The sequence below is a fragment of the Palaemon carinicauda genome, chromosome 5 (assembly GCF_036898095.1).
Source record: "Palaemon carinicauda isolate YSFRI2023 chromosome 5, ASM3689809v2, whole genome shotgun sequence".
NCBI lineage: Eukaryota > Metazoa > Arthropoda > Malacostraca > Decapoda > Palaemonidae > Palaemon > Palaemon carinicauda.
In genome coordinates this window covers 180,037,120-180,109,208 of record NC_090729.1, presented here as the reverse complement: position 1 = coordinate 180,109,208, position 72,089 = coordinate 180,037,120, and the positions used below count along the sequence as shown (strand labels likewise).

Below are 72,089 nucleotides of genomic sequence, written 5' to 3'. Positions count from 1 at the left end.
CGAGTCGCTAGACTCAGCGACTCCTGCGCCAAGGCCGACATTGTTCTCACCTCCATCCTGGAAGAGGTATACGACAAGATTTCCCCATGGCTCGACGCCCAGGCCGGCCAAGTTTCATACGACGACCTGAGAACGAAACTCATCGGTATCTACTCCCTCTCCGTTTCAGCAAGGGCACAGAAAGTCCTGGACCTCGCCGGCAAGCCCATGGGTGACACCTCTCCTGTCGAGGCGTGGGACGAGTTAACCGGCCTGCTTATGCTCCCCGAAACAGACAGCAACGGCCGACGGCGTGAAATTAGCCTATCTCGCAAGATCTTCCTTCGACGCCTACCACAGGACGTAAAGGCCCAATTGAAAGACGCCAACACGCTTCCGATGAACGAACTCCTGTCGAAGGCTCAGAAGCTCCACGATGCCTCCAAAGCATCTCGCCTCGGAGCATCATCAGTATCGTCTTCGTTCTCCTCCTTCAGCAGCTGCTCTTCCATAGACTCCTCAGCAACGGCCCCTGAGGACGACGAGATCAACGCTCTACCAAGAAAGAAACCGCCGCAACTGACACGACCGAACCCTAGGACTAACCCAGCATGGTGCTTCTACCACCAACAGTTCGGCAGCGCACCATGCAGTTTCCCTAGAAGATGACACCAGAAGAATCCACCTACCACCATCGCAGCCGCAGAAAACCAAAACAAGAATGGTTTCTATATCCTCGATACCGTTTCCAACCGTAGACTCATGGTAGACACCGGCGCAATGCAGTCAACGTTCCCACCGTCCCAGTCCGACCTAGACCGTGGTCCCAACAAAAATGCTCCCTCACTCGTCGCCGCCAACGGATCTCCCATACGGTGTTATGGGACCAGGACCCTGAAAATATCTATCATGGGCCGTTCGTATTCTTGGGCCTTCGCCATCGCTGACGTCAATCGCCCCCTCCTCGGTGCGGATTTCCTCGCTCACCACGGACTCCCTGTCGACGTTGCTAACAAACATCTCATCGACACGGGAACCTGCCAGTCCCGCGTCCTAGAAGACGGCCCTGCAACAATGTCCGTATCCGCCGTAATGATGCACCCCTACGCCGACCTCCTACAAGAATTTCCTGACGTTTTCAAGCCCGAGCTCCGACACTCGCCAGGTTCCCCCTCCAAGCACGGGATCTACCACCACATCACGACGACAGGTCCTCCTACTCACGCCAAATTCCGCCGCCTCCCGCCCCAGAAACTGAAGGATGCCAAACGCGCCTTTGAGGATATGGAACACATGGGTATTTGTAAGAAAGCATCGAGCCCCTGGGCATCTCCCCTACACATGGTAAAAAAGCCTGACGGGTCCTGGAGACCTTGCGGTGACTACAGGCGCCTAAACCTCATCACGACGCCCGATCACTACCCTCTGCCCAACATGCAAGACCTAACGAATGCGTTGCACGGCGCGAAATATTTCACCAAGATGGACCTTCTCAAGTCTTACTTCCAGGTCCCCGTATTTCTGGAGGACATTCCGAAAACTGCCATTGTGACGCCGTTCGGATCCTATACCTTTGCATACTCAACCTTCGGTCTACGCAATGCCGGGGCGACCTTCCAACGACTAATGGATAGCATTCTGGGCGACCTACCATTCTGCGTCTGCTACGTCGACGACATCCTGATATTCTCGAAAACCAAGTTGGAACACCGGAGGCACGTCCGCACCGTCCTCAAACGCCTACAGGAGAACGGCCTGGTCGTACGTTTCGACAAGTGCACGTTCGGCGCGGAAGGAGTGGACTTTCTTGGTCACCGCGTATCCTCGTGCGGGGTAAAACCCATGACAACCAAGGTTGACGCCATCAAAAGGTTCCCGATACCTACAACCACCCTCCAACTGCAGGAGTTCCTGTGGATGGTCAATTACTACAGGCGCTTCATCCCCAACGTCGCACAGACCCTAACACCCCTCGACGCGTCCTGAAAGGGAAAGCAAAAAAACTTGAGTGGGGTTTTCCCCAACAACAGGCATTCACCCGGACAAAGGATGCCCTCGCAAAAGCCACCACCCTGGCTTATTTCGACGACAACGCGCCCCTGCGACTGACGACAGACGCCTGCAACGTCGCCTGTGGGGCTGTGCTGGAACAACTCGTCGATGGTTCTCCTCGACCGCTGGCATTCTTCAGCAAGAAATTGAAACCTGCCGAAACAAGATACAGCACCTTCGATAGGGAACTCCTCGCCGTCTACCTCGCCGTCCGCCACTTCAGGCACATCCTGGAGGGCACACCCTTCACAATCGCAACGGACCATCAACCCCTCGTACACGCTTTCACAAAATCGACAGACGCATGGTCCTCCCGACAACAACGTCATCTCGCAACAATCGCCGAATTCGGGAAAGAAAAACCCAGTCGCGGACGCCCTTTCAAGGATTGAAATCGACGCAATCCACCTGGGAATCGAATACGCCAATCTCGCATCCGAACAGCGCACCGACCAAGAAGCACAGGATCACCTGACGGGGCCATCCGCGCTAAAGATAACTGCGATTCCCCTTGGACCAGCAGGAGTAACTATCCTCTGCGACACCAGCACCGGCCGCCCACGCCCCTGGATACCGGCCTCCTGCAGAAGAAAAATATTCGACATCATCCATGGACTTCCACACCCCTCAGCACGCACTACCGCTCGCCTTTTGTCTGAAAAGTTCGTCTGGCCAGGAATAAAAAAGGACGCCCGGGAATGGGCGAAGACATGCATCAACTGCCAATCAAGCAAAATCAGCCGTCACACCGAATCGGAGGTAGGTGATTTTCCCCAACCAAAAATACGTTTCGGTCACATACACATCGACGTCATGGGACCATTGCCGCCTTCCAGATCTGCTCGCTACCTGCTTACGATCATCGATCGCTCCACGAGGTGGTTGGAGGCATCGCCGATGACCGAAGCTACGACTCAGGCATGCGCCGAAGCCCTTTTGTCAAGCTGGGTGAGCAGATTTGGCGTTCCTGACGACATCACGACAGACAGAGGCCCCGCTTTCCTCTCAGAAATATGGCTTGCTCTGGCAAACCTGATGGGGACGACACTCCACAGCACCACGGCATACAACCCCACGGCAAACGGCATGGTCGAACGAACTCATCGCGCCCTCAAGGCGTCCCTGATGGCGAGGTGCACCGACAGGGACTGGAAATCACGACTTCCTTGGGTACTTCTCGGCCTTTGCACCGCCCCTCACGCAGATGGCGAGCCTTCGCCCGCCGAAAAGGTTTACGGGGAGGCGCTCGCAGCTGGATCATCTTAGGGACATCGCCAGGAAATTCAGGCCATGTCTCAAAACTTACCAGGACAGAACTAAGCATTTCAAGCCAAAGAACCTGGATGACTGCGGGTACGTTTTCGTCCGTGTCGACGCCCATCGACAACCACTAACCAGACCTTATCGAGGCCCCTACCGAGTAATTAAGAAGACAACGAAAGCCTTCCTTCTCGACGTGCATGGAAGCGACACTGCCTCCGCCTGACCTGGCAGATCCAGAGTGCCACCTCAAAGCAAAGGCGCCCAATGAAAGAAAAATCAACAAACAATGACGAGAGGAAGAGATCCTTACGCCGACCGCCGACGCGCCCCTCCGTTCAAAAACAAGAGGAACCCTCCAACTCCCGAAAAGATACGAAGATTAATCATCAGCCCTCTACGCCGCCCAATGTCTTAGGGGGGGAGTACTTGTAAGGACACCGCTCCCTCCATAGTCCAGAAATTCAACAAATTGTCTTTATTTAAATTCTCCTTTCGCCACACCATGGCTTCCTATATATATGTATTCTGCTCCCTCAGAGCTACAATTTGACATATGTATTATTTCATTACATGTTTCTGTTTACTTGCAATTCGTGTACTTGTTCATGTGAGGAAACACATATATTCTGGCGGGAAGTTCAAGCTGAATTGGCGCCTACGCCATGCTACCTTTCCGTCCGCACCCTGTATTATATTCCCACGCATGTTTGAATAAACTATCAGTTGATGTTGGTGACGCTTGTCTCACTGTCCTTACACTACTGTACTGTATAGCCATGGGTCCCAAGAATTTTTCTGATGTTCAAGGAAAGAAGAGGAGGATGCTTTCAATGGAGATGAAGCTTGAGATAATCAAGAAATATGAGGCTGGCATGCGGTCAAATGTGATTGCTAAGGAATACGCCCAAAATCTGTTGATGATAGGCACCATCTTTAAACAAAAGGGAGCCATCAAAGTAGCAACACCTTTAAAGGACATGACTGTCTTTTCAAGTAAGGGGAGCCCTGTCCATGATGAGATGGAGAGACTTTTCTCCTCTGGGTTAAGGATGAGGAAATTGCTGGAGACATGATCACCGAGACGATAATCTAGCACAAGGCCAGTGCCATTTTCGGTGATCTCGTGCACGCACAGGAGAAAGGACATTGCAGCAGGCACCCCCAGAGTTCAAGGTTTCATGTGGGTGGTTTGATAGATTCAAAAGATGGTCTGGCATTCATGGCAAACATGGGGAGCCTGTCAGCTCATACACGAAAGCAGCCGAGGCCTTTGTCGAGATATTCAATGAGTTGACTCTCCAGGAAGGCTACAGTGCTCAATGAAAGGCTTCCGGTGATTTGGAGGGCTAATGCGAGAGTCTAGGTAATGTGAATGTTCTTCGTTGAGTGGTTAAGTCTTATGTTTCGGTCTGACTGTAAAAAAATATTTGGAAGAGAAGCCTTACCCTCTGAAATGCCTGCCGGTATTGGACAAAGCACCTGCTCACCCTCCTGGCCTTGAGGAAGATATCCTTCTGGAATGTTTCTTTATCAAGGTTCTCTACCTTCCACCTAATACCACCCCTCTCCACCAGCCCATGGACCAGCAAGTGATTTTGAACTTAGAGAAGCTTTATACGAAACATCTGAAACACTGATAGCACAAACCTCACTCGGCATGCATTTTGGAAGGAGTATTTTGATATTGTGATATGCCTCTGACTCATCAATCAAGCTTGGAAGGAGGTTTCGAGGAGTGCCTTGAACTCTTTGTGGAAGAAGCTATGGCCTGTTGCTATCTCCGCACGAGACTAAGAGGGATTCGACATAAGGCTAGCTGAAGCTGAAAAAGTTGACGATCCTGAACCTGTTCTGCAACGCGAGATTGAGGAAATCGTTTCAATTGGGAGGTCCAAGGAGCTTGTCGTTGATGAAGATGACTTTAATGAACTTCTCGAGGAGCACCAAGAGGAGCTTATGACAGATGACTTGAAATTAGGATGAGGTGAATCTAAAGCATGGATCCTCCTTCAAGATCATACCGTCACTAATGGACTTGGTCTTTAGTGTTCCTACCCACTCAGCTGACTGTGAGAGAGGCTTCAGCAAGATGAAGGTGTATCGATCAAAAGTGATTGGAGGAATTGCTTTAAAGCCAATACTTTTTCAGATCTAATTTTAATCAAGTTAATCTTCCTGATGTTTCTACATATGACCCAAGTGATGTATAGAATTACTGTACATTGTTTAGTCAGTTTCTAGTCTAATGTGAAGTACAGTACCTCAGTAAAGTAAATATCCTTTTTAATTACCGGTAATGCAAATTTTAGCAACGTAAAATTGACAGGACTCCCCATTTAAATGCATGGTATTCTGTTGACTTAATTCTGGTGCTCTATTCATCATCTCGCCTTCGCCTATTGACGCAAAGGGCCTTGGTTAGATTTCGCCAGTCGTGTCTATACAAAGACTGACTAAATCCATAGAGGCTTCATTGGCTAAATTCATCAAAGGATAGCCAGTTCCTTGTGATGCGTAATTTTACTTGTTTTTATTTACTACTCCTTTGTCAAGATTTTGCAATATATTATTTTTTTTATTGTTGTGCTTTAAGTTTTTCTAATTTTTTTAATGAACAACAATATCAAAATACTAGAAGTAAATGCATATTAGTTTTGGAAACTTGTGTAACATATAATCTTCCGTGCCCTTGTACCAAGGGCTGAACTTGCTGAAATCCGACACATTTTGGCTGGTTTATTTTCCGATTAACTAGTAACTTTGTTAGGCAACCAATCTGGCTGGCAGGTAAAAAAATATGAATTTCTATACCTGATTATGTTCTAATAACTACTTCATTTACAGGTATTAACGGTTAGGTTAGGTATATTGAATGATTCAAATGTATTTGGTTGTATTTCTTTGTGGTTATAGCTTTATTTTGAAATTTAATGTGGTGTTCTTTTAGGACTTGGAACAAATTAGGCAATTTACATGTAAAACTGCCCTCATTATACAAAAAAATATCATGATACTAAAGCCATTCCGAAACAAATTAATTTCGTATCTTGAGGAATTACTCTTTTTGATGCGAAACTTAAATGGGAGCATATTTGCATGCATGGTGAACAGCCATGGTGACTTGAAGGACATCTCCTTTTCTGAGGGCATAATCTATCTACTTCAGTAGGGCTGAGGTGTTGGCAACCCTTCCCAAAACCCTCATCTCTATCTCACAGGCATTACTGGGGTGTAAACCAGATGGGGTGGATGACTTTTCTCTGGATGAGGAGAGGCTCCGTGTGCAAAAGTTGGAGATTTTGGATGCACAGGAGTGAATCAAGAAGAGTGGTGGGTACCAAAAGGTTTGTGGAATAGTGAAGATAGTCTACTGACCATGTCCCTCATCCTCTTCCAACATCTATGTTAGCTGGCAATTCACGTGTAGCAAAAGGGTAACTTTGCCAGTGTTCATTGTTAAGATCAACCTCACTCGTGAAGTTGTCAAAGATCACCAATAAACACTTATTGTTCAATACATAGGGAGCTTTAGCCGTTTCTCTCTTCGAAACCTAGTGTTCGATTAAATGCTCTGCCTTAAAAAGCATTAACTCTTCAGTTGTGACCCCTGGTGGCTTTCATGTCTCTGACTATACTTATCCTCTCTCAAACTCTAGCTTTGTCCACTGATTACAGGGGAGGCCAGTGTCGGCCTTCAGCATAAATGGCTGGAGCTCATTCAAAATAACAGCAGCAAGTTGATAGAATCCATTGTTGAAGATTCTCTAATCTTTGCCCATTCCGTCATTGAAACAAGTTCCCGTTCATGTGCCACAGAAAGTCGGGCTTAATTCATCCAATCCTTAAACTTTTAAGGATATGCAACTGATTAAATAAAACATTGTAATATTAGTTTTAAATATTAAACTTAGCCGGTGAATATATAATAGCTGACGTCTCGGACGGCTCGACAGAAACACAAAAACTCGCGAGCGATCGCCATGATACCGCATATACATGTAAACAGCTCCAGTTCTTCTCTGTCGGTCTTGTCGACAAGTTGATTCCGCTCGCTGTTGACCTGGAGTTTTCGTCATTTTTGGTGAAGTACTTCTTTTTGGTTTTGAGCTTTCGCAGTGACAGGTGTTTTTCTCTTCAATTAAAACTCTTGAACCCTTTTTTGGATAGTGTTTATTGTTGATGACTTTGGATTTGTTTTGGATTTTCTTTGACTTTTCAAATGGCTGACCCTTCTCCTATCCCTGGTCCTAAATTTCGCAAATGTAATGCTAGGGATTGTAACAAACGTCTTCCCAAGGCCTCTCTCGACCCACATACCGTGTGTTCTAATTGCCGGGGTAAAACCTGCCAATTAGGAGATCGGTGTGATGAGTGCGTGGTCTTGTCGGAATTCGACTGGCTAGAGTTTGATAAATATTCTCGTAAGCTTGAGAGAGATAGGGTGAGGAGAAGCTCCTCTAGGTCGTTGGATTTTTCCTCCTCCCATGCCCCTGAACCTAATCCTTCCCCTGTAGTAGTTGTTCCTGAACCCTCTACTAGCACTCATGAACCATCCATGCGGGATATGTTGCTTGCCATTCAAGCTTTGGGCGAGAGAGTTGAGTCCTTAGCATCGGACCGTAATCAACTCATGTCGGATGTGAATTTATTAAAGTGTCAGAGTGCCAAATCAGAAAATCGTGGGGATAAAGTGATTAGTGCGCAAAGTGTTTTTAGTGTTGCGACCGAGGGTTCGTCTGTTCGTGCTTGTCGTTCTCCTAGTCCGAGACCTCTTTCAGGCTCCCCTGCACCAGGGAGAAGTAATGTCGTAGGACTTAAGGGGACGAGAGGCTTTAACCAACGAACAGACGTTCCCTCTGTGGTATCGGGCGTGTCTCGTCAAGATCGCCCCTACCATAAGACGAGCGAGGCTGTTTTCTCCTCGTCATCCGAAGGCTTCTCGCAAAAGAAACCTTGGAGCAAAGTTTCTAGACCCTTAAAGCGGAAGTCAGTCCCTTCAGGACAGGTCCAGCGTCCTGGCTGTAGCCATTGGGACAGCTCTGACCCTTTGCAGTCGTCGGAAGACTGTTCGCCGATTAAACGTAAGCGTAACACGGGCTCCGAGTCTCAGTAAAGGCAATTTTTTGCCGTCACAGACGTTACCATCGCCTCGGCCCGTCCCGACTCCCGTTGATCCTAAATGGGTTGTCCTGCAGGATATGCAGACTAAGCTTGCCTCCCTTATGGAGGAGTATACCGTTGAGCAGGTTCACGATGACCCTCGCCGTTACGCTGATCGAGACTCTGGCCGGCAGCCGCCCAAACGAGCCTTTACTCGTCCTTTTGACGTTACGAAACGTGATGTCGGTAGTTTGTCACGTCAGTCACGTGACTTGGAGCCTCACTCACTGCAGTCCCGTGTTGGCTTTCAGCCGCTGCCGCAGCCTCGTGTTGACGTTCAGCCGCTGCCGCAGTCTCGTGTTGACGTTCAGGACGTTCGCCAACCAGCTCAGTTGCCTTGTTTTGACGTTGAGCGTCAAGCACCGCAGTCAAGGGTTGTTTTGACTGCTCAGTCTAGGCAGTCAAGGCAGTCTCGACTTGACGTCGAACGTCCATCAACTCCTGTTGTTGTTGCTGGTCAGTCCTTTCAGCATCGACATGACGTAGCTTCCTTGACTACTACTGCTGCTCCTTTGCGTGTGGACTTTGCTTGTCAAGCATTGCCACCGCGGCAGGTCTCTCCTTTTCTTGAGACTCATCAATTGTCGGACGAGGTTCCTTCAGATGAGGATGTTGCTGATCCTCCGCCTACTGATATTCCTTTGGGTGTTTTATCAGACGGAGAAGAGCCTAAGGCTGCTCAACCCTCTATGGACTTTAAGAAAATCATGATGATTTTTAAGGATCTTTTCCCAGACCAATTTGTTACTTCTGCTCCTCGTTCGCCTCCGTCAGAGTTTGCGCTAGGCCTAGCTGCTGCGAAGCCTTCTTTTACTAAGCTAGTGCTCTCGCGCTCTTCTAAGAGGGCTTTACGTTTGCTAGGCGACTGGTTGGTTACCAGGAGGAGTTTGGGGAAGACGGCCTTTACTTTCCCTCCTTTTAAACTGGCTTCTAGAGCGAGCGTCTGGTATGACACGGGAGAAGTTCTCGGCTTGGGAGTCCCTGCCTCTGCCCAGGGAGACTTCTCAAGCCTCGTAGACTCTCCCCGTCGCCTGGCCATGAGACGCTCTAAAGTTTGTTGGTCCTCCTCGGACCTTGACCATCTCCTTAAAGGGGTTTACAGGGCCTTCGAAGTTTTTAACTTTTTAGATTGGTCTCTAGGAGCATTAAGCAGGAAGATCTCGTCTGCCGACCAGGATGTTTCCGTGCTTATTATGTCTTGTATGGACAAAGCCATCCGCGATGGCTCCAATGAGCTCGCCGCTACCTTTACGTCTGGAGTCCTGAAGAAGAGGGAAACTCTTTGCTCATTCCTTTCGGCAGGAGTTACTCCCTGTCAAAGGTCGGAGCTTCTCTTTGCCCCCTTATCAGCTGCCTTGTTTCTTCAACAGCTGATCAAGGACATTGCGGCTTCGCTTGTGCAGAAGGATACACACGACCTGATGGCTACTTCTGCTCGCAAGGGAGCTCCTTCATCGTCTTATGTTGTGAGGCCCAAGATCGATACCCCAGCGACTAGGTTTATCCCGCCCTTTCGTGGCAGAGCCCCCAGCAGGGGAGGCGCTCGTGCCGACGGTAAAAGAGGCAAGAGGAGAGGATCCAAGTCCTCCCGTGGCAGAGTCTGACTGCCCACGTCCTCAGACAGCGGTAGGGGCCAGACTGAACAGCTTCTGGCAGGCCTGGGAGAAGAGGGGTGCAGACCAAGAGTCTGTGTTGTTGCTCAAGGAGGGGTACAAAATACCTTTTGTACGCAGACCTCCTCTAGTAACAGTTTCTCTAGACCTCTCTCCCAGGTATCGAGAGGAGTCAAGGAGACAAGCTCTACATCAGCAGGTGTCTCTGTTGCTAGAGAAGGGAGCGGTGGTGAAAGTCCCGGACCTTCAATCACCGGGATTTTACAACCGTCTCTTCCTAGTCCCAAAGCATACGGGAGGTTGGAGGCCAGTGCTGGACGTCAGTGCGCTCAACGTTTTTGTTATAAAAACAAAATTTACGATGGAGACCACGAAGTCCGTCCTAGCAGCGGTCAGAGAGGGAGACTGGATGGTCTCTCTCGACCTGCAGGATGCGTACTTCCACATTCCTATTCACCCAGATTCTCAACCGTATCTGAGGTTTGTTTACAGGAATGTGGTGTACCAGTTTCGAGCACTGTGCTTCGGCCTCAGCCCTGCTCCTCTCGTGTTTACGAGGCTCATGAGGAATGTGGCAAAATTCCTTCATTTATCGGGAATTCGAGCCTCCCTGTACTTGGACGACTGGCTTCTCAGAGCATCGTCCCTTCATCGCTGTCTGCAGGACCTTCAATGGACGTTGGGTCTGGCAAAGGAGTTGGGACTGTTGGTGAACTTAGAAAAGTCTCAACTGAATCCATCCCAGACGATTCTCTATTTGGGGATGGAGATTCGCAGTCTAGTTTTTCGGGCTTTTCCGTCTGCCACCAGGATAGAGCAAGCCCTGCTCAAAGTCCGCCTCATGCTGAAAAAAGACCGTTGCTCAGTAAGAAGTTGGATGAGCCTCTTAGGGACTCTGTCATCCCTGGAGCAATTTGTCTCACTAGGGAGACTTCACCTTCGCCCTCTCCAGTTCCATCTAGACTCACACTGGAACAAAAGCAAGACTTTGGAAGCTGTGTCAATCCTGGTCTCCGAGCCAGTAAAAACATGCCTGAACTGGTGGGACAGCAACATAAGTCTGCGAGAGGGTCTGTCCCTGGCAGTCAAGAACCCAAACCACGTGTTGTTCTCAGACGCGTCGGATTTGGGTTGGGGAGCGACTCTGGACGGTCTGGAATGTTCGGGTCTTTGGACGTCGGATCAGAAGAGCATGCACATCAACGGCAAGGAGCTGTTTGCGGTTCACTTGGCCTTGACGAGTTTCGAGAGCATTCTTCGAAACAAAGTGGTAGAAGTCAATTCGGACAACACCACAGCATTGGCGTACATCTCCAAGCAAGGAGGCACTCACTCCCACACACTGTTCGTCATCGCAAGGGACCTCCTCATCTGGTCAAAAAATCGAGGCATCTCCCTGTTGACAAGATTCATCCAGGGGGACTTGAACGTCTTGGCAGACTGTCTCAGTCGGAGAGGTCAGGTGATCCCCACAGAATGGACCCTCCACAAGGACGTGTGCAAGAGTCTTTGGGTGACTTGGAGTCAACCCTCCATAGACCTCTTTGCCACCTCGTTGACCAAAAGGCTCCCGACCTATTGCTCTCCAGTCCCAGATCCAGAGGCGGCCCACATAGATGCGTTTCTACTGGACTGGTCTCACCTGGACGCGTACGCATTCCCACCGTTCAAGGTCATCAACAAGGTACTGCAGAAGTTCGCCTCTCACGAAGGGACAAGGTTGACGTTGGTATATGCGGTATCTGGCCGATAGTCGGCGCTGGTGGGCACACCTGCAACCTTCATGGCGATCGCTCGCGAGTTTTTGTGTTTCTGTCGAGCCGTCCGAGACGTCAGCTATTATATATTCACCGGGTAAGTATATTCAAAAATTTATTTTATAATCAAAATATCATTTTTCAAGAGGAAATCCTTTGACCCAGTTTTATGAAAAGAAAGAATACAGACTCAGTGGTCCCTTGGAAAAACCTAAAAATAGTTTTTTTGTGTTTCTGTCGAGCCGTCCGAGACGTCAGCTATTATATATTCACCGGGTAAGTATATTCAAAAATTTATTTTATAATCAAAATATCATTTTTCAAGAGGAAATCCTTTGACCCAGTTTTATGAAAAGAAAGAATACAGACTCAGTGGTCCCTTGGAAAAACCTAAAAATAGAATAGTAAAAGTAAAATCAAGATTAACAAGTGTTTATTTCAACAAGAAATTATTCATAAGTAATATAAATACTTATAAAATCAACAATTGATTTTGAATCACAGTCCAATGACAAAAATAAAAAAGGAAATAATTCAGTTTCAGAAAAACCCACATATACAGTATTCGACTCACAATTAAACTAATATTAATCTATTATATCTTAAGCTAAAAGGACCATAGCAAGTAATAACATCCCAGCTGTAACTATATTTAATAAAAAATACAGTTTGGAAAAATATCTATTATTAGAAGTGTAAAATCATCAATAACCCTTCTTAGTAATTATAGATAACATAAAATTTTTCTTTCAAATCAAAAACTTCATAATGTAAAATTGTTACAAAACTATAGCTTCATATAAAAACACATTTTCTACATGAAGATACTCACTATACACAAAACTATTATCACAAAAGAAATGATACAAGGCAGTACAGTGCCATAAGCATACCATCTTGAGAGTGGAACTCTTGTAGTTTGTGGCAAGGTAGGTTATCTTATGGGAGTTAAAGTCATCAGCTGGGAATCACCTGGTATTTCTTCTTAGCCACCCATAAAAAAATCTAGCCAGACCTAAACCTGGTTAATTTTATTTGTGCTTCCATACATTTAATAAAATCTGTGTCATGCTGGGGATGGATTGATTTTGATCTTCAGTTAAGAACTTGAATCAGGCAAAAATAATATAAGTATATAATAATTTAAGTCAATTACTGTTCTTAATTCTCTCTTCGAGACTTGAGGCCAAATGTCAATGTCACCTTTGTAAGTTATTCCCAGGGTAGAATGAATTTTACGTTAATTAATTTTTGAAGATGTTAAAATGTCTGAAATTAATGACAAACTATTAACCATCTATATATAACAAGAGTGTAAATCACTTCTTTTTCCTGTTGGCTGACCACAAAATAAATGTTCCTCATGTGTGAAAGTGTACGTAGTACTAGACAATATGATGAAAATATCATTAACTCAACATTATGACTCTATGGGTAAATAGCAGTATTTATAATGAACGAGTGCAATCTATAAATATATAAAATTGTGAGTATTTGCATAATTAAATGTACTGTAGTACAGTACTTATGATAATATGATAAAAACATTCAATAAAGTGTTGTCATTCAGAAATGCAAGTGTGAGGGGGGGGGGGTTGGACGGGTTAAGTGGTTGAGTAGCACTTCTAAAAGCTTGTTCAAACATGAGTGCGTTTGTGAGTGTGATTATTTTATTGTATGGTACTTGGTAATTACAGTATTACTAAGTGTGAAAAGATCAAGTTGGGATTAGACATATGATATACATTAGAAAATTTAAATACTTTAAAGATGAAGGCAATTGAACAGAAGAATATCAGCAATAAATCTACTTAAAAGCCTCGGTGAATATTAAGGTAGTTTTTGAGCATATTATGGAAAATCTGTTATCATAATGATGACAAAGATTTTTTTATTTATCATATAGTCACTTAACTCGGATAGCTTCACAAACGTAAATGTTAATGCTGGACCCGAATCTTGGCAATCAAAATTTAATTATCTTATGATGACTTTAAAAAAAAAAAAAAAGAAAGAAAGGTTTAGGTCAGGTCCATAACAGATTCTTAAGAAAAGTAAAGTAAGATTATAGATTTCTTAATCACGATCTAGACAAAAATTGAAAAGATACACAGTATTGGTTACAATAGAGAAAGATACATATACCAAGGCACTTCCCCCAATTTTGGGGGGTAACCGACATCAACAAAGAAAGATACACTAATGAAATTTTTGTACAAAATTATAGATGAGTGCCAGGTAGGAATGTTTCATATTTGGAAAATCTGATTTTGTTCTTGATATGCAATACTTATGAATTTTAATTCATTATTCCTTTGCTCTTCAAATTTTTACAAAGTTCTTCTCGAGTGTACAGTATACAGTACCTTCGTTTCTAGAAGAGGATAAATTTGTTCATGAAGCTTCTACTGTTGCAACAGTAATATGCTTGCATTTTATATAAAAAAAATAGTACCTACAACAAGTTCTCGGTCCAAGTTTCAGGTAAAAAATATAAAAGATAGCCATGTCACTTAAAATTAGTAAATTTTTGTAGTAATAGATATTTAATATATAATATAAATTTTGCTTATACTGTAAGATACAGTACCTAGCCAAGGCACATCATGTTCAGTGCGTCTTTGAATAGGAAAGGGTATGAGAGTCCTTGGTTCAAGTCATTGTCACCCACATACCAAAACTGAAAGACATGCGTTAAAGTCCTTATCACGACAGGAATATCTATCATACTGTATATGCTTTACTTTGTGTGGAAGTTATTCAAACGGTATACAGTAGTGAATTTGATTTTGATGGGCTACTTGCAACCTAAAAATTAGAAAGTATAAAAATGTCATTTGCAAAGTTAGGGAAAACCATACATTCATAACTAAGTTTTATAAACTTAGTAGTAAAGTGCTTCACAAACACTACTGCAAATAGGTACCAGTGTCTGCTTGGATCAAATTAGATTAGATCAAATTAGATTAAATTAGAGATTTTCTCTAAAAACCTAAGCATAAGGACATTTCTTACAAAGCAAGTAGAAATCTCTGCACAATGTAAAATTTCAATGCAGCTATGAAATAAAGTGACCTATTAAATTATCGTAAAATCCAATTTTCCTTCAAATGACATTAGTAGTAAATATTACAATCACCATATGGTTTCTCACTCATGGACCTACCATACAATAGGGTAGCCTTGATCTGATTAAAGAGGACAGTTGATTAAAAAGGAGCAGGTGACTAGTTATCTCGCCCTTTGAGATATAGCGCAAAACCATAAGTCCACACCATTATGGTTCCACATGACCAAATGAGAAAAATGAGTATGATAAAATATATATACAATACAGAATATACCTATTTATAATGTGATTTATCTCAAAGCTTGCCTTATATGTACAGTAGTAGCCTTTCAGGCTCATTCATTTTAAAATTAACATTAAATCGTTCTGGATGACATTTACATGCCAAAACTAGTGTGCGTCACCTCTATACAGTATTGAAGAAGAAAGCCTTTAGATAGCATCTTTTATACATAAAATTGTTAAAATATCTATATTCCATTGACCATACACTATTTAATACAGTACAGTATGTAGATTCACACCTATGCAATAAAAAAGAGCGCTGTACGGTAATGTCTTAATTTTTATACCCAGACTTATGGTGATGGGTTTTTGTACTCTAGTGATATAATGGTTTTATCAAAATAACATCCTCTCAATTGCATTATCCTTGTTCATGCATGTGCTATTTACCATAAAATATCTTGAAATATATATACACAGGATACTTCCATTTCCACTTCTGGGTCACAATTACCACCTCATAAGAGTGACACAAATAATTTTACGGTTGACACAGTACAGTACATGGTTAGCTGTTTCTGTTATTATATTACATGTAATTTCTTTCAGAGCAAATTTTGATACACAAAAAACTCAACATTCACACAAGCAGCTACTATTTAAATTCATTTTCTTTTTCATATAATCAGTTCCAATCTCAGACCTATCAGTTTGGTTCAGTTTCTTTCCTTTACAGCCATGATGCATAATTCTCTCAAAATTCTTCATTTTTAGGTTCATGTACTGTAATTTTCTCTCTCACAAGGCAGTTCAATCGTTTTTTCTTTTTTTTTTTGCAAGTTACAGCTAAAAACTTAATTTTCCAATTTTTTTCAAGTACAGTATGTGAATGATGGAATCACTTATAAAATATACTTAAACACAGAAACTGTATTTACTTATTAGCAATCAAGCCAAGTAATTTCCATGCAAGTCTCTTCTATATTTTTTTCTATTTCTTGTAATTGACCATCTGTTAGCTCATGTGAGAGAAATCTTGCCTACAGTGTTTGTAAGTTGTGTTGTAAGATAAACATAGGTCTTGTAAGTTATGTCCGAGTTCTCTAGATGCAATATTTGGCAGCCAACTCTGTAAGAAAAACACATATCAGACTTCACAGCACCCAATGACGTAAATCATGGGGAAAATCCAAAGAATGAAACTGGACAGCATTCAGGGACATAAATCTATACAGTACTACAGTAAGAGTTATATTTTTATGGCTATATAAAACACTTTAATGCACAGTATGGATGGAACTACTACTGACGATCATTCTGGCACACGAAAATATGACACGGCCCACAGAAGCAAAAATAATTTCTCTAACGGACTTAAAGATCATAAAAAATTCTTGGAGAATTTGGATGCAAAATTTGTTGAGGCATATCAAAATATTTTTGATAAAAAAAATTGAGTATGATTAAATTAAGTGCATTCCTTATTACACACTGTATATAGCTTAATGAAGTATTAAATTTGAACAAATAAAAAAATATGGCATTAACAATAGTAATAATACTGTACCTGTACTTGCTCTTTTCTCATGCAAGCACATAATTGGGTCATTCACCTGTCCAACATGCCTATCTTCAAACACTACAAATTTTATAAACAATTTGTATTTTACACAAACTCAAGCCATTTAAATAGGTTACTCCTAGTCGGGTTTTCTACATCCAGACAATCAAAAAAGAAAAAAGGTTAGATGCATCATAAAAGGTTGCTAGGAAATCCCAATGCATGGCAGCGCTATGCAATGCTGAATCACCTACGTCGCCATCTTCTGGTCAAAGAATTGCGGGACGGTTGAGGCAGGAACTTTGATTAAAGGACTTGAGTTTGTAAAGCTAGGAAAAGTAAATATATTTTTTTCTTTTTTAATTTGTAGTTTATTCCTAAGCAGATAAAAACTTCCGAGTCATTTAAATAGAAGACTTCTTGAGGTGGGGGTTGTTTCCGCTAATAGGTACTCGCTTTCCCCCTGACATTTACAACTACGTATGAGTAAAATCAAAAGTGGATCAATCACAGATGGTTTAGCCAGCTTGTAAAGAGGCAGGGCTATAGAGTCTAAACCTTTTTAGGTCAAGTCTAAGACAGAAACGAAGCCATATAAACACTAAGTGTCACATGATTGTAAGTAGGTCAAGCATTGACAATGTTTCTTTACAGTAACTGTATGACTTTTAAAACTTCAGGTGTGATTCTCGACAGCAAAATTTCTTTTGAGAAATGCAGTCTGTGTCTTCTTCAATTGCACAAAAAATTGGCTTAAGAAAGTCTTGTAAGATTTTCAGTGATCAAACTATTCTGAAGAAGTGATTTAATTCTTTCATTCTACCTTGTTTTGAGTATTGTTCTCCTGTTTGGTCTTCAGCTACTGATACTCATCTTAATTTGTTGGACAGGAACTTGAGATCTATTAAATTTATTGATCTAGATATTAAAATCTGGCAAAGTCGTTCAATTAGTTTATGTCTGTTGCATTAGAGTTTTCATAATTCTGACCATCCTTTACATCGAGATCTTCCTGGACAGTATCATCCTGTTCTTAATACTGGGTGCGCAGTCCATTCTAATAGTCGTGTCTTCTCCATCATGAGGCTCAATACTACATAGCATTCTAGAACTGTTATTCCAGATATGACCAAGTTGTGGAATGATCTTCCTAATCGGGTAGTTGAATCTGTAGAACTTCAAAAAATGATATTTTAATTATAAAATAAATTTTTGAATATACTTACCCGGTGAATATATAATAGATGCTGCTCCAGCGGCTCGACAGAAAAACACACAAAAACTCGCGAGCGATCGCTATGAAGGTTGCGGGTGTGCCCGCCAGCGCCAACTATCGGCCAGATACCGCATAAGCTTGTAAACAAGCCTCAATTCTTCTCGTCCCGCTGCGTCTCTATTGGGGAGGAAGGGAAGGCCTTTAATTTATATATTCACCGGGTAAGTATATTCAAAAATTTATTTTATAATTAAAATATCATTTTTAAATATTTAACTTAGCCGGTGAATATATAATAGCTGATTCACACCCAAGGTGGTGGGTAGAGACCAGAGTTAATTAAGTTTACAGCGTATATGCTTAGAGTTTTTGACAGTTATAATATAACAAAACCCAAATATATAGGTACCTGGTAAGGAAGTTGACTTAGACGATTACTCTGCCTTGTAAGTCTGTCTTCCTCACGAAGCCCAGCGATCCTCTTAGGATGCTGAAAGACTCCCAGGAGCTGAAGTATCAAGGGCTGCAACCCATACAACAGGACCTCATCAAAACCCCTAATCTGGGCGCTCTCAAGAAATGACTTTGACCACCCGCCAAATCAACCAGGATGCGAAAGGCTTCTTATTCTTCCGTACAACCCAAAAAACAATATTAAAAACATTTCAAGAGACAGATTAAAAAGGATATTGGAATTAGGGTAATGTAGTGGTAGAACCCTCACCCACTACTGCACTCGCTGCAACGAATGGACCCAGTGTGTAGCAGTCCTCGTAAAGAGTCTGGACATCTTTTAAGTAAAATGACGCGAACACTGACTTGCTTCTCCAAAAAGTCGCGTCCATAATACTTTGCAGAGATCTATTTTGCTAGAAGGCCACGGAGGTTGCTATAGCTCTTACTTCGTGCGTCTTAACCTTAAGCAAACATCGGTCTTTCTCATTCAAGTGAGAATGAGCTTCTCGTATTAAAAATCTGATAAAATATGACAAAGCATTCTTTGACATAGGCAATGATGGTTTCTTAACTGAGCACCATAATGCCTCAGATCTACCTCGTAATGACTTAGTACGAGCTAAATAGAACTTAAGAGCTCTAACAGGACATAATGCTCTTTCCAGTTCGTTGCCTACGATCTCTGATAAGCAAGGAATATCAAAAGATTTAGGCCAAGGACGAGAAGGCAGTTCATTTTTGGCTAGGAAACCAAGTTGAAGTGAACAAGTGGCTTTTTCTGTAGAAAAGCCGATGTTCTTACTGAAGGCATGAAGTTCACTGACCCTTTTAGCCGAAGCCAAGCACACTAGGAAAAGTGTCTTGAGGGTGAGATCCTTCAGGGAGGCTGAATGTAATGGCTCAAACCTGTCTGACATGAGGAACCTTAGGACCACGTCTAAGTTCCATCCAGGAGTTGCCAAACGACGTTCCTTAGAGGTCTCGAAAGACTTAAGGAGATCTTGGAGATCTTTATTGTTGGAAAGATCTAAGCCTCTATGCCGAAAGACCGAAGCCAACATGCTCCTGTAGCCCTTAATCGTGGGAGCTGAGAGGGAGCGAACATTTCTCAGATGTAAAAAAAAATCTGCGATTTGGGCTACAGATGTACTGGACGAGGACACAGATGCTGACTTGCACCAGTCTCGAAAGACTTCCCACTTCGACTGGTATACTCTAATGGTAGAAGCTCTCCTCGCTCTTGCAATCGCACTGGCTGCCTCCTTCGAAAAGCCTCGAGCTCTTGAGAGTCTTTCGATAGTCTGAAGGCAGTCAGACGAAGAGCGGGGAGGCTTTGATGGACATTCTTTACGTGGGGCTGACGTAACAGATCTACCCTTAGAGGAAGACTTCTTGGAAAGTCTACCAGCCATCGAAGTACCTCGGTGAACCACTCTCTCGCGGGCCAGAGGGGAGCAACCAACGTCAACCTTGTCCCTTCGTGAGAGGCGAACTTCTGCAGTACCTTGTTGACAATCTTGAATGGTGGGAATGCATATAAGTCCAGATGAGACCAATCTAGGAGAAATGCATCTATGTGTATTGCTGCTGGGTCTGGGACTGGAGAGCAATAGATTGGAAGTCTCTTGGTCATCGAGGTGGCAAAGAGGTCTATGGTGGGTTGACCCCAAGTCGACCAAAGACTCTTGCACACGTCCTTGTGGAGGGTCCATTCCGTGGGAATTACTTGACCCCTCCGACTGAGACAGTCTGCCAAGACGTTCAAGTCGCCCTGGATAAACCTCGTTAACAGGGAGATGCCTCGATCTCTTGACCAAATGAGCAGGTCCCTTGCGATCTCGTACAGCGTGAGGGAGTGTGTGCCTCCTTGCTTGGAGATGTACGCCAAGGCTGTGGTATTGTCGGAGTTGATCTCTACCACTTTGTTTCGAAGGAGACTTTCGAATTTCATCAAGGCCAAGTGGACTGCCAAAAGCTCCTTGCCGTTGATGTGCATGCTCCTCTGACTTGAGGTCCACAGACCTGAGCATTCCCGACCGTCCAGGGTCGCACCCCAACCCAAATCCGACGCGTCTGAGAATAGTACGTGGTTTGGGTTCTGAACTGCTAGGGAAAGTCCCTCTCTCAGACTGATATTGTTGTTCCACCATTTCAGGCATGCCTTTACTGGTTCGGAGACCGGGATTGAGACCGTCTCTAACGTCTTGTCCTTGTTCCAGTGAAAGGCTAGATGGAACTGGAGAGGCCGAAGGTGCAGTCTTCCTAGCGAGACAAACTGCTCTAGGGATGATAGAGTTCCTACTAGACTCATCCAATTCCTGACTGAGCACCGTTCTCTCTTCAACATTAGTTGGACTTTGAGCAGGGCTTGATCTATTCGGGTGGCAGGCAGAAAAGCCCGAAAAACTGGACTGCGAATCTCCATCCCTAAATATAGTATAGTTTGGGATGGAATCAGCTGGGACTTTTCTAGGTTGACCAAAAGTCCCAATTCCTTGGTCAGATCCAACGTCCAATGAAGATCCTGCAGACAGCGATGACTGGACGAAGCCCTGAGAAGCCAGTCGTCCAAGTACAGGGAGGCTCGGATTCCCGATAAATGGAGGAATTTTGCCACATTCCTCATGAGCCTCGTAAACACGAGAGGAGCAGGACTTAGGCCAAAGCACAGGGCCCGAAACTGGTATACCACATTCCTGAAAACAAACCTCAGAAACGGTTGGGAATCTGGGTGTATAGGAATGTGGAAGTACGCATCTCATAGGTCGAGAGAGACCAACCAGTCTCCTTTTCTGACCGCTGCTAAGACTGACTTCGTGGTCTCCAACCTCCTGTCTTCTTTGGGACTAGGAAGAGACGGTTGTAAAACCCCGGTGATTGAAGGTCCGAGACTTTCACCACCGCTCCCTTCTCTAGCAACAGAGACACTTCTAGGTTTAGGGCTTGTCTCTTTGACTCCTCTCGGTACCTGGGAGAGAGGTCGATGGGAGTTGTCACTAGAGGAGGTTTGCGTACAAACGGAATTTTGTACCCCTCTCTGAGCAACCGAACAGACTGTTGGTCTGCGCCCCTCTTCTCCCAGGCCTGCCAGAAGCTCTTCAATTTGGCTCCTACCGCTGTCTGAGGCTGTGGGCAGTCAGACTCTGCCACGTGAGGACTTGGCTCCTCTCTTCTTTCCTCTCTTTCCCTCGGCACGAGTACTTCCCCTGCTGGGAGCTCTGCCACGAAAGGGCGGGATAAATCTGGATGCCGGAGTCTCGATCCTGGGTCTTACAGCAAAGGATGTAGAAGGAGTCCCTTTGCGAGCAGAGGACGCCATCAAGTCATGGGTGTCCTTCTGCACAAGCGAAGAAGCTATGTCCTTAACCAATTGTTGCGGAAACAAAGACGTTGATAAGGGAGCAAAGAGCAGTTCTGATCTCTGACAGGGAGTAACTCCTGCCGAAAGAAAAGAGCAAAGGGACTCTCGCTTCTTTAAGACTCCCGACGTAAAAGAGGAGGCGAGCTCATTGGAACCATCGCGGATGGCTTTATCCATACATGACATTATAAGTAAGGAAACATCTCTATCAGCCGACGAGATTTTCCTACTTAAAGCTCCTAATGACCAGTCAAGGAAGTTGAAAACTTCAAAGGCCCTGTATACGCCTTTCAGCAGATGGTCAAGGTCCGAGGAGGACCAACTAATCTTCGAGCGTCTCATGGCTAGGCGGCGGGGAGAGTCTACGAGGCTTGAGAAGTCACCCTGGGCAGAGGCAGGGACTCCCAAGCCGAGAACTTCTCCCGTGGCATACCAGACGCTCGATCTAGACGAGAGCTTTGACGGAGGGAAGGCAAAGGCCGTCTTCCCCAAACTCCTCCTGGTATCCAACCAGTCGCCTAAAAGTCGTAAAGCCCTCTTGGAAGAGCGAGAAAGCACTAGCTTAGTAAAGGCTGGCATGTTAGCAGGTAAGCCTAGAGCAAACTCAGACGGTGGCGAACGAGAAGCAACGGTAACAAAGTGATCGGGAAAAAGCTCCTTGAAAATTAACATGACTTTCTTAAAGTCCATTGAAGGAGGAACCGTTCTAGGTTCGTCTACATCCGAAGGATGATTATCATGATGAGGGTCAGCAACGTCCTCATCTGAAGGATCTTCATCCGACAACTGCTGAGTAACAAGCAAAGGGGTTGGCAATGCTTGACACGCAGAATCAACACGCACTGGTGCATCAGTAGCAGTCCAGGACGCTACGTCATGTAACTGCTTAACAGCCTGACTGTCAACAACAACAGGAGCGGGAGGACGCTCGACGTCAACTCGAGACTGTTTTGACTGCCTAGACTGAGCAGTCAAAACAACTCTAGACTGCGGTGGTTGACGCTCAGCGTCAAAACAAGTCAACTCCGCTGGTTGGCGAACGTCCTGAACGTCAACAAGAGCATTAGGAAGTGGCTGAACGTCCATATGCGGCTGAAAGTCAACACGTGACTGCATCGAGTGAGGCTCTACAAAGCGTGACTGACGTGACTTAGTAACGCCAACATCAACAGGACGAGCAAAAGCTCGTTTTGGCGGCTGAAGGCCAGGATCTCGATTAGCTAAGCGGCGAGGATCATCGTGAACCTTATTAGCAGAATAGTCTTCCATAAGGGAGGCGAGCTTGATCTGCATGTCTTGCAGTACAACCCATTTAGGATCAACAGGAATGGGTGCGGTAAAAGACGGGGTTAACGTCTGAGACTGCACAACCTTGCCTACACCAAGACTCTCTGAGCCTGTGTAACGTTGCTGCTTAGGCGGCGAGCAGTCTTCCGATGACTGCAAAGGGTCAGAGCTGTCCCAATGGCTACAACCAGGACGCGACTTTCGCTTCAAGGGCCTTGAAACCTTGCTCCACGGTTTCTTATGCGAAAAGCCTTCGGATGACGAGGAGAAAATGGTCTCTCTCGTCTTATGGTAGGGGCGGTCTTGATGAGACACGCCTGTTACCATAGAGGGAACGTCTGTTCGCTGATCAAGGCCTCTCGAACCCATAAGTCGTACGACATTACTTCTCCCCTGGGCTTGGGAGCTTGCAAGAGGTCTCGGACTAGGCGATCGACAGGCACGAACAGACGAACCCTCGGTCGCAACACTGAAAACACTTTGCGCACTAATCACTTTCCCACGATTTTCCGCTGTGGCACTCTGACACTTTAGCTCTTTAACGTCAGCCATGAGTTGATTACGATCTGTAGCTAACGACTCAACTCTTTCACCCAAAGCATGAATGGCACGTAACATGTCCCGCATTGATGGTTCCTGAGTGCCAGTAGGGGGTTCAGGCACAACCACTACAGAGGAAGGATTAGGTTCAGGGGCATGGGGAGAGGAAAAATCTACTGATCTAGAGGAACTCCTCCTCACCCTATCTCTCTCTAGCTTACGAGAATACTTGTCATATTCGAGCCAATCGAATTCTGAAAGGCCCACGCATTCCTCACACCGATCTCCTAATTGACAGGTTTTACCCCGACAATTAGAACACACAGTATGTGGGTCGAGAGAGGCCTTTGGAAGACGCCTATTGCAATCCCTAGCATTACACTTACGAAATCTAGGAATTTGAGAAGCGTCAGCCATTTTGAATTAGTCAAAGAAAGTCCAAAAAACAATCCAAGTCATCAACAATTAAATCTGTCCAAAAAAGAGTTCAAGAGTTTAAGTTGAGGAAAAACACCTGCACTGCGAAAGCTCAAACCAAAATGAAGTACTTCACCAAGTCTGTTGAAAAAACTCCAGGTTATACAGCGAGTAATGATACGTCTTGTCGTTAAGGCCGACAGAGAAGAATTGAGGCTTGTTTACATGCATATGCGGTATCTGGCCGATAGTTGGCGCTGGTGGGCACACCCGCAACCTTCATAGCGATCGCTCGCGAGTTTTTGTGTGTTTTTCTGTCGAGCCGCTGGAGCAGCAGCTATTATATATTCACCAGCTAAGTTAAATATTTAAAATTGAAACTTGCAGCAAATTTTTTTTATGTTGAACAGGCTGACATAAGTCTCATTTCATAGTTAATATATGAACGATCTGTTTTAATGTTGTAACTGTTCTTAAAAATATTATATTTAAATTGTTCAGTACTTCTCATGTACTATGGTTTATTTATTTCCTTATTTCCTTTCCTCAGTGGGCTGTTTTCCTGTTGGGAGCCCTTGGGCTAATAGCATCCTGTTTTTCCAACTAGGGTTGTAACTTAGCTAATAACAATAATTCATTTATTGAATCAAATATTATTCAAATATAACTGAAAGAGCGTGTTAATCTTACTTACATTAGGGTTTATTCCAAGCGAGAGCTTCAGGTCCAATCATGATCAAACCCAGCCTTGATCCACATTAATACCCTTATAACTGGTGCCTTTGATAACAATAGGGAAGTTTTAAGTTAGACTATTTGTTGAGCTGCAGCAATAGCATCTGTGATGCAATCTTTCAGGTAAGGATCCATGAAAATGTGTTTTGCCTCTTCCAGACACCGGCTCTGAGAACTTGGGCTACCACGTGGTTCTAGCGGAATGCTAGGGTTGCGGCAAGACCACGTATATCATATACCCTAGGTGGCCCATGGCGACTATCTATACGCTCTCGTGATAGTTCCAATCAGCCAAAAGGAAACGGTTTCTCGACACCTTTTTGGAGCAACCTGTGCTCACAAACAAGTTAGAAATTTCAAGTCCAAGATAAGCACTTCTTTTCAAATATTTAGATTGCTCTCACGGGATAGAGTAACAGATTATCCAGGTCATCAGTTACCTCTTTGAGAGAGTATCATGAAAGAGTCAAATCTGATATCATGCACAACCAGATTTTGTGTTTAGACCACAAACTCGAAGAGGAAAAGAAAAAAAAAAAAAAGATAACTCTCTCCACCCTCTGGAGTGGGACATAAGGTGACATAGCCCATGTAGCCTGCTTACTATCTTGGCTGAAGCTAAGGCAAGGAGAAAGATCATTTACCATTTACCATTTACAGGGTGAGATTCATGTCCAAGGTTTTGTGCATGGGTTCATAAGGGACTCCCCCCAGATGCTGAAGCCTTGACGAGGATGGGGGGCTTAGGGATTAGCATCTGGGCTCTAATGAACAGTGGGAACTACTTCCCATTGGACCTCGGTGCCCAGCTGTCGATTCAACTAAATCAGTCAGCACTTTCTCTTTTACTTTTGATTATTTCTTTTTTTCTCCCATCTCTTCCTTTTGGGCTCGATATTGTTGACGACTTTGGCATGTTCGATTTTACTTTGGATGCTGCTTTGGATTTGGCACAGTGTGGGATGGACTGCATTCCATCTCAACCTGTGCCAATTTAGATGCCATCACCCTCTGGCAGACCCCATTGGGTGCAGACCAAGTCTGTTAAGAGTCGGGCTCCAGTGATCCGGTCTTAAGTCACCCATATTTGCGGGTAATGGGTGACGCCAGGCATTGGAGTCGACGGTGGGAGGGGCTAACTACCCCCACTGACCAGTGTACGCCCACCTTAAGAGAGGCAGCCCCTCTCTAATAGAGGACTGGTCCCCGCTGAAGCCTCTTCTCGTGTTGGGCCACATGGGATAGGAGGACTGACATCCTCCGATAAGAGGTGGATAACCCGGCTTGCTTTTTCAAAAAAACCCAACACCTCTGTTGACGACCTGGAAAATACAAACATGGACCTCGGTACTGACAGCTCCAACTCGGGTTCTAACATTGTAACGTTAGAACCTTATTCACGTCATGTGAATAATAAAACGCTAGAGAAGAAGAGAGAGAGAGTGAAAAATGATGACAATACAGAAAGATATAGAAAAGTAGAAGTATTACCTGGTCACTATGAAGTAGTGAATTATGAAAAATTTTTTATCTTGGAATTTGAAAACGGAAGAAATGAGCGTATAAATGTTTTTAAAGCTAATAGAGAAATAGTTAATTTATGTGGAGGGCAGCCAAAAATTTTACCCCAGGGAAATGGAAGTCTCTTGATAGAGACACTGTCCCCATTACAAGGTGAAAGGTTAAAAACACTTACAACATTGAATGGTCATAGCGTAAAATGCGTTTCACACCCTACTTTCAACCAGAGTAGAGGTGTAATATATGCTCCAGAATTGTTGGATATAGAGGAGAAAGAAATAGAGGATGAACTGAAAAGTCAAGGAGTAGTTAAAGTAGTCAGAATGAGAAAGAGAGTTGGAGAACAACGTATCCCTCTTGCTACTCTGATTATAACATTTGATCAATGCCGATTACCAAATGTTATAAAAGCTGGATGGCTATCTTTGAAGGTAAAACCATATATCCCGTCACCATTGCGATGTTATCATTGCCAAATGTATGGCCATTTAAGCCAGAAATGTAAAGAAAAACTAAACAATAAGCCAGCTGTTTGTGCCAACTGTGGAAAAAGTAGTCATGGAGTATGCATAGAAAACCCTAATTGCATACATTGTGGGGAAGCACACCCAGCTACATCTAAAAGCTGTGTAAAGTTTATTTTTGAAAAAGAAATCCAGGCCATTAGGACCATGGAAAGGGTTACTTTTAAAGAGGCTCGTAAAAGAGCTCTTGAAAAGCAAATAAGACCAGGGCAACCTTTTTCAATGGTTCTGAAGAAAAACTTGTCAAACCGCACAGACGAAAATTATATCTCTACTTCTAAGATAAAGAAACAAATGAAAGTAGTTAAAGAGGTTGAAAGTCCCATCGAAAATCTATATCCAGAAATTGTGGAAAAATCAAAACGGACACTTAAAGATCTGAAAATTATTCAAAAGCCAACTACTCCGATTTTAAACAATAGTACAAACCTCTCACAGGCCGTTTCCTTGCCTGATCTGATGGAGGTTGCACTCGAAACCAATTTACCTGGTGAACCCGTAGTGGGGAAGGTGCAAAAACCTGACAGATCACAACCTTTTAATCGAAAAAGAGAGAGACCTCCCTCCCTCTCTCCTCCTACCATAAGAAACATTAAAGTCACGACTTCCAATAAATATGATATCTTGTCTGCTGATGTTTCTGAACAACTAGAAGGTAAATTGAACCAATCAGAAATTCAAGTTGAGGTCCACCATCCTTCTCAACAATTAGATCAAAAGGACACAAAGAAAAAGAGAAACACAAAACCCACTATATCAAGATCCTCTCTAGAGTTACCTCCGGGAAACATTGTTAGATCAAATATTGCCAATGGGAAGACTTCATCTAAGGTGTCTTCCAAAAAATAAAACATAGTTTTTTCCTCCATTCTGCAATGGAATTGCCAGGGTTTAAGGGCGAAATATGAACAACTTAAGCTCCTCATACGTGAGCACTCCCCTATAACAGTATGTCTACAAGAAAGCAAGCTCGATGCTAATACTCCTTGTCCTCGAGAGTATGTTAGCTATAGGACACCATATGATCAACGAGCAGGGAGCCATGGGGGAAGTCTTGTATACGTTCGTCGAGATGTTCCCCAAATATCTTTGTCTATCTGTACCCCTCTGCAGGCAGTGGCTGTACAGATTGATATAGGGAGAAAATACACAATCTGTTCTCTTTACTTGCCTCCAAATGATAACATCTCATATGATAATATAGTAGAGGTGATTAAACAACTCCCACAACCCTTTATCTTACTAGGAGACCTTAATAGTAGACATCCTTTATGGGGTGATGTTTTAGCAAATGCAAGGGGTAATATTATATCGTCAATTTTGGAGAATGAAGATGTCGGACTCCTCAATACAGGAGAGCCCACACATTTTCATGTACAGACAGGTACCTTGTCCTGCATTGACCTATCAGTTGCAAGCTCTAACTGTCTTCTCGATTTTAATTGGAGAACATTAGATGATTGGCATACTAGTGATCATGCACCAATCATTATAAACACCAACAATGGTCCACCTTTACAAAGATCACCTCGATGGAATCTTGATAAGGCGGACTGGAATAGATTTCGGGAGTTAAGTGAAATTGAAGGAAATGCAGAACAGTTTGAAAGTGTTGATGATGCCATAGACTTACTTAATGGAACTCTTCACACAGCAGGAGTGAATTCCATTCCCAAAACAACTGGGATATTCAGACGACGACCAGTCCCCTGGTGGTCGTCAGAACTAACTGCCCTGCACAGAGCCACAAGAAAGTCTTTAACTCGATTGCGCATGCACCGTAATGAGGAGAATTTAGTCATATACAAGAAATGTAGAGCACAGTTCCGCCGTGCCATGAAAGAAGCTAGGCGCCAGTCTTGGATGTCCTTTGTTTCCTCCATTAACAGTAGAACACCAACATCATCTGTGTGGAGGAAAGTAAAAAAGATAGCAGGAAAATTCACCCCAAACCCACCACCAGTGTTAAAGATAAATGGCCAGTATATGACTGGAGCAACCGAAGTTAGCAATGCCCTGGCTGACCATTTCTCAAATGTATCGTGCAAGTGTCAAGCAGCTCCTGGTCACCAGTATAGGAGCAATGAAGAAAAGAAAGTTTTAAACTTCGCAACAAGAAAGCAAGAGTCATACAATTCTCCTTATACTGAAAGAGAATTTGATTCTGCTCTTGCTACTTGTAACGATACAGCCCCTGGACCCGATGGAATTCCATATGCAATGATTAAACATGTACCTTATAATACAAAGTTATTTATTTTAAGCATTTTTAATAGAATATGGCATGATCATAGTTATCCAAGTGTTTGGGAACTAGCCATTATTTTAGCCTTTTTAAAACCCGGTAAGGACAAGTTTTTAGCAGCAAACTACCGACCTATTGCATTGACATCTTGTTTATGTAAAATCATGGAGAAGATGGTCAATGCAAGACTGATTTGGTACCTTGAAAAGAAGAATATTTTATCACCCATTCAATGTGGATTCAGGAAAATGCACTCAACGACTGATGTGCTGATACAACTTGAGTCCTCCATTTGTGAAGCCTTTGCTTCCAAACAGCACCATGTTACAGTCTTTTTTGATCTTGAAAAGGCATATGATACCACATGGAGATACGGTATACTTAAAAGAATCCATGAGTGCGGATTGAGAGGTGAGCTACCACTATTCATCCAGTCATTTCTTTCACATAGAGTTTTCCAAGTGAGAGTTGGGGAAGCTCTATCACAGAGTAAATGCCAGGAAGAAGGAGTTCCTCAGGGGAGTGTGCTGAGTGTAACCCTTTTTGCACTAGCAATTAATGGGATATCCTCAGTCGTTCCCCGGGATGTTCTTGCAACATTATTTGTGGATGATCTCTCCATATCATTTGCTGGAGCCAGAATGGCAATGGTTGAGAGAAAAATCCAACTCTCTATTGATAAAATTATCCATTGGGCCGATATGAATGGATTTAAGTTCTCAACAAGTAAAACTACAATTGTCCATTTCTGTCGTATACGGGGAGTACATCCAGACCCGGATATATACATCAAAGGTCAACGGATCCCATGTGCAAGTGAAGCCAAATTTTTAGGGTTGATATTTGATTGTAGGCTTACATGGGTTTCTCACTTAAAAACATTAAAAGCTAAATGTGTTGAAGCTATGAATCTTTTAAAAGTCTTGTCCCATACATCATGGGGGGCAGACCGCAATACAATTTTAAAATTATACAAGGCCTTGATATTTTCCAAAATTAGTTATGGATGCGAAATATACTCCTCAGCAACCCCAAGCCGGTTAAAAATACTAGATTCAATACATCATGCTAGCATTAGATTGTCCACAGGAGCCTTTAGAACCTCCCCTATCACAAGTCTCCTTGTTGATGCTGGGGAGTTGCCTCTGGACCTTTACCGAATGTCCTCTATTATTCGGTATTGGTTTAGATTGCAAAGACTCCCCAATTCTTCAGCCTTTCAAACTGCAAGCCTTGTAAGGAACTCAACCTACTTTGAGTTGCACCCAAAATCTCCTCAACCTTTTGGGTTTCGGGTTAACCAATTATTAAACAATCTGGATATGATTAGAAATAAGGTGCTTCCATTCAAGGTATCATCAACGCCTCCATGGAAATTACCTGACATATCTTTTTGTAGATACTTTATTGGAGTTAAGAAGAATTTGACTGACTTAGAATCCAGGTCTCTTTTTATGGAACATGTCGAAGAACATAGGGGATCGACTTTTATATATACTGATGGCTCCAAATCTGATGCTGGCGTTGGATTTGGAGTACATAGTAATGATTTTAATTGTAGAGGTGCACTTCCTCTAACAGCTTCCATATTTACTGCCGAACTGTATGGCATATTAACCGCTATTGAGAAAATAGCTTTGGAAAAGGAGGGTAATTTTACAATTTTTAGTGATGCAAGGAGTGTTCTTCAAGCTTTAGAAGTTTTTAATTCTAGTAACCCTCTAGTTTTAAAGATTTTAGAATGGCTTTTTATTATTGGACGGAAAGGTATAACTGTTCGATTTTGTTGGGTTCCAGCACATGTAGGTGTGTCTGGGAATGAGAAGGCAGATTTACTGGCGAAGAATGCGGCATCCGAGTTGCTACCAAGGAGGTATCCCATTCCATGTAACGATTTCCTACCTTACATCAAGAAATTGGTATGTGATAAATGGCAACAGCACTGGGATAGTCAAGATGGCAATAAAATGAGGGAAGTAACAAATATCATATCACCTTGGAGGTATAACATGATTCCCCGAAAATGGGAGACGACTCTTTGTCGTCTCCGTATTGGTCACACACGGTTGACACACGAGTTTCTGCTGAAGGGCCAACACCAACCGTATTGCGAGGACTGCTTAGTACCTTTAACAGTGAGGCATTTGTTGACCGAATGCCCTAATTTTACTAACTTAAGAAATAGATATCTGTTTGAGACTCGAGGTGAGGATGGCAGGTTTATCCTTGCCAAGATTCTTGGACATGATGTGTCTAACTATGCGAGCGGAATTTTTAGATTTATTTCAGAAGCAGGTCTTCTGAAAACTATTTAACTATTGTAAGGACTTCTTAATTTTTTATGGTTTTAATCGAATTTGCTTTTAATTTTCATATACAGTAAATGGTATCGGCGTCAATGACCTTAGATGTCAGGATGCCAGAAAACTTTCAATCAATCAATCAATCAATCATAAGGGACTTTTTTTTTTGAGGGCCTAAGGACCTTCGTCATATCCCAGGAAGGCGGTTCGAGTTCTCACGGAGGACAAGTCTGCTCAACTCTCTTTACAAGAGGGGAAAGTTCCCATGACGAGAAGAGACCAAGCCCTTTCAGTTTGAAAACCTGGCTCAAGGGCGACTGGTAGCCCTTCAATGCAGTGACTGAAAGTGATTTCTCATTACTAAGAAATGCCAAAAAGTCAACAATCAGGGGTACAGTGCCTTGAATGGAGCAATATTCCCCCTAAGACACAAGTCACAAGATTTTCCCGTTGGCCTAGTAGACTACTGTGGATGACTTTCAGAGGTACTGTATCTGGAAAGTTGTTTAGCAGTTGGCCCCCAAAAGCCGCTCTCTCGGAGATACTGGATAGTCGCCAACCGGGAAGAGATAGGCAGTGGAACTTTCTTAACTATGGTTGACAAAGTCGGTTTGGCCATTCTGGAAGTTCTCTTGGAATATCCACGAGAAGTTCAAGTAGGTCTGGATACCGCTCCAGTGTTGGCCACCTTGGGGCTACTATCATTGCTGTGACCTCTTGTGTTGTTCGGACTCTGTTCATGACCAGATGAATCAGACAGAATGATGGAAATGCGTAGAAGTCCAGCTGGTTCCAGGACTACTGGAAGGCATCTTTCACTGCTGCAGCAGGGTAAGAGACCAGAGAGTAATATACCAGGAGTTTGTTATTCAGGTGAGTGGTGAATGTGTCTAGAGACGAGGAACCTCACGAGACTTCGCCACTGGAGGAAGCAAAGACCATTTGTAAACAAGTCTCCTGATCGCCTCAGATGGTCTGCAATGACATTCCTCTTCCCGGGGATAAACCTCGCCGAGAGGAATATTGCATTGATTTGATCTGACTTGTGGATCACTACTGTTAGTTAGCAGGGCAGGAGAGAGGCTGCACCTCTTTGTTTGGAAATATAGGTCGCTACTGTGGAGTTGTCGCTCATCAACACCCTGGAGTGACCTGAGAGTCTGAGAAGTAGAGTCACGCTAGTTATGCCGCTTTCATCTCCAAGTAGTTGTAATTTGTAAGGTCTGGTCCTTCTGTGACCATAGACCCAAAATCTGCTTCCTTCCTAGGCGAGCACCCCACCCTTGGTGAGAAGCATTCAAGAATAGAAGGTACTTCGCTAACAGGTTCTCATCTCTCGGCCATCATTGGTAACTTGTCTCAACATCCTGTGGCACCGACAGTAGGGTTGCAGGGTGGTCGGATGTACAAGACCACCAGCTCTTCAGAGCCTGCTGCACCGAACGAAGATGCATCCTCCTGAAGGGGCCCAGCTTTTCCACTGATGAGAGATGTCCTATGAGCTTCTGCCACGAGCAGGCAGGAAATGATTTCCCTTCCAGAAAGGTCTCTGCAAGTTTCTTAAATCTCAATACCCTGTCTGCAGATGGAAATGCTCTGGCTTGGACCAGCTAGAAGTGGCGAGTCACCTAATTACCTCAAAAGCCTGATGCCCATGGCATGAGCCCAGGCCGAGGGGATGTATGACAGGCTGAAGCATAGCACCCTGACCTGATTGATCCTGTCTCGAAAGGAAAACCGTAGGTACTTCTTCAGGTAGGGTGGAGTGGACGGGGATCTGAAAGTAAGCGTCCTTTAGGTCTATGGTTAGAAGGAAGTTGTTCTTCCTGATGGACTGAAGAATGGTGGCCAGTCTCTCAATTTTGAATCCTGTTTGTAGAACAAAAAGATTCGAATGGGAGAGGTCTATGATGGGTCTCCAACTTCCCACCAGCTTCTCTACTAGAAACAGATTAATGAGGAAGCCTGGGGAGTTACTCAAGACCTCTTTCACAGCTCCTTTGGCCAACATCTTGAACACTTCCTCTAATAAGAGAAGATCCTTTACTGATCCTCTCGAATAACACGGTTAGGTTGTCAAAGTCTGTTAGAGGAGGCGGACAATCTATGAAAAGAACCTAGTACCATGAATGTAGAACTTCTACCATCCAGGGATCGACCTCAAACAAACCTAACCTGAGTCAGTGGCTTTGCAGGCATCCCCTACTGAAAGTTGGGGATATGCCCTCCATAGCTGTAGCCTCTGCAGCTGGAGAGGTGTCCTCTGTGGCAAAAGGTGGGTCTGGGGACTTGCTTCCCAAGGTGTTGGAACTAGTGGGAGGCAAAAGCCACTTCTGCTGGGGTCCTGCTTAAATGGAAAGTTTCATTGTGGTTGTTGAGGGGTGGGCATCCTAGGTGTCAGTGCTCTCCTCATCAGAGATTCTTGTGCTAATCTCTCGGCCTTCGCTATGGCCGTTACCATGTCAGGAGGAGGAAAAAGAGACGGGAAACTCACAAGGTCAAAGTTTCTTATGTATGGCGCCTCCCTTGGGGATAACAACTGCTTTGAGCCTTTGGCCAAGATAGCGTCGCGTCTCTTAAGGATGCAGTTACCCCAAAAGGAAGAAAGTTTGGTGCAACAAGAATTCTAGAGCCCTGGCCCTGACCAAGAGGTCTTCAAACGGTTTCAGTGAGTATTTGTCCCGTAAATTCTGTCACTACAAAGCGTGAAAACACTCCAGACCAGTGGTCGAGTCAGAATCACGCTTGAATAGTGGACATAGCAGCTACCTCCATGTTGATCATTTCGGGCAACGAAAACACAGAGAGAAGGTTAGGCAATTAATCACACAGTATGGACGTCGGCATCAATAGGGAGTGGACTCGGGAATGTGGCAGGAGTGTACATAAAATCTCCTCTGGCATGAAGGGCTAAGGGAGGTAGCTTTGATGACCTGCTAGCCTCTAGAAAATTTTCTGCAGCTGAGACTTGTGTATTGAATGAGTCCAGCGTGTCTCTAGTTTGATTAGAAACCGCCACGTCAAATCTATGTCTAGGACTTTGGGATTGAGGAAAGATAGAACCAATCGCATACTGCCTATTAGTGGTTTGTGTGTGAGGAGGCTCATCTAAGCCATCCAAACCATGGATTAAACTCATGATCTTCATAAAGTGTGGTGCCTCAAAACTAGACATTGAGACCTCAAGGGGGGCTACATCAGCTGAGCTGGTGCCTGCGTGTGCAGCGAAATCCTCCGGAGAGTCATTAATAGTAATAATATCATGGTCAATTGGTGGTTCCAATCTCGGGATGATTGGTTGTTCCATCTTAATAGCTATGTTGGGATTCTTCCCTTTCCCTTAGGACATTCAACGAATGGAGGGAGGAGGTGGAGAAAGACCAAGTGGAGTCCAGCTCACTCCTGGCATAAAGGTGACTACCTCTAGCAGCTTGTTAGAGAGAAATAGGGAGTACCTTGTTTGAATTTAACTTGTGCTAGTATAAGGATTTCTCAGCAGCAGGCCATTTGGCGTGCCTTCTATGAGTACCGTATTTACGACTCAATAAAGGTGACATCATCTGCTTCAGATGGGGGTGTTACTCTTGGGAAAGGGGGGAAAAGACACTGTGGCCCTTTTCCATACTTGAACCTGAAAAGAAGATACATCTGAAAAATAAGTTTCTTGCCATTCTGGAGAATACATAATGTTATAAGTATTACAAACATTAGGCAGAGCAATAGAGTGAGGGTGGCTAGGCAAAACAACAGGTATGTTGTTAGAATAGCTCATGGCTTTAGGGTTGTATGAACCAGCTTGTTGGTGGCTATCAACTGAAGCTTCTTTATAAAAGGCTGAAGTTAATGGTGAGACACGACCGCTATGGGGTTCCCTTCATATACAATCCTGAGAAGTGGTAGCATGATCTGGGTGCAAGTAATCATGTGAAAAGGGAACATAGCCATCATGCAGAGGAATATCATTGCACGATGAAATGACAGTGCGTGTTCGTGATGTTATCACGAGAGGGCCCAGCTGGGCGTACAGACTTGCCGGTTTGAACATCCCGCGGAACAATATAATCACTCCTTGGAATGGCAATGTGTGTAATGACCATCACATGTAGGAACAGCGGTGAGAACAGACTTGTTGGTCTGAACGTATGTCGGAGCTGAACCATGAATTGTCAAAACTCGTGGAACTAACAAAGGTTTAGTAGTTACAATCGACTTCCTAGCGGTTAGCTTGGAAGGAGAGGACACAAGGGATTTGGAGCAACTTGGTTCGGCCAAAGATACAGTTGTGGATACAGCCGAAGCAGTCTGAACAACCTCAAAATAGCTTACTGGGGAGTTCTTGGACAAATCCAGAGAACTCTTTTGAAGAGAGAGGGACTGAGGACTGTAGGAGGGGGTATGAGCCAAGCCTGGCTTAGGACAACGAGCGCTGGAGAATAATAAAATTGATCCTCCACAAGGATGCTTCTGTACAAGGGGAAACGGCAGTCTCAACTCTAGGGTTCCGTGCACAGGAGCAGGGGGAGACTTAACGCTCGTATCGGAGATGCCTCCAACAGTGACGGTCGTTCCTGACATTATAAACCATATAAGCCTCACTACTCAAAATACTAGTAGGACGGAGGAAGATCTTTGCTTGGCAGAATAATCGGGTACCAAGGATACTAGCATTGGATCAGGCTCAAGAAGCGGAGCCCTCTTAACGAGAGAATGCCTTGATGAAGTCATTGGGCTTCAGCACGGCATATCATTCCCGTGCTGAAGGCTTGTGACGGGCAAGAGGGCTCTCGAACTGGGGAATTTCTTTTCCTCAGTTTGACTCTAAATTTCTCTCATTCTTTTTCTATTACCTCTTATTGCTTATTCCTCCTTCATAATTATCAGCTGTCTCCAACCTTGCTGTCAAAACTCTTTTACCCATTTCACTGTCCAGGTTTTTTAGAGGGGACATTGTATCCATGATCGGTTTTTATTTCAAAATCAATTGTGGGAGCTGTGGTGGTCTTGCCAACTGCCCGAAAATGTTTGGACACCTAGGAGTGTCAGTATTCCCATACTGGCACGCGGAACTATCTCTTAGGAAATTTGGCCTTCGGATTCCAGGGGTTGGCGATTTTATAGAGATAGGACTCTCAGCATTCTGTCCGGTTTGCCTGCCACTATGATTAGAGTGGGGATGATTGTATTCTTGAAATGCTCTCAGTCCCATCAAGCGGGTTTGGCATACACTTGAGCCACTTTAATCATAGTGGTACCATCCCTTTGTGGTAGGGTAGGGAGTGGACATTTGGTAAACAGCTTTCACAGGTGTCATTGGTGGAGAAATTAATTCCAGGAAAGGCTAACGGTGTCTTCTTTGGAATTTCAGACAGTCTTAATTTTTTCTCTCCCTTAAACTATATTTTTTTCCATTGTTTTTTTTTTTTTTCATTGTTATTATGACCCCTTCCCTCCCCCTGGAAAAATAATTAATGAGTAAACTTAATATTCCCCGTACCCCTGGATCAAATGGCAAACCCCAGACACCGTTGACGACTTCTGCTTGTTTAAATAGGGAAAGCTCTGTTGACAACCTCGGCAATAAAAAGGATTCCTCCAACAATACTTCTTTGACCAGTGTTGTTAAAGACAATTTATCGGCACTGGTGGAAAATGATGCTTGTAATAACCGTAATACTTTACTCTCTGGTTCTGGCTCATTACCAGATCCAACAAAAAATCTGAAAATTCTCCACTTAAAAAACATACCAATTGGTTGTAGCTATGACATAATTCATGAAGCCTTCTGTAGATTTGGAGCAATCAAAGAAATTTTAATGGAGCTTAATGGTAGTAAAGGCTTTTGGGAAGCTTGGGTATCATTTTCAAGTTTTGAGATTGCTTTAGAAGCAAATAAAAATTTAGAGAGCATAAAAATTGACAATTGTTTGATTTCTGGGGCTTTATGTGATAAAGCACCAAGACACCTAGAGGTATATAAACCAGAAGAATGGATGGAAAAAGAAATAGAGCATAGACTTCCAGAAGTAAGAACCCCCAAGCCCCCAACATGGATAATTGCATCTGGAAAGATAGATAATTATAACTATTATAAGATTAGTAAATTTATACAAAAAAAAGTTGGTTTAATTAAAAGTAAGGATATTAGTAGATACGGTAAGCAATCTGTTTTGATTAATGCAAAATCAGATACTCAAGCTCACATGCTTTGTGGCATGAAGATTGCAGAAATTGATCCTATTAAGGATATTAAACCACATATGAGCTTCAGCTATGGTAAAGGAGTAGTTTTTGATAAAGATCTATATGAATTCTCAGAACCAGAAATTCTGGACATGTGCCCTGCTAATGTTTGGAAAGTAAGTAAGATCCCTCAAACAAGCATGGTAGTTTTAACATTTGAAACCCCTGTTATACCAGATCATATAATTATTGAGAATGAAAGAGTACGTGTTCGAGAATATAAACCTAGGCCTTTACAATGCTTTAATTGTTTCAAGTACGGTCACCCTTCCCGGTACTGCAATAATACGAAGATCTGTATTAACTGTTCTTTGTTAGAACATGGCCAATGCAACAGAGATACAACCTGTGCAAACTATAAAGATAATCATAAACCAAATGATAAAAGATGTAGAGAATACAAGAATGAAGAAGCTGCAATCTTGAAAGCAAATGCTGAACATATAAGTGTAGGTTATGCAATGCAAAGCATTTACTCAATCGGCAACTTAATGTTGCTCGCACGGTTAAGATGCCAACAAAAGATTATAATCCACTACCCCTTACTACCACAGGGGGACCAGTGGCAGCACCTGGCCCGTCAGGTGCATCTCCCTTAGTGGTAGTAGCCCAGCCATCTGGGTCAAGTGCTCAGGCTATAAAAGCCAGAGCACAAACCTCCAAAGAGGTCAATATGGTGTCCAACACACCAAAAGTATTGTTACCGATAGGAGCATCTCCCCTAGAGGTAGTAGCCCAGCCTTCTGGGTTAAGTGCTAGAACTGTTGAAGTTCTAGCACAATCCTCCAAGGAAACCAATGTGGCTTCCACCACCTTAAATGTATTGTCTCTGGCAGAATCTCTACCTGATTTGATGGAGATTGGAAAACAAGATCTTCCAAAGAGGAAAAGGTCCCCATCATCCTCACCTTCATCTAAGTCAGGTAAGTGCCCTACTGCTCATGATCCTAAGGTTGACTCTTATAAAGATCCTAGAAAGAAAGAAAAGAAGAGTGGTGGCCTAGTAAAGCCTTCCATCTCCAGGCCTTACATGGCTTCATCTGAAAAGTCCCAAAAGACAAATGAGACAAAGAAAAATAATAACAAAAGATAATGTCTATCATCCAGTGGAATTGCAGAGGTCTAAGTACTAGCATTGAGCAAATAAAAACTTTAACCAGGGACTCAGACACGAAGGTAATTTGCCTACAGGAAACCAAGATCAGTGACAAACCATTTAATCCTGGACTCAATTATCATTTTTGTAGATCCCCTCCTTTGCAAGCTGCAAGAGCTCAAGGTGGTACAGGTTTTATTATTCACAAATCTGTAAAATTTGAAACAATCCCACTCAATACACCACTACAGGCATGTGCAGTTAGAACTCATATCGGGAAAAAAATTACTTTATGCTCGCTATATATTGAACCATCCTTAGAACTTTTCCTCTTAGATCATGCTGGTAATCCAAGAAGGCTTAGACTTTCTGACCTCCAAGACTTGATCAATCAGCTTCCTGCCCCTTTTATTTTAATGGGTGATTTTAATGCAAAGCATACTTTATGGGGTGGAAATGTGTGCGATAGATGGGGTAATCTTGTTGAAGAATTAATCGACAACAATGATGTAATACTAATGAATGATGGTTCTCCAACTAGGTATGATGTATTCCACAACTCTACATCAGCCATTGATTTGTCAATCTGTTCCTCATCCATTCGATTGGACTACCTTTGGTCAGTAAATGAACACCTACATGGCAGTGACCATTGGCCAATAATGTTAAATTATGTCCATAATCTTCCTTCTCAGTGTCCACCAAAATGGAAGATAGATGAGGCAGACTGGGCAGCTTATGAAAACTGTTCACACACTGATAAAGAATATGATGAATTTACATCTCCAGTGCATGCCTGTCAACATCTTGAAAATATTATTGATGATAATGCTAGCAAGTTTATACCTAAAACATGCGGTTTACCTCATCGCTCTGTAGTTCCTTGGTGGAGTAAAGAATGTGCCAACGCAAGAAAAGTGACCCGAACTTGCTTCAGAAGATATTTGAGGACAAACTATTTAGCAGATAGAATAGCATATCTCAGAGCCTGTGCCAAACAAAAAAGAATTTTTAAAAAAGCAAAGAGAGCATCTTGGAAGAAATATATATCTAATATTAATACCAAAACTCCTTCAAAGGAAATATGGGACAAGATTAGAAAACTTCAAGGTAAATTCGTCCCTAAGCCTCTACCAATATTAAGGGAAAATAATAGATATATATCTGACCCCAAAGATGAAGCAGAGGTTCTTGCTAAGCACTTTGCTCATGTATCAAGTGCTGACAACTATTCCCCAGCATTTCAACAAATTAGAGCATCAACATCTGTTGTTCCTCCTGCTTCTTCAAATACTGAAGCTTTTAACCTGCCTTTTAGTATGGAGGAGATGCAAAATGCTATCTCCAGCTCTTCTTTAACTGCCCCAGGTGAGGATGGCATCCGGTATGAAATGATATCACATCTTCCAGTGGATACCAAGGAATTTTTATTAGAAACCTTTAATGGTCTATGGGCTTCCCATACATCTCCTGATTCCTGGCATACTTCAATTGTAATTCCAGGCCACAAGTCTGGTAAAGACCCAGAACTGCCAGCTAGTTATAGGCCCATATCCTTGACCAGTTGCATATGCAAACTATTAGAGAGAATGATCAACAACAGACTTGTGTGGTATCTAGAATCAAAAAATCTTTTATCTAACAGACAGTTTGGTTTTAGGAAGAACCGAAGTACTCTAGACCCTTTGCTGATGTTATCAAGGGAAATTTCAAATGCTTTTTCTAACCAAAACCAGGTGGTGGGTGTCTTTTTTGACCTCGAAAAGGCATATGACACCACCTGGAGGGGTGGTATTTTAAAGCAATTGGCCTCGTGGGGTATAGGAGGACATATGTTCTCTTTTATTGAAGAATTTTTATCAAACCGCTCCATTAAAGTGAGAGTAGGGTCAGAACTATCTTCATCCTAAATGCAAGAAGAAGGTGTCCCCCAAGGCAGCGTATTGAGTGTGACCTTGTTTGCTGTTGCAATTAATAGTCTCATTAGTCACATACCTCCTGGCATACAAGGATCACTATTTGTCGATGACTTTGCAATTTATTGTAGTGGATCATCTGCACTACAAGCATGCCAAAATCTTCAAATTGCAATAAATGCTGCTTCCGCATGGGCAAATTCTCGCGGATTCATGTTTTCTCCTCAGAAGACCAAAGCCATTCGCTTTACTCGTACTCGTAAAAGGGAAGAGATCCCCACCCTTTTCTTAAATGATTGTATTTTGCCATATGAAGATAGTGTCAAGTTTCTTGGAGTCATTTTCGACAAGAAAATGACATTTGGTCCCCATATAAATGACCTATCTATCAGGGTTAAGAAGTCACTGAACATTCTGAAAGTGATATCGTATTTTGATTGGGGTGCTGATAGAACAACTTTGCTTAGAATTTATACATCTTTGTGTCTGAGCAAGTTAGACTATGCATGCCAAATATATGGGTCAGCTACAAAGACTTTACTTGGAAAACTTGATATTGTTCACAATGCTGGGCTTCGCATCTGCACAGGTGCTTACAGAACATCTCCCATTGACAGTCTCTATGTTGATTCTGGCATACCTCCCCTTTCCATTCGCAGAGAGGAGTTGAGTTTGAGGTTTTTAGCTAGGTCCCTTGCTGTGAGAAACAATCCTAACTGTAAATATGTTAGGGCGCCTTTAGATCGGGCTCCTAACAGATCTAGAGTGCCTAAGCCTTTGGAAGTACAGCTGAAAAATGATGCTAGAGAAGTAGGCTTGTTAACAGCACAGATAGCAGAGGTAGGATATCCCAAGTCTCCTCCTTGGTGTTTTACGGCAGGAGGGAAAAATACCTTACCTAGTAGGGTAATGAAAAGTGAGTTTTTAAATCATGCTGCTCAACATCATGGGAAACATGTTTTTACAGATGGCTCCAAATCGGCTGCAGGAGTTGGAAGTGCAGCTGTGGTGGGGGATATTGTTATTAGAAGGAAACTCCCATACTCTTGTTCAATTTTTACGGCTGAGCTGTACGCAATAATTCTCGCAGTCCAACATATTTTTAAAAATGGCAACCAAAATAGTTTTTATACAATTTTTACGGATTCCAATAGTGTTTTACTCTCATTAAAACAAATTATGCCCGGCCATCATCTAGTACAAGAGGTGCAGGACTGGTTAGTACTTCTGCAATCTAGGAAGAGTATCAGTGTTCACTTCTGTTGGGTCCCTGCCCATGTTGGGGTGGATGGGAATGAACAAGTAGATAAGGCAGCAAAGGAAGCTTCAGGGCTAAGTAATCCATCCCCCTTGAGTATTCCTTACAAAGATCTTAAAAGTGAGATTCATCTTTACTGTAAAAATAAGTGGCAAGCTCGATGGTCTGAACTGACCACCAATACAAAATTGAAACAAATCCACCCATTGGTGGATAAATGGTCATCTTGTAATTCTACAAGTAGAAGGGATACCATTATTTTAACTAGGCTGCGTATTGGCCATACACATGCAACGCACAATTATTTAATGAAGAGTGGGGAAGGGAGACAGGCCCCTCTTTGTAATACCTGTCAAGTGACAATGGATGTTAAACATATTTTAGTCGATTGTCCTGTTTTTAATCTCCAGAGGAGGACACATTTACTCCAGGACAAACCGTTAAGAGATATACTGGGGGAAAACTGTAATACCCTGAACTTGAGAAAATTTATACAAAGTATTGGGTTATATTACGAGCTATAATTGATTTTATTAATTTATTTATTTATTTTACCCTTTTAATCCCTATTTATTTCACATCTAGATTTTATTGTATGAAAGTGTTACGATTTGTATTAAAGGTTAAAATGATACTAAATGGTGTGAGTGTACAGATATGATTGAATGATTTTCGTTATATAGCGCTGAATGGCCTTTGATGCCCCAGTGCTTGGCTTAATGCCTAAATCTCATATTCAATTCAATTCAAGAAGCGGAGTGGCCGTAGCCAAAGGATCTGTCGCAAGCATCGACTATGGATCAGCATGCATAATCTCATTACTAAGTGATAAAACGTTCAGACGGCTCCGGACATGAAGGAGCAGGGTGAAGGATAACTTTCAATGCAGAAACGAGTTTGTTTTAGGTTTCTTATTACTGCTGGAAGAAGACGGAGGACGATCTCTCTTACTCCTTTCTTGCGTCGAATGATATCTCTCCCACTGGGATGAGGGCCAATCCTTGCAATACTCACATGGAAAAATCCAAAGAATATTTCTTGTCACGGCTCGAGGGGCAAACATCAACCCGACTCGTAAAGGTGCCACAAGACTGTCTGTCATGGCCGGGCCACGAAAGCATGACGCTAGATGTACTAGCCATGATATAACACACTTCTACTCACAAATAATGGAAGCACAGCTAGTGACAGTGATAATAGAAAAGAGACAAAGCACTATAAGGATATTGAGAGTAGATATAACAGTCATGATCGTAGAAGAGAGGAGGGGATCTTCCTCTTAGCACGACGACCAGAAAATAACGGACGTAAGCCATTCAGCAGCGCATAGCGCTGCCATGCAGTGGGGTTGCCTAGCAACCTATTATGAGGCAATCAAACTCCAAAGTTTGTATCGGCGTAAGAATACATAAAAAATACAAAAGTAAAGGAACGATACTTACTTGTTAGTGACAAAGCCAATTGATCTCTATGCAAGTCTTTTCTTGTAATTTTTCCAACTGTTGTAATTGACTATCGCTTGGCTCATTAATTGTATTTAGAGATATCTTCTCATGTATGACGTTCTTGAGCTTCTTCAGGAGAAAAACGATGGTCTCAAAAGTTATTTCAGAGTTAATCAAGGATAATTTAAGGCAGCCATTTCTGTAAAAAAAAAAAAAAAAAAAAAAAAACAATGCAACACAAATCAAATTGCAGTATACGTAAACTCACTTAAAACAAAATCTCCTTTATTATAAATTTACTTTTAATGGGTTCAAACATTTGCACACACGGGGAGAGAGACAGAGAGCGTACATACTTAAGCATTAGGCTACTGTTTGCACCAGACACTAGGTTGTGATTCACACATTCAATTAATAATTAACTTTTTGAGCACCAGTGGACATATTTTACTTGAAGGTACTTCCACTCCACTTGGCGCTTCTAATAATATTTTACGTCAAGTTGCTACCAGTATTTTATCTAATGATTTATTATTTACAGGTATGGGAATTTTGAAAATAAAAATATAGTTATATACAGTATACCCTTAGATCACATGGCATCTTTATGCTTGGTCCTGTGGTGGATGCTCAAGTAGTTATGTAACCACCCCGACTCTCACACGGGACAGAATGCATCTCGTCTATGGTAACTTGTAGATGTAACTTTGGAATGAATGTTAGAATGACTGGCTCTTCTTCATTCCTCTGTTTCCCTCTTGGAGGCTGATGTCAAGGTTGCATCCCTTTGCTCTCTGTAGGCTATACTAAAGATTTAAACGAAGCCAAGAGGAGATGGTATTTCCAGAGATTTTTTTGTTTGTCTTCCCTGTGCTATCAAAGAGATTCTGTATGTAGGATGTACATTTTGTTTGCTTTATGTAGAGCCTCAATACCCTTACAGTACACAGAAGCAAATCATCGGGATTATTAGTCGTCTCCTTTAGTGATGAGACTGAAAAGGAGTCAAACCTAGTGTCACTGATCAATGGATTTTGGGTCTTGCCACAAATTTGGGAACGAATAAGAACGAGATCTGTCTCCTCCCCCGGTAATGTGACAGTACGATAGACCATGCAGCTCTCCAACTCTTTTGGTCGAAGCTAAGGCTAGCAAAAATACTGTTAAAGTGTGAGATCCCTGTTTGAGGTTCTCGTCAACAATTCATATGGAGCATTCTGAAGTGATAAAAAGGATCCTGTTCACATTCCAAGATGGGGTATTGATTTCCCAAGGAGAGAAGATTTTTCAATACTCAGTCAAAGCTGATGATTCCTAGTCTGAAAACTTGACTCAAGACAATGATAGCCTTTGACAACCGAGACTGAGAGGAGCTTCTCATCTCTTCGGCCCAGTCATCCATCTACCAAGGCACTTCCCCAATTTTTGAAGGGGTAGCTGACATTAAAAAGAAAGAACAAAATTGGACTTTTCTTCTCAGCGCCTTCCAGCCTGACAAAGGATTCAGTCGAGTTTGGTTGATACTGCTAGGGTGCCACAGCCCACCCTCTCTCGTTATCTACCACAAATGAAGCTTCATATGCCGAATCCCCAACTGCTACTATCTCAGCAGCCCCCAAGGCGACCGGAGGAAGTAGCAGGGCCTACTGGAACTGTGCCACAGTCCCTCGCCATTCATTCCTATTTCTAGCACGCTGTTTTGCCTCTCACATTTATCCTTCTGTCACCTAGAGCTTTCTTCAACCCATCCATCCACCCAAATCTTGGCCGTCCTCTTGTACTTCTCCTATCAACTCTTGCATTCATCACCTTCTTCAGCAGACAGCCATTTTTCATGTTCTCTACATGTCCAAACCACCTCAACATATTCACATCCATTCTGGCTGCTAATTTTTTTTACACCCGTTATCACCTTCACTATTTCGTTCCTAACCCTATCTAATATACACCAGCCATACTCCTCAGACGATTCATATCAAACACATTCAATTTCCATCTCTCCGTCACTTTTGTTCCCCACAACTCCGACTCATATATTACAGTTAGTACGATCACTTTCTCATACAGAACTCTTTACATTCATGCCCAACCCTCTATTCTTTACCACTCCCTTCACTGTCCCTAACATTTTACATCCTTCATTCACTCTCTGACGTACATCTGCTTCCACTCAACCATTTGCTGCAACAACAGACTCTAAGTACTTAAACTGATCTACTTCTTTAAGTAACTCTCTATTAAACATGACATTCAACCTTGCACCATCCTCCCTTCTTGTGCATCTCATAACTTTACGCTTACCCACATTAACTCTACTTCCTTCCCTCTCACACCCTTCCAAACTCTGTCACTAATCAACACAGCTTCTCTTCCGAGTCTACAACCAATGCAGTATCATCCGCAAACAATAACCGATTCACCCCCCACTCATGACTATCAGTTTCAGTCCTTGACCAAGCACCTCACTCACAACTCCATCAACAAACAAATTGAACAACCATGACAACAGCACACATCCCTGTCTCAGCCCTACTCTGACTGGAAACCACTCACTCGCTTCATTTCCTATCCTAACACACGATTTACTGCCTATGTAGAAACTCTTCAGTGGATGCAACAACCTTCCACCATTTCCATATAACCTCATCACATTACACATTGCTTCCTTATCAACTCTATCATAAGCTTTCTCCAGATCCATAAATGCAACATACACCTTACTTTTTGCTAAATATTTCTTGCTTACCTGCCTAACTGTAAAAATCTGTTCCATACATCTCCTACCTCTTCTAAAACCACCCTGTACTCCTAAGATTGCATCCTTTTTATAGCAGAATAATACACGCATACACCCAGTCTACTGGTACCATTTACAACATGAAACACACATCAAACAGTCTCGCCAACCATTCAAGTACAGTCACACCCCCCTCCTTTAACATCTCAGCCCTCACATCATCCATACCAGGTGCCTTTCCTACTCTTGTTCATTTAGTGTTCTCCACTTCCTCTCTTGTAATCTCTCTCATTCTCATCTCACATCACTGGCACCTCAACACCTGCAACCGGAAATATATCTGCCTCCCTATTATCTCAACATTCAGCAACCTTTCAAAATATTCAGCCCACTTCTTCCTAGCCTCCTCTCCTTTTAACAGCCTCCCATTTCTTTCTTTCACTGTCTCTTAAATTCTTGATCCACCCTTCCTTACTCTCTTTACTTCTTTCCAAAACTTCTTATTCTCTTCATATGAACGACCCCATCCCTGACCCCACCTCCAGTCAGCTGTCCTCTTTGCCTTGGCTACCTCATGTTTTACTTACACATTTTTCTCTAATTTATATCTTTCATACTTCTCTACACTACTATACAGCCATTCTTCAAATGCCCTCTTTTTCTCTTTCACTTTCATCTTCACTCCATTCCACCACTCACTACCCTTCCCTATGCTGCCTCCAACACTCTTCTTGCCACACACAGCACTTGCAATCCCTACAAAATTTTCTTTTATTAACTTCCAATCCTCCTCTACATCCCTAGTTTCTCTCACCTTCACCCTGTCATATGGCACTTCAACCTTTCTTGATAATCCCCTTTCACCTCAAGTTTTTTTAAACTTCTCACCCTTCACCACCTCCCTTTTACATCCCCTCCCCCACTCTTTTGCTACAACTAATTTTCCTTCAACCAAAAAATGATCCGACCTACCGTTAGCCGTACCCCTAAACACGTGCACATCTTTCAATCTTCTAAACATCCTTCTTGTTATGAACTCACAATACATTTATTCCCTTTCTACCACTCTTCCATTTGTCACAATTACCAATGTGTACTTTTTTTATCTTTATTTTTGAAAAACTACAACGTATCACCAGCTTTTATTCAACACGCATATCTAGATCTCTCACCTCTCATTTTCATCTGGTATACGATAATTCCCAGAGACCCCTTCTACCTCTCTAGCGCCCACTCTAGCATTCAAGTCACCCATCACAACTACATAATTCCTTCTACCCAGTCTTTTAACACACCTAGTTAATTCATTCCACTTTTCTTCACTTTTCTCACAACCTGGCCCATACGCACTAACAAAAGCCAAACATTCCCTACCCAACCTAACCCTTACCCACATTAACCTAGATGATACCCCCTTCCATTTCACTACTTAATGTCATCCATTCACTCGGTAATAAAGCCACACCCTCTAGTGCTCTTCCCCTTTCAATCCCAAACACACTACCCATCACTTCACCTGTCCCTTTTATCTTTGTCTCACACAAGGCCAATACATCCATCCATCCATTCCAAAACATACTTCCAATCTCACATCTTTTACTCTATTGCATTACATATTACATCCATGCACATTCAGACACCCCAAAACTAGAGGGTGGGGAGCAGTCACTCTCCCCCCAGCTCCTCCTCTTTGATGTCTCTCAGGAAATAAAATACAGGAGAGGGGATTCCCAGTCCCTTCGTCCCATAGGTACACAAGAAAATTCGCTACTGGTGGAAAATACTCCTTGAGTGGAGGTGTTCCTCCTAAGGTACCAATCACAGAAGAGTGCCTACTTTGCTTGGTAGACTGCTGTTGAAGACTTCGAGGTATCCAGAGAGTTGCTTTGCAGTTGGTCGTGAAAAGTCTTTCTCTCTTAGATGCTGGATAACCTAAACCGTGAAGTGACAGCCAGTTCTCTGCACTGTGGTACTTCTTCATGTGCGGCTGACATAGGAGATCGTACCACGTTAGGAGCTCTTTTGGAAATTCTTTCAGGAGACTTGGAAGGTCCGAGTACCAGTGTGTGTGTGGCCATTGCAGTGCTACCAGTCATTTGGAGATTGGGTGTGATTATGGCTCTGTTGATCAGTTTCCTTATGAGACAAAGTGGTGGGAAGGTATAGATGTCGAGGCTGTCCCACGGTTATTGGAATAAATCTTTCTGTGCTGCTGCTTGGTACGACACTGGTGAGCAATAAACTGTCGGTTTGTTTAGGAGAGTGGCAAACATGTCTATTATGAGGGAACCCCACAAAGTCAGGAGTTCCTTTGCCACTAAAGGATTCAGAAGACCATGCTTGTAGTCATATATACCCTAAGGAAGCTACTAAAGGAACCTTCCATCTGGACGACATGGCCTGAGCCCAAAAATATATATATATACAGTGGAACCTCTACATACGATTGTCCTAACATACGAATTTTCCAACATCCGAAGTAAATTTCGACCAAATTTCTGTCTCGACACCCGAAGTGTTGCTCCAACATACAACGTAAATCATACGCGTATGCGTGGAATTTTCTTGAAAGTGTCGATTGCAGTTTCTTGTTGACGCCGCTAGACGGCAGCACATCGGAGGGACGCCAATCGAGCGTCTCCTTGATCAGTCCTCTCATCTCGTGCGCATCGTGTGGTTGTTCTCTATTCGCTCAGTTATTAACAGTGCTTTTTATCTTCCCTTTTCACATTTTGCTTTTGTGTTTTGTAATCATGGGTCCTAAAAAGCTTAGTTTTATGAATAGAACTTACCTGGCAGTTATATATACATAGCTAATAATCTCTACTTTCGGCAGAATTTTTCTAATCGCGGCAACCGCCTTGTGGTGGTTGGGTGGTTACACCTGTTAAAGGGTGGTACGAGGAATCATTCCCGCTTTCTGTTCTTCAGTTCATCTCTGCCGGGCGGATCGCTAACACGTTGGTCCGTCATTAAGAGTTTTTCTTCGCTTCCGCTGTTTTTGCTGTTCCAGTCTACTATTTGATGAAGTACACTGATTTGGGGTTTTGGCGATCGTGATTTTGTTATTTCTTTGCTTTTTTGCTGTTATCATTGAGTGAAAAAAGTCATTACCATGTCTGTGCGAATGAAGAATGTAAGGTGAGACTACCGAAAATGGCGGTAGACCTTCACACCGTGTGTTTGAATTGTAGGGGTTTTGAATGTGCCCTTAATAATAGGTGCGGGGAATGTAAAGTTTTGGATGAAAAGGATTGGTTGATTATGAAGCGCTATGTGCGTAAACTAGAGCTCGATAGAGTTAGGAGAGCTTCTAGGTCTAAATCTAAGTCTGTTAGTGGAAAGGAAGACGAACTTAGTGTAGATTTATCTTTTGAACCTTTAATTGATTCCTCTTTGGAAGTTGATCCTTCTCTTGAGTTAGTAACTCCTGCCCCTCCTACAGGATCCGTATCTGCGGATGACCCTCGGTACGCTAGTTTGGCTGCCGAGTTGAAGGCCATTAAAGAACAACTTGAGGCCTTTAAAGGTAAGAATAGTGAAAGTGCTTGTGTTAGTGCAGTGGAGGTGGCGACTGACCGAACCTGTCATTACCCTAGGCCTAAACCTCTACCAAGCTCTCAGGACCAAGGGAGAAGGTACGTCGACAACCGAAAGGGGGTGAGAGGTACGTACCCTCAGTCAGCCGTCTCCTCAGACAGTCCTGTTGCCGATTCCCAGGCTGTTCTTGACCGTCACGGAAAAGATGTGTCGGATGTGTTAATTTCTATTCCGAATTCTCCCAGACGTAAATGGAAGTTTGAAGCGTCAAGACCTACAAAGAGGAGATGGAACCGCGACGAACTGTCTCATTCTTTCTCTCCCGGTTCTAGCAGCTATGAACCTTGTCCGTAGGAGGACGATTTCGACTTCGTGCCTGTGAAAAGGACGAAGCCTAAGCCTGCAAGTCAGGATTTTACAGCCGAAAATCCTTCCCCTTCTATGAGTGTTATTCGTCAACCCTCCACTTCAGGACCGCAAGACCCAGCTGATGTTGCTAAATCCTTTGTCTGTCATGCAGGAACAACTTTTTACGTTAGTGAAAGCATTTAGCCGCCCTCACGCCCAGTCTGATAGACGTAAAGACGACTCTTTGCCTATTAAGAAGTCTACTTCTAAGAGAGAACGGAGTTCTTCTCCTAAGAAAACTTCTCTCTCTCGGCGCCAGGACGATGACTGTGCGCTTTCGAAAGGCGATACTTTTTCTCGATACCAGGACGATACGGTTTCTCGTTCTCGATACCAGGACGATACTATCTCTCGTTCTCGATGCCAGGACGATTCTGCCTCTCGTTCTCGATGCCAGAACGATACCGCCTCCCGTTCACGACGCCAGTACGATACCGCCTCTCGTTCACGACGCCAGGACGATACCGCCTTTCATTCACGACGCCAGGACGATACCGCCTCTCGTTCACGATGCCAGGACAATACCGCCTCTCGTTCACGACGCCAGGACGATACCGCCCCTCGTTCTCGTCACTAAGACGATACCGCCTCTCGTTCACGACGCCAGGACGATACCGCCCCTCGTTCACGACGCCAGGACGATACCGCCCCTCGTTCTCGTCACTAAGACGATACCGCCTCTCGTTCACGACGCCAGGACGATACCGCCTCTCGTTCGCGACGCCAGGACGATACCGCCTCTCGCTCACGACGCCAGAACGATACTGCCTCTCGTTCTCGACGCCAGGACGATACCAGCCTGCTTCTTCAGGACGATACTGCCTCTCGTTCCAAGGACTCTTCTAGCGCTGGGCGCCAGGACGCAAGCCATCTTTTGCAGGACGATTCCTTTGATTTGCCATTGTCAGATTCTAGGGAGCCTCCTTCTCATTCGAAGGATGTTGCAGATGTGGATCAGGACCTCGAGGAGGTCTCTGATGACGATGATAAACCTGCTGACGCTGCTGGAGATTACAAAGTTCTCTCTCGCTCCCTTCTTGAACTTTTTGGAGAGGAATTCCAACCTGCTGCCCCTCAATCTCCTCAATCCCAATTTAACAGAAAGAAGGCCAAGAAACAGTCGGCCTTCATCAAGATGAAACTGTCGATTTCCGCAAAGAAGGCTCTTGCGAAGATTGATGACTGGATGAAGGAGCGGAGACAAGCAGTTAAGACTTTCTTCTCATTTCCACCAGCTCGTCTTGCTTCAAAAGTTGGTATGTGGTATAAAACTGGGGAACCTTTGGGTCTGGGAGTACCTTCCTCCTCGAAGGGTGACTTCTCTGGCTTAGTGGACTCAGCTAGAAGGCATGCTCTCAACTCAGCCAAGGTCATGTGGTCGATGTCGGAGCTGGATCATCTCGTCAAAGGTATTTTTAGAGCCTTTGAGGTTTTTAGTTTTCTAGACTGGTCGCTAGGGACTCTGGCAAGGAAAACTGACCAGATGGAAGGAACTCAGGACCTTACCAGTATTATGTCCTGTATGGACAAGGCCCTCAGAGATGGGGCGAATGAGTTGGCTGCACTGTTCTCAGCTGGGATCCTAAAGAAGAGAGCCCTGCTTTGCTATTTTACTTCAAGGTCTGTTACCATTGCGCAGAAGTCTGAGCTTCTTTACGCCCCCGTCTCAACATCTTTTTCCCGAGTCCCTGGTTAGAGACATTACGCTTTCGCTGGCCCAAAAAGCCACCCTAGACCTATTACAGTACAGTATCTCGTTCAGCTCGTAAGCCCTTAGCAACCACTCCTTCTTCTTCGAAACGGGAGGAAAAGAAATTCCAGCAGCCCTTTCGGGGCAGGACTACTTCAAGACCAGATTTTAGAGGAAGAAGGCAAGAGTCAGGACCAAGATCAACCAGGGGTTCGTTCAGACCTCGCTCCAGAAAATGAAGTTCGTCTCCTCCAGACAGTGGGCGCAAGACTGTCAGGTTTTTGGCAGTCTTGGAAGAGGAGAGGGGCGGACACCTGGTCCCTCTCAGTCATCAAGGAAGGATACAAGATCCCCTTTCTGCAGAAACCTCCTCTCGCAGATGCTCCGCTGGCCTTAGTAGCCCGGTACACAGATCCGGGGAAACAGAAACATTCAATTTCTGTCTCTCCATCACTTTCATTCCCCACAACTCCGATCCATACATCACAGTTGGTACAATCACTTTCTCATATAGAACTCTCTTTACATTCATGCCCAACCCTCTATTTTTTACTACTCCCTTAACTGCCCCCAACACTTTGCAACCTTCATTCACTCTCTGACGTACATCTGCTTCCACTCCACCATTTGCTGCAACAACAGACCCCAAGTACTTGAACTGATCCACCTGCTCAAGTAACTCTCCATTCAACATGACATTCAACCTTGCACCACCTTCCCTTCTCTTACATCTCATAACCTTACTCTTACCCACATTAACTCTCAACTTCCTTCTCTCACACACCCTTCCAAATTCTGTGACTAGTCGGTCAAGCTTCACTTCTGTGTCTGCTACCAGTATAGTATCATCCGCAAACAACAACTGATTTACCTCCCATTCATGATCATTCTCGCCTACCAGTTTTAATCCTCGTCCAAGCACTCGAGCATTCACCTCTCTCACCACTCCATCAACATACAAGTTAAACAACCACGGCGACATCACACGTCCCTGTCTCAGCCCCACTCTCACCGGAAACCAATCGCTCACTTCATTTCCTATTCTAACACATGCTTTACTACCCTTGTAGAAACTTTTCACTGCTTGCAACAAACATTCCACCAACTCCATATAACCTCATCACATTCCACATTGCTTCTCTATCAACTCTATCATATGCTTTCTCCAGATCCATAAACGCAACATACACCTCCTTACCTTTTGCTAAATATTTCTCGCATATCTGCCTAACTGTAAAAATCTGATTCATACAACCCCTACCTCTTCTAAAACCACCCTGTACTTCCAAGATTGCATTCTCTGTTTTATCCTTAATCCTATTAATCAGTACTCTACCATACACTTTTCCAACTACACTCAACAAACTAATACCTCTTGAATTACAACACTCATGCACATCTCCCTTACCCTTATACATCACCAAATACGTCCAAAACAGAGTCAAAAAGCGAGAGAGAATTTTCAATGAACAGCCAGCTATGGCGGCAGGAGAAAATCTGAAGAAGTTGGGTATAGTTCTACCTGTTGTACCGCGAGGGGGCTAGTGTACACCTGGCATATCTGCGATATCCTGCGAGATTTTGAATTTCCTGCCGGCGTCAAGAGACTTTAGCCATTATATAACCAACGGGTAAGTTTTATATTTAAAAAGGACAAATATATACTTAAAAATAATATATAAAAATTAAAATACTTATGCTTAGTAAGTTAATATTTTATTTCTTGCAAAAGAAAATAATTCACATATTTGCAAGTCATACTCGTATTGACGTCATAGCAATGGCGGACTGATTTCCTTCAAGGCATTCAGATCTCGCCCTGCTAAGAGTTTACGTCACATGATTGTGACGTCATAATGTTTTTCCTTCCATTATATCTTTAAAAGTTGTTCGTTAGTTAATAAAGTAGGGGGAAAAAATTCCTTGATCCTATCCATTTCAATCTTACGAACATAGAAAAGAAAACAAATACACACATGCCCTCTGCTACATACTGTGTGGGAATCAAGAGCAGCTTGAAAGCCGGTCTAGCCCTACATACAAATTTTAACAACGGAGGAGCCATCTTGAAAATCAAGTTAAATTAAACTGTCCAAGTTGGACCAACAAAAAACCATCTTATTCGTGTGAAAAGGAAAATCCAATATCTTCGAAAGGCAGTTAGCGAAAGCCATAAACAATAAACAATGGGTACTTCACCAAATTTGTAGACAAAGCAAACCCACAACGAAACGAATTTCCGACGTGGTGACTCGATAAACGGCAGGGAATTTCTGAGGAATGTTGGGAATGGTTCCAGTTACCTATGAGAGATGGTGCTCATGTATGACCACTTACTCACCTGGCGGTGATTGCTGCGAAATTTGAATTTCTGCCGTGCGCGTGAAGAAACGCGGGATTAAGGTATATATATGTAACTACCAGGGAGGTTACATATTTAAAATCGGGTAGTTGCCGACTTGGAGAGGAAACTTTACCATTTTAAACAAAAACTAGTCCTCCAAAATTGGGTAAAATACCGATCTCAACAGGCAGGACTAAAATTAATGAAAATGCGTTCCGATTCCCTGTAAAAAACTAAAAAAACCATGAATTCTCGCATGAAAGGCTACCGACCGAAGCCGCTAACTAACACTGCCCAAATAGCCTAAATAAAAGACAAAATCATGCCAAAACATTGAATTAGATGTCCATAACACAAAAATAAGACTACAATTATTACAAGGAACTAATAGAAAGTCTTACAAAACAAAGTGATCCCAAGGAAGCGACACCAAAAGGCCGCATACACACCCGTAAGGGAGCGTCAACAAAGCGGCTGAGAGAAAAACCAACAAGGTTATTAAATGAACGTGTGTCGCTACCTAGCAATCCCCAACAGACAAATATAATACTCAACTTGGGAGCAGGGATCTCCAAAACGCCTGACATCTTCAAAAAGACAAAATAACACAGAGCTACGAAAAACACGTCCGAACGTTCACGGGTGCTAACAAGGAATGATGGGAGAAGGATAGGTAGTGGCGGTGGGGGGGGGGGGGGGGGGCAGTAGCTGTAGTGAACGACACCTCGTAGTAACGGGGAATTTTGATGAGGGAGAAGTCTAATTGGAAAGGGACCTCTGGTAGTGGTATCACTCGCCCCAGTTTTAATACAGACACCCTTTAGGGGTGAGCGAGCTTGATATATTTCTAGCATTCCATGCAACTTTTTCTTCTGGTATATTCAGCAGTATTTATACCTTTGAAATGGTGCTTTAAGGAGCATTTCACTGGGCGACACAGGTTCCTCGCCCAGAAATAGATTTTTCTTTCATCAAAATCCCTTTATTAGTCGAGATGTTATTCTTTCTTCTTTTTTGTACTGAAGACTTACTGTATTAGCCTGCTGTCTGTTAAATCTACCTTATTATTTTCATAATAAGCTTCAGTCCATAATGCCTCCTAATGTATTTACTTGCTATAATTTACTTTACCAAGGCCATATACTTAAACTGCTTAAAGGAATCTCTTAATGCTAAACCTAAATACAGTATATCACTGACTGGAACAAAGATTCCCCACAGCTCTTCATTTAAGTCGGTTTCATTTGAACTATGGAAATTGCAACAACAATAAAATCACTGAATTTTTTTTAACAACACTCAAAGAGAGTGAGGATAATTATACTGTACTAAGAAAACAACAGATATGAGGTAGTGAAAATCAAAGTTTTTACATTTGATGACTTTTTAGAGTTCCATCAATGAGGTAGTTATAGAACAAATAAGATTGCGATGACTTTGACATAATATATGAGAAAGGAAGAGGAACAATTGGTTAGAAAAGTAGCAGATACAGAATGACAAGGAAAACATACAGGATGGAAATCTCTTCAGATCAGAAGAGAACACAGAAACCTAAATTTCTGTTAACCCCATAAAAGGTAAAGCTAGCATGTATACTGTATATCATTCTCGATAATGATGAGGATAAATGGACATCTCTTGTCAAAATCATATCAAACGGCTGACACACTTACACCACTTTACATTCTTAGTTTGAAACATTAATTTCAATTAATTTCAATCACAAGTAGAATACATTTTCCTATTTATCAAAGGCAAAAAATGTTAAATATGGAAAACTTGAAGCTTTTGCACCCAAATTGTTTAACAAGGAAATTTAGATTCAAGCTGAGGAAAAATAAGAGATTAATGTGGCTTTCTAATTATTTGCCCCCGTAAGAGGTTTGTCTTATGTATACTGTATATGCCCATTGTAATTACAGTACAGTAAACATAAAAATAATTACCTTCCGTTGATTTGCTCCACTACGCCTACTATCCATTCCTTATGTTCATCTTTTGTTCCTTTAAGCGTTAACTCAAATTTGTCAGTATACTGCAAGTCGCATATATCTGACGGGGAGCAGTCGAACGGCACACCAAGAGTCAGACGAAGGGTTTTAACACTTTTCCAAATCTTATTTAAGCTTTGTTTGAAAGCTCTGACTGCATTGACAGTGTTAAGCCTTACACGAATACCCTTTAGCTTAAAACAGTAAGCCAAAACTTCTTTTTCTCCTAAACTACCAGTGAAATTGGTGAGTTGAGCCCATGGGTACAAGGTATTTATGAATTTATCCGATAGATTACTGCCATAGTAATTTTCATGATTCCAAAAGTGTAATTCAGTCAAAACTGGGTCAATTTGTTTTTTGGCCCTTCTACGTTTCATCTTCTGATCTTTGATTTCTTCCAATGTCGGCAACAGGTCTTTGATATCGTATGGATCAACATTAACTGGGATTTCAATTTTTAGAGTTTCTAAAGCAGGATTAAGATGACAATAAACTTTGAGCCCAGAAACAGCATTTTCCTCATTCAAAGACCAATGAGATAGGGGTAATTTGTCAATAATTTTGCGACCTGCAGAACCATTTCTCAAGGTTTCTAAATAAAAATTCCACCAAAAGTTGAAATCATCATGAGGAACATCAATTTTCTCCAAAATCTCAAATATATGATATATTTCTTTATCTTTCAATTTCTGTGTAATTGCCATACTTCCAGTCATATATTTGACAACTTCTTGTAAATTTCGCCATTCACTTTTTTCTTCCACTTCAGAATCAATTTCGTCAAATGAGAGCTTTTTATAGCTGGCAAAAGTTGCACTGTCAGCTAAGTATGCCCCAGCTAGGTATTCCATTTGTGTTTTATGAAGAAATGCAAATTTTCTCTTTTGCAAAGACTCATTTTCATCTGTTTCACAATACAAATAGGTGGATAAGAAGTTAATTACATCAACTGATCTACTTCGACATTCTTTCTTTAGACTTCTGAATTCCTCCTCTGTCAGCAACAATAAATCTCCTTCCAGGAGCAGTGACCAAGCTTGCTGACCTAAACAGAACGTCACCTCATTAAGCTCTTTCTCAAGCCTCCCTCTGCCCTGTTTTTCTAACCGTTCACTTAACCTTTTTTGACAAAGGTTGAAGATTTCTAGATATAACATGGTAGCTGAAGCAATTCTAAAAACAATTGTGCTGTCTTCCCTCCAAAGATATATAAGAAGAGAAAGAGTCAATGGAAGTTTTAAATGTTCATCTAAAACTTTTCCAGTTGTTTCCATATACTGCAAAAATGAACTAAGTTCCTTTTGACGGCGCTGTTCATTTTTCTCCACTGCAGCAAATACTTTCTCTGAAAAAATTTTTAAACCCCTTTCATCGAAGCCACATACCTGAATTTCGAGGAAAGAAACAGAAAATTTCCTAGAGATGCAAAGTACATCGTCTTTATATTCAGGACGAGTGGTCACAAGAATTCGTTTATCGGAGAATTTACAGAAAATATCATTTACCAACTCTAGAGATATTCCTCTCTTGGCTTCATCAAAACCATCTATAACTACAAGTATACCAAGATCCTTCAATGTCGGTATAATGTCCCCATGTTGAAGAGTCTTACAAGTTTGCACCATACATTCTTCTGTTAAGAATGTTAGCAGTGATTTTGATCGAACTCTGCGAATTTCAACAAAGATGATTAAATCAAAATCATCAATACCAATTATGCTTCTATCACTATTGCTTTTGCACCATTCGTGGATAACAAAATGACATAAAGAAGTCTTGCCACAGCCAGCCAATCCATGCATCACAAGAGCAGAAGGTTTCTGTTCTGTACCTTTTATCTTTTTAGTAACGGTGAATATATCTTCTATTTCAATATTATGCCTGCTGTGCTCTATTTTCAAAGGTGTAAAGATTGTATCAACTTGATACCTACTCAAGGCAGTGTTCTCCATCTCTTCCTCTGTCATCCAAATGCAGGGATTCAGAATTCGTAATTTGCTGTAAGAAGAATAAAACTCTTCTTTTCCCTTGTGTATCATGAAAAACTTTAAATCTTTTCTAAATTTCTCCACATCTTTTAAATATGTATCTAAATCTATATGCTCAATTTTGGCACAAACAATACCCTGTATGGCAGATTCCATATTGTTTACATCATCTGAGAAGTCTTTATCAACAACATCACCAACCCCAACATATATATCTTTAAGAATTCTTTTCAGATTATCAGTCAGAGGACTAAGTTCATCAGAATCAATTCCATATTTATGGCAAATTTTGTTTCTCATCTTCTTTAATTCTTCGACAGCCGTTGTTGCAGTGTTGCTCAGCTTGTTCCAGAGATCTTTGCATGCTTCTGTCATGATGACACAAGCAAAAGATATGTCAAATTCTGCATCATTTAAGTTTCCTTCTAGAAATTCCACATGCAATTTTGTGATTCTATCCTTTATATTTCTTTTACTCCATCCTATATCTATAAAGTACTGATGCAAACTTTTATTTCCTCCATCAGATTTCAGTGATGGGTGTGAATACATAGCTCTTACAACATCACGCATGGCATGTTCTCCAACTGAATTTACGCATTTGAATAATTTACTGAAATTGAAGTCATCTTCATTGAATCCTTGTGGCCAACAGGGGGAATGTAATTCATCTGCTGCCATTTTGCTGTGTAATATTCTTCTGGCTGGACCTGCAAAATTCAATTACTCATTAAGACTTGGTAAAATGAGAAAAACTTTTGAATACAGTAAAATAATGACGTAGTATAAATTGAGTAATTTGATGAAGATAACAATTAATGTGCAAAAAAATCAGGCATGGGTCCAAGTACTGGCCTGGTATGAAATTTTGAGTATTTGTACTTGAGTTTTTCAAATTCAATGTACGGCACTTGCAAATGGCCAAATAGTAATTGAAAAATCAAGTATGTTTTTAAGTACATTACATACTTAGTAGGGTGCATTGCATAACTAATTGTATAACAAAGGCTGCACTAATAGTGACTAACTTGACTAAAATATGTGGAGTTTTTGTTACTGTATAATGAATTATGTATGTCAATACTAAACATACATAAAGTTTAATTAAAATCATGTAACATCTACTGTTGTGCATCAACAGAATATTGGTCAATTATCGTGCAATCAATTCGTGAATGAACCTACGACAACCTGTTCTCTTCCTGTCTGTATCTGCAGGCATCATGATCAGTTCTGTACTGCAGAGTGTTTAGTCTTTGAGTAACCATCATTCATAACAGTGCTAATGTTGTTATGGAATCACCCAAGTACTCGGGCATATAGAGCCACTTCAAGTTGCTAGAGGATACCTCTGGCACATTCAAGGCAATCTCCAAGGAGTGTGCTTGTGATATATCATGCTCCAGAAAGGTTACATCCAATCTTCACAAACACATGAAGGTAACCTAAGTTTCTTAACCCAACGGGTACTACATTTAGATTTTTATTGATGCATTATGAGTTGTTGAAGGACGGCGCCGATATTATCAATGCTTTATTTTCGAATTTGGCGGGATTCTTTCTCTTACGATACTCAACAAAAACTGGATGATGCACTATTGCTCTATGTGGCGTACTCTTGTGCCATTTTCTGCTTTGTTGAAAGCCCTTACTTTAATGGCTTATTTAATTAAACTGACCCTCATTATCAGATGCCTACAAGCAGCACATAGTCAACAAATTTCTACAAGACAAGCTCTCATAGGTGAAGGAAAAGGTTAAAAAAGAAATCTATGGAGTAAAAACACCGTATCCCTAACACTTGATACAGTATGTGGTCTAGCCGTCAGATCAGATCATACTTAGGCATCACAGCTCATTATATTACAAACGGGTCATTTGAAAATGTAGTGCTAGCTTGCAAATGCTTCCAGGGACGCTATACTGCATGCAACATCATAGAGTATGAACGGATCATCAAGGATTTTGATATAGGCTCCAAAATTACAAACATCATAACTGACAATGCTAATAATATGATGACTGCATTTTTTGGGCTCAGCCATGTCGTCCTGAAGGAGGTTCCTTAAGGTAGCTTTCTGAGGGATATTTTGCTACAGTGATACTCCCAGAGAATTAACCATAGGTCTCCAGAATTCTAACTCCTGGCGAGGGTATCCTTAATATATCGTTAAGGATATCGCATAATATCAGGGGACGTATTTTTTGATACGACACATAGCAATCTTACCCCGAAGAGTGGCGAACGAAGGGGAGCCGTTATCAAGGTACCCGGTGGACCCCTCCCTGTACTACTACGGCCCATTATTCCTTTGAACGTAACATTTAAGCTAGGTGCTCTCCCACGTTTCTCTCGGTGTTGTTACTGTTTTCTGGAATATTATCATGCAATCTCCAGCATCTTCAGCCTCTGGAAAGTTGAGTATTTAATCTTTCCTGTGTATAATTTACAGCTCCCTTCTCGCAGTTAAATCAACATAATTTAGGTGTGTTAAGTGGAGCACTGCCATCACCAGAGGCGGCCATTTTGAGACCGCAGTCGCATGTCATAAATGCAATTATTTAGTTAGTAGTGCGACGTTCCCGGTATTTAGCTATAAAGAAAGTTTCTAGCTAGTTAGGCAAAATTATACTAGTGAAGATTGCATATATATATTTCCTTTTCCAAAATATAACTCTTCTTTCGTATATGATAGGACCCCGGAGGTATCACTTGTAGCCGCGGTCCCCACTCAAGTTAGGTTAGCCTAACCTGTTTGGTATACATTAGTAATTTTAATCCTATTGTTTAACCTCTAGTATCGTTTCTATTAATTTGGTCTGGGATATATATATATATCCCCTAGAATTATTGGTATAATTCGATACACTGTCTGGGATATATATATATATCCCCTAGAATTATTGGTATAATTCGATACACTTCTCTTTTAGAGAAAAGAGGATAAACCCTTCTTCACCCCTGAGTGCCGCCATCCCAAGCAGCAACCCTATCTTCCGTCATCGCCAACGAGTAGTTAACTCCGGCTTGACTCGGATAGTGTATTACCGTCAATCTTCTTCGCCCCCGAATATCCCGGCTTTGAAGTACGACAGTAACTCAGGGTGTATTGTCTTGCAGCCGACAATGTCATCGACAGGGGAATCGTGATTCCTCCGCCAGCCATGACGTTGTCGGCAAAGGAAGCTATGCTATACTTCCCTAGTTTACAACCGAAAGTAGGCGGCATAATTGCTGCCGCCTTTCCCCCTTGTAGACTATAAGACATGTCTTATAAGCGACAATGTCGCCGGCAGGAGAATTTTTATTCCCCTGCCGCCCACGACAGCGTCGACTCAGGAAGCCATGCTTCCTTGGTTTACAGCCGAAAGTGGACGGCATACTTGCCGTCACCTTTCTCCCCTGTAAACTATAAGACCCTTTTCCCTCCCCCTTCTGTCCTTTAGTGTCGGCCTAGCCGTCACAAATTTCCTTTGGCCGGTATTCTACAATCATCCCCGCTTGCCGGGCTGACCGAGTTGCCGGCCGGGTTCCTACAAGCGGCGGTTAGGTTACCGCCTCGACCAGCTCCCCCTTATGTCCTTCCCTAACGGAAGCGAATGCCCCGGGGGAAAGGCTGAGCCAGCCCTGATGGCTGCCGATAGGAAACCCATTATACTGTTGAGAATTCTTCAGTCCTCTCTTGGACTGCCATCCACAAAACCTGGCAACCGGCAGCAGAATTTGTGGCTGGATGGAAGCTAGATTCAAATGCATTCCTCCCCTTCCATTAGAACTCTCATTCTGGGAAAGAGGCTGTAGGAGGCAGTAGCCCCCTACACTTCCAATAATTGTACTAAACTATAATAATACGGAATCCTCCTTTCCATTCTTTCTCTCTCCCTATCAGTTAGTGCTGCCAGGCACTAGCCTAACCCCGGTAGTATACCGGTAAAACTACAGTATATGACAATACAGTAGCCAGTACTTCTGCAGTATAATAATACAGCAGTTTGAAAACTACAGTATACAATGATACAGTAGTACAAGTAATTCTAACATACTCTGAGTATCCTTTCACAGTCTATTGTTGGGACCGAATAAAATGTTGAGGTGAGGTATTCCTTCAACATCCTGATGAATCCTTGGATCATCGGGACTCTTAAAAATCACCGATTCAGTATTAATATTCTGCAAGTGGAGGAGTTAGTGTAAATATTCACCGACTCCAGCTCTATGTACGGGAGTTATTCCACTCTGTATTTTCCCTCATAGGGAAATTAAAATATTAATCTCGACGGAGGTAACACAAATTGCCTGGAGAGGAAACAGATATGTGTCTTTCCTATTTCCTTTCTAGCTTACCTGTCCTAAGCTATTAAATATAATAGTAAGCAATACTATTTTTAAATATATGCATTTATATCAATGATATAAATAACCCTATACTCGTTTCACCTTTTCTTTCCTTACAGGAAGAGCCAACGGTGAAGTGTGCAGTCGTGTTCTGCAACCATAAGAGTAAGGACTTTTGTGGGCATATGATGTGCAGGTCTCATGCCACCTACTCCATCGTATCTAAATCCCTGAAGTATTGGGACCCAAAGGGTTGCGCCATCTGCTCGGCTCTGATGACCGAGGGATTTGGAGAAGATATCCCTGACACTACAGAGTCAAGGGATACAGCAAGAGAAACTCTTCGGAGGTGGGTAAGAGGGTTCCAGAAGAACTCTCCGGGACCTTACCTACCTGATGAAGCTATAAGGTGCCTTCTGTTTCATAAGGCCCAATCCAACGCGGTTGTGCCCCAGGTACAGGTCAAGCCTCCCTTCATCCAACTGACAGTGAATGCAGATATTAATAAGGTACTTGAAGGCATGGACATCCACCACGAACGGATGTCGGAGGTGTCTATGGACACCGAAAAGGACCTTCTACAAGAAGACCCTGAAGAAGATGTGGTTCAACCACCTACGGAGGAAGAAGGATCCGTGTCAACGGTAACTGAGGACCCTCAGTTTTCCGTGACGGCATATCAACCTGTGCTGTCAACCTCTTCAGCCCCAAACTCCCCATCCGAATCCGCTGATTGCCAGGAGCGAAGTGCTCCTAGAGTCGATTCAGCAGATGATGGCACTGTTCTGCAAGGAACAGCAGGAGATTAAGCAAGATCTCAAAGAGACGAAGAAAGAGGTAAGAGTAAGTGAAACGCCCTGGCGTTTTCAGAGGCTTTTCTAAGCCTCTCAAGGTCTCTGATTTACCTTAATGCTCCGAAACCAACCCCTGGAGGTACATGGAGCATATGCCCATGATGGATGGGAAGCTCTATATCTCCCGAGAAGTTTGGGGCCAAACCCCTGGAAGATCTTCAATTCTGGCTTAGCCTTTCGGCGTACCCAGACGGTTACGTGAGACTGCGGGATGAACCAGCATCCTGTGAGGAGACGGAACCGAAGGAAGTCATCGTCTTCGAGCATAACAAGGCACAACCTCTCCTGTCCAAGACCCTAAAGGGAGCCGGATACACCAACTCCAAAGTCTCAGCATTGAGCAAGAGGCATCCTACCTTCATTGCTCCTTCCTCCAGAGCCTTCCCCTCCTCAGTGAAAGCTCTTGACTGTGTCATAAAAGCAGTCGATGATGGCAAACCATGCCCAGTGCTAGAAGTATGCAGACCATTATCTCTAGCCATGCCTACCTGCGAGGAGAAGTGGGTTCATCTAACCTTCTCAGTCTCTAAACTGGATCCGGAGATAGCAGGTCAGCAGTTCAATGAGAACCTTCCAAAACTGCCGGAGCATCTTTTGAGAAGGGAACAGGAGACAAAAGAGAGATTAGCCGCTTCTTTGTCTCTTCAGAACTGCATGGAAATGTGTGCAGGCCTTTCCAATGCCCCAGACATGTACATGGTCTTAGCCAAGACGTGAAGGACTTGTATGCCTTCATTAGGTCCAGGAGGGCCTGTAGAGAGCATGTGTTTGCCGCAGCAACGGTCAAACACGAACCCAGGAGGCTGATTACTTCATGTATCTGGGGCAAGGACCTCTTTCCACAAGATGTGGTTCAGGAGGTCATTGCCAAAGCCGCCACGGAGAATAGGAACCTTCTCCAGAAGTGGGGCATGTCTTCCAAGAGGAAATCATCCTCAGACGCTGGTCCCCAACCTAAAAACAGGAAAACAAAGAAACCACGCAGACCTGCACAACTTCCAACCATGACCATGGCCACAGTGTTCCAAATGGTAGCTCAACCGCAAACCACCTTTCAGATGGTACCTCAACAGCTAGTAGCTCAATCGCCTGCGTTTAATCCAGGCTTTGAGAGGCACACAACTACCTTTCGCCCCCTCAAAGGTAGAGGCTCAAAAAGAGGGTCCTCAAGAAACCCTTCAAGGGGTAAAGGAGGATGCGGTTACGGAAACAGATCCTCAGGAACATCTCAGCAATGAGAGGCTCTAGGTAGGAGGGAGACTCTTTCACTTTTGGGATCGTTGGACCTTCGATCCCTGGGCCCACAGCCTAATCAAGAATGGACTCGGTTGGAAATAGAACAAAATTCCACCCCTTTTCCGCAATTCTTCCAACACTCCACCCCCTTATTGGAAGAATATACCTCAGAACTCTTGAACAAAAAGGTAATAAGGAAAATGAAGTCCATCAAATTCCAGGGAAGGCTGTTTTGTGTTCCCAAGAAGGACTCGGACAAACTCAGTGTCATTCTAGACTTGTCTCCACTCAACAGGTTCATCGAGAACAACAAGTTCCGGATGCTTACCTTACAACACATAAGGACCCTTCTACCAAAAGGGGCGTACACAGTCTCAATAGACATGGCAGATGCTTACTGGCACCTACCAGTCAGCCGCCCCTTCTCCTCCTACCTAGGATTCAGGCTACAGAAGACGATGTATGCCTTCACAGCCATGCCCTTTGGGCTATGTTATTCACGAAACTCGCTGATACAATCGTCCAACAGCTACGCTTAGAAGGAATTCAGGCAGTGGCATACCTGGACGATTGGCTGGTGTGGACAGCATCCAAGACAGCCTGTCTATAAGCAGCCACAAAGGTGATACAGTTCCTGGAACACCTAGGCTTCAAGATCAACCGCAAGAAGTCTCGCCTTTCTCCAGCTCAAGAGTTTCAATGGTTAGGAATCCTTTGGAACTTAAAGTCTCTCCATTCCACCGAAGAAGAGGAGAGAGATAGCAGGATCTGTCAAGAGACTACTGAAACTCTAGAAGATTTCAAGATGCCAACAGGAAAGAATACTGGGTTCTCTCCAATTTGCAGCAGTGACAGACCCAGTGCTAAAAGCACAATTAAAGGATGCGTCAGGAGTCTGGAGAAGATACGCATCAAACGCTCGAAGAGATCAACAAAAGTTGACACCGACCCTATTGCGCACTGTTCTAAGGCCGTGGTCAACAGTCAAGAGCCTGACACGAACAATTCCATTACAACCACCTCAACCATCAGTGGTAATACACACAGATGCCTCCCTAGAAGGATGGGGAGGCCATTCCCAAAAAATGAAAGTGCAGGGGAATTGGTCGCACCAGTTCAAAACCTTTCACATCAACATATTGGAAGCTATGGCAGTCTTCCTAACGTTGAAGAAGCTATCCCCTCGCAGATCAGTCCACATCAGACTGGTCTTGGACAACGAGGTGATAGTAAAATGTCTAAACCGACAAGGCTCGAGATCACCTCACATCAATCACGTGATGCTAGCCATCTTCCGCCTGGCAAGGAAGAGGAGATGGCACTTATCAGCAGTTCACCTGCAAGGGTTCCGCAATGTGACGGCGGATGCTCTATCCAGGCGAAAGCTGATAGAGACAGAATGGTCCCTAGATGCAGACTCATTCTCCTTCATCTTGGAAAAAGTCCCAGAACTGCAGATCGACCTCTTCGCAACGAGCGATAACAAGAAACTACCTCGATATGTAGCCCCTTACGAGGACCCTCAAGCAGAAGCGACAGACACCATGTCTCCCGATTGGAACAGATGGAATCAAATCTATCTGTTCCCACCAACCAATCTCCTGCTGAAGGTCTTCAACAAGCTAAGATCCTTCAGAGGAACAGCAGCAGTAGTGGGCCCCAAATGGCCCAGAAGCAATTGGTTCCCTCTAGTTCTAGAACTGAAACTGAAGCTGTTCCCTCTACCGAGCCCAGTTCTATCCCAACTGGTTTCGAAGTCGACTGCCTACGCTTCATACTCGAGAACCAACAACCTACATCTCATGATTTTCTCGCCTCAGCAGCCTAGAAAAGGTTTTGGATCTCAAAAAACAACATCAACTTTATAGAAGAATACAAGTCAAGTTCAACTAGGAGACAATATGAATCGTCTTGGAAGAAGTGGGTTTCCTTCATGAAAACAAAGAAACCGACAGAAATATCAATGGATTTCTGTCTCTCCTTCTTCATCCACCTACATGAACAAGGCCCGGCTTCCACCACAATAACTGCGTGTAAGTCAGCTTTGACTAGACCTCTTCTTTACGCCTTTCAGGTGGACCTTTCAAATGAAATCTTCAATAAGATACCAAAAGCATGCGCTAGACTCAAACCAGCAACCCCTCCAAAGCCCATATCATGGTCATTGGACAAGTCTTGCACTACGCTTCGAACATGAACAACGAGGATTGCACCCTAAAGGATCCAACACAGAAAGTGATATTTCTGTTTGCTATAGCCTCAGGGGCTAGAGTTAGTGAAATAGTGGCCTTATCCAGAAATGAAGGCCATATTCAGTTCACAGAAGAGGGAGAACTGAACCTTTTCCCTGATCCTACCTTTCTCGCCAAAATCGAGCTGCCCACCAAAAGGTGGGGTCCTTGGAGAATCTGCCCTCTGAAGGAAGATGTCTCTCTATGTCCAGTAGAGGGTCTTAAGGTCTATCTTCGAAGAACTTCAGACTTCCAGGAGGGACAGCTCTTCCGAGGTGGAACCTCAGGATCAAACCTATCCCTAAGACAACTGAGGGCGAAACTCACCTACTTTATTCGCAGAGCGGATCCTGACAGTACACCTGCAGGTCACGATACAAGAAAAGTTGCTTCTTCGTTGAACTTCTTTCAACACATGGACTTTGATAGCCTCCGCTCATATACGGGTTGGAAATCATCCAGAGTCTTCTATAAACATTATGCGAAGTAAGTGACAAGATAAAACACTTTGTGGTGGCAGCAGGTAGTGTCATAAAACCTGTCGTCTAGTGCTGCGATGAACAGTGGGCTGTTTTGGGACTCAACAGTGCATCGGGTGAACAGGTGTTAGCACCTTCGAGTGTAACACCTTTTAGTAAAATCACTATGGTGATTTATGGACTGTTCTATATAGGTGCAGAATCTAACCAATAACACCAGTGCCGTGTGAACATTTGTACACAGTGTTGAAGCATATCCAACATCTAAGTGAAATCAAACAAATTAATTCCACATTATTGAGTGGCATTTAACAAATGAATTAATATATGTATATTCTTCCCTTACAGGTTAAAAAAAAAAAAATATATATATATATATATACTGTATATATATATATATATATATATATATATATATATATATATATATATATATATATATATATATACTAGGATGTTCACATATGCAAGCTAGATTCCTTCTCATGATACATAACTATATTTATTTTTGGCTATGAAAAAAAAATGTATGTGTCTTCTTTATCCTTAGATTTACAAAATAAAAATGTCCAGAGCCTTTCTATTTTCCTTTAAATAGAAATCTTATTAGTATAATTGCCCAAGAACAACCAGGTAATCTCGAAGAAGTTTCTCTCTTGTTCCTACGCAAATGCAAACTTTGAATCCTTTTAGTCGAAGTCGACAATTTCCCTGCAGGGGGCAGGAAGCCCTAAGTTAGTTCCAAACTTAGTGGATATGACATGTCGTCCTGATGGACACACCCTTCTTTCAAAAAGAAAAAAACAGGAAAGACCCCACCTGAAACTATGCTATCTGCGGCTATTCCGGCTAGAATGCAACAAGGAATAATGGGCCGTAGTAGTAAAGGGAGGGGTCCACCGGGTACCTTGATAACGGCTCCCCTTCGTTCGCCACTCTTCCCCCCTCAGAGTAAAATCTATTCGGGGTAAGATTGCTATGTGTCGTATCAAAAAATAAGTCCCCTGATATTATGCGATATCCTTAAAGATATATTAAGGATACTCGCGCCATGAGTTAGAATTCTGTAGACCTATGGTTAAAATCTCTGGGAGTATCACTGTAGCAAAATATCCCTCTGAAAACTACCTTAAGGAACCTTCCATTAGGACGAAATGGCTATCTCACCCAAAAATAGATTTTTCGCTTTGCTCAAAATCCGTTTTCTCAGCCAGGATTTCCTGATGCTATTTCAGAAGCAAACAATGATGCTGATGAGGAAGAAGGTCTCGATGATTTGGATGGTAATGGTACTGATACTGTTGAACAGTTGGAGATTTTACTAGTTAAGCATAATTCTTATTTTGCACATACACTGAACATTGCAACTGCTTGTGAAAGATGGCTTCAAAGAAGCAGGACAGTTAAATGTTACACCATGCATACAAACTGTATATTGTACTCCTACTAATACTTTAGTGCTCTCCAAAATGGAAAGATTAAGCATCAAGGATGCATTACCTTAAGCCCCTCTCTCTTTCTCATTCTCGGACAAGACCTAATTGGGGGAGAAAAGGCACTCATAAATTATTCTAATGTTATTATCTTCATAAAATATTTTATTTTTCCTAGGTTCCTTTCCTCACTGGGCTATCTTCCCTGTTGGAGCCCCTGGGCTTATAGCATCCTGCTTTTCCAAGTAGGGTTATAGCTTGGCAAGTAATAATAATACTAATACTACTAATAATAATAATCTGTATACTGTTGTAAAACAAACAGAAGATCCTGCCTGAATCTCCCACTGCTGATAAAATTTCAAAAACATCAGAAGATAAAATATGATAACAAACAAATTAAAAATATACCAGTAGAATAGGATATGGATAACTTGCGCAGTTTTCCGTGGATTCATTGTGCTTCCCAGAAAATAATTTATAAAGGGGTTGTTTTACCACGATTAACCATTTTCCCCAGTATATTTTCCCCACCCAAACCCTGGGTTCACACTGTGGGTCACCCCATTATTGGTGGATATAGATATATATATTTCACTAAATATTTATTTGCCATGAATAGGTGTCATTATCAAAGAAAATAATTTTTTTTTTCTTTAAGTAACACCTGTTTTTTATTAGAAAAGCTTGTCCTGACCGTAACTATAATAACTCTTTTAGTTTATTTCCTTTCCTCTCTTGGTATTTTTTTTATCCTGTTAGAGCCCTTGGGCTTATAGCATCCATCTGTTTACCTAGTCAACTAGTGTTGTAGATTGGGCAGTATTAATAATAATAATAATAATGAGCCTTTGTATATCAGCGGCCAGTTCATCTCATTTGGATTAAAAATTGACATCAACTAACCTAAATTTAATCGCCTAATCTAACCTACAAGCCATGTCCTTACCTACTCACCCAATGGGGGGGGGGGTAAGGCCCCCTCTGCCGTATCCCAAGTTTGCCGTAATCATATATACAGTGGCCGCTATCATACATACACCCCAATAGTCATAACATATTGTACTATTCTCGTAAAACACCCCAACAGTCATAACATATTGTCTTATTCTCGTAATAATGGCATAATTAGATATGTTATCTTCTGAGATATTTGATATTCCTTACCGTAAGTTAAGGGGCTCAAAACATCTCTTCCAAATACAACAGTAACCACATAAAGACTTAGATTCTTTCACTTCTGGTGTCATAACTCAAGTTTGCTCTGTACATGAGTGAATATTATCTCGCATTTTAACCATGATATGATAAGGATGACCTTCAGTACAAAAACTGATATCGAAGTTCGTTAAAAATATCCATTGTTGTCAGTTCAGACTGATCATGTTCGGTTCAAGTTCAAGTTTTGGGGGTGAGACATAGCCTTTTCGACGGCGCCTCCAAAGTTTATCATCTTATAGTTTTGTTTTTTCCTCCATATCAGGTTTAATACTTCTTTTTTTTCTTTTCTATATTTGTTTCACTAAATAAAAATAATCCTACTATTTTCTTTAGGTCTTCCTCGTATGGTTGTTGTAGCTAATTACTTCATTCCTTTCTTTTCTGTATTCCTAGCAAAACAACAAAAAATGTATCAAATCTTCCTCCTCATTTTCACAAAAATTAAAGTTTACATTCCCCCCATTGTGTCTATTTACAATATTTAGTTTTAAAGTATTAGTTCTTGTTCTAAAAAAATATCACTGAAGCAAATGTATTGTCATAAAGTAACTCTTCTTTAATTTCTTTCTTCCGCGTTCTATATATTTCTAAGCTCACTTTACTTACTATTTCTTCTTTCCACTTTTCAATATCCCATTTTCTGGTTTCCGATTTTATTCTTGCCTTGTTCATTCTTCTCTGTCTTATACCTATACTTAATTCTTCTAGTTCTGGTTCCTAGTTTCTTTTTGCTCACTCCGTAAAATATTTCTAAACTCACTTTACTTTCTATTTCTTCCCACTTTTCAATATCCTATTTTCTGGTTTCCGATTTTATTTCTGCCTAGTTCATTCTTCTCTGTCTTATATCTATACTTAATTCTTCTAGTTCTGGTTCCTAGTTCCTTATTAATAAGTTCACTCCGCAAAATAAGTTTGCGGGCACTCTATTATTTTATAGATAAGTGCAAAGCTTCTTTTAAGCTTATTCTTATTACTAAGCTTATGTTACCTGTGCCTTAAATAAATTAATAATGAGATTCTTAATCTTTACTTTTATCCCATTCTACCTCGAAATCAGATAAGATAACACCTTGCTATCATCAGTTTTGTTATTGTGGTCAGTTTGGACTAAAATTCTTCTTTCTTACGCATTGCCCCACCTATAAATGCCGCCAGATCCCTGCTAGGATTTTCCAGCGTACCTAAACTTATGTCATTCATTAGCTGTCCTAATTTTGGGCATAAAAATAAATGTGTGGTAGTATCTTCTTCATCTTTGCACAGGTCACACAAATTATCTCAATATTTTCCCATGAAATTCTCTTATAAATTGAGTATATTTAATCTTGTCTTCATTACAAGGGATGCCTTATCCAGATTTATTTTTCTGATATAAGGCTATGAGCTATTTCCTTCAATAAATCTTAATTTTTCCATCACTTTCTTTTTTTCTTCAGTAGTTTCTTCATTTTTTTCCCCATAATTCTTTTCCTAGGTTCAGGTTCAGATTTAGAACTGTTTGGGCGAGGCGTAGCCTCTTTAACGGCGCCTCTAATGATTTAGCGATGTACTTTAGTTTTACTATCTGGTATAAGATTTTAATTATCTCTTATTTCTTTCACAATAAAAATAATTCTTCTAACTTCTTTTAAGTCTTTCCTAACTATATCCTGCCACAACTACAAAAAAATAGGTTAAATCTTTCATATTTTCCAAAAAAATTACACTTCATACTCCCCTCCTCGCTTTGGGTTCAATTATAGTTTTCATTTTAACTTATTTCTTCTTGCTCTAAACTTTGAAGGTATAATAGTGATGCAGATGTAGGCTATTAACATATATCTGTTCATTAATTTCTTTCCCCCCCCCCACTCGGTATAATTCTAAGCTCGCTTTACTTTCTAAATCTTAATTTTTCAGTGTTCCACTTTTTGGTTTCTGATGTTATCTACACCATAGTAATTTTCTACTTAGTCTTGTATCAGGATTTAATCCTTATAAATACTCTACTGGTTGTCTCCACCATCTTCCTTTTTCTATGTCCTGGATTATTGTTTTAATTATATTTTCCACCCATTCAGTGTAACCTTTTGAAAGCAGCCTCGCATATCTATTCCCACAATGTAGTAACTATAAGCTGTACTTTTAATGGCACTTGCCATTCAAGAATTTTTCATTGTATTTAGAGGGCACTGTCAATCAGAAATTTGAACTGTAGAAAGTCTACTAATTAAGCCAGTTTTAAACAATGAAACTTCAATGAAATTGTTTTAAGGGTTTATAACATTATTTTTAGTGGATTACATATATGGAAGTCACCTTGTTGTTTTATTAGCACAGTATCACAATATTCTTGGATATTTCAGTTGTTGG

The 72,089-nt window shown here is 42.4% G+C and overlaps 1 protein-coding gene across 1 annotated transcript; it reads right to left on the bottom strand.

Moving 5' to 3' along the window:
• Positions 1–12,246: 12,246 nt before the first annotated feature.
• Positions 12,247–69,927, bottom strand: LOC137641656 (uncharacterized). Its single transcript, XM_068374410.1, has 4 exons — positions 69,681–69,927; positions 55,909–58,654; positions 43,238–43,439; positions 12,247–16,248 (listed from the first exon to the last, which is right to left on the bottom strand). The coding sequence occupies exons 2-3, from the start codon at positions 58,623–58,625 to the stop codon at positions 43,241–43,243; spliced, it is 2,916 nt and encodes a 971-aa protein (XP_068230511.1). The 5' UTR covers positions 58,626–58,654; positions 69,681–69,927; the 3' UTR covers positions 12,247–16,248; positions 43,238–43,240.
• Positions 69,928–72,089: the final 2,162 nt, after the last annotated feature.

What these genes read in the sequence shown, in the direction of transcription:
- LOC137641656 (XM_068374410.1), bottom strand. Translation starts at nt 58,625, where the DNA reads ATGGCAGCAGATGAATTACATTCCCCCTGTTGGCCACAAGGATTCAAT. An exon ending in GTGGAGCAAATCAACGGAAG is followed by an intron (nt 43,440 to 55,908) that starts GTAATTATTTTT and finishes TTTTTTTTACAG; the next exon opens with AAATGGCTGCCTTAAATTAT.